The 72,089-nt window shown below is 41.8% G+C and overlaps 1 protein-coding gene across 1 annotated transcript; it reads left to right on the top strand.

Annotated features, from left to right (window-relative positions):
- The first annotated feature begins 30,520 nt into the window (after positions 1-30,520).
- On the top strand, positions 30,521-58,741 carry LOC126204165 (endocuticle structural glycoprotein SgAbd-5-like). The gene is made up of 3 exons (XM_049938572.1): positions 30,521-30,535; positions 35,995-36,113; positions 58,474-58,741. Exons 1-3 carry the CDS (start codon positions 30,521-30,523, stop codon positions 58,739-58,741), a joined length of 402 nt encoding a protein of 133 aa, XP_049794529.1.
- The last annotated feature ends 13,348 nt before the right edge of the window (positions 58,742-72,089 follow it).

The following is a 72,089-nucleotide window of genomic DNA, read 5'->3' as shown; positions in this document are numbered from 1 at the left end:
CAATATCTTTTGTTGTGTCTTTCTTCTTTCCCTTCTTACTTCCTGATTTATTCTCCCTCTAGCTTCTGTCTGTACGGACGTACGCCGACCGGAGTGGCCGTGCGGTTCTAGGCGCTACGGGCTGGAACCGAGCGACCGCTAAGGTCGCAGGTTCGAATCTTGCCTCGGGCATGGATGTGTGTGATGTCCTTAGGTTAGTTAGGTTTAATTAGTTTGAAACGTCCCCTTTTTGAACAATTATACACGACTGTCCTTAAACTGACACACAATATTTTTTTTTTTTAGCGCAACGCAATCTGACTTTAAATAATCTCTACGAAAGAAAGGCCCTGACTAACATGAAACTATACCTTTCACAAATCACTAAATCACTTACCGCACAAAAATCTTCGTTACTCCCACTACTGCAATACAGCAAGCGTCACTACTGCCAGCTAAATAAAAGATTCAAACTGTGGAAGGCACTAACTACTGATAGGGATAGTTAGCAAATGAAAGATATTAATAGAGAACAAACAATGCATTTACCTTGATATCATCATATATAAATATAGCAGTTCATGACAAATTTCAAAACTCCGCCATCTCTCTCCCCACATCCACCACTGCTGGCGGCTCACCTCCAACTGCGCAACGCTATGTGCTGTTCACAGCCAGCTGCCTAACACTACAATGGCGAGTATTACAACAATGCAAAGCAGCCACAGACTGCACACAGCACAGCCAGTGATTTTCATACAGAGGTGGCGTTACCAATAAAAAAACCTAAACAGCCTACTTACATAGCCCCCATGCTACCCACAAAAAATTTTACAAATTTTTTTGGGCACTAGCCAATACATATTTCTTAAAATTTTTCATAATCGTAATTACAATAACAAAGAAATCAAATGCACACACTTATTGATACAATGTTGGTCAAAAGCTAAAATTTTCTCACAGTCCATAAAGATAGTCCTGATCATTCATCATAATAGTAATTACAGTTTTCTTTTTCACAAAGTCTCATTAGTAAAAGAAATTGCACACAGAAGTAGTGGATTTCCATGCAGTCTTGAAAAAGTAGTGTTGTCCTTCCAATGGAAAGACAGTGCTGACTCTTGACATGCTGACAGGTAATGGTCCACAACAGAGCAAACCCACAGCAGAGTCAGTGAAAATTTTGAAGAGTATTGGTAGGTAGGTCTTCACAGAGCAGACGCACTGTAGTCCTGGTAGAGATTGCGGTATTGGTGGGCCACCAGAGGCGCAGACCCACTGCAGTCCTTGCAGAAATAATGGTACTGTTGGGTCATCAAAGATGCAGACCCACTGTAGTCCTTGTAGAGATGGCCAGCAGCCATCTGTTGCAAATATGCAGGTGCACAATCACCATCAAAGAGTCTTGCGGACAATATAGCAAGTCCATAAACCACCACTTGTGCACTCACAAAGTTTTTTAATTGTCCTTAGAACCAGCAATGCTGTTATCCAGTCCCTTGCTGAATTATTAACACATGTACAAACACTAACTATCAGTCCCTACTTCTCACATATTGTCCATATACTATGACCAACAGAAACGTGTGCAGTGAAATGTAACTTACAAGTTAATAATATGATGAACTGGTGTCAATTACAATTATATAACATGAGAATACAATTACAAAGATACAGAAAACATCATTAAAGAACATAACAATACAGATAACATTTGTAGTAAAACAGGCTTTACAAAAGAATAGAAATAGACATATACATCAGTGTTACAGGAATTATGACATAAGTAAATAAATAAAATAATGAGAATAGTTTTCGAAACATTAATTTCACACATGAGCATTAAAACAGAACAGAATAAATAATGTCTAAACATCTTTACAAAGTAAATAACATGGTATCAGAAAATTTCTACAACATAGCTCTCATCAGCTAAACACATAAAGACAGGAAAAACACAAATACACAAGAGTACACAAACACATACCAGAATAACACAAGAGGAAAGGACAGGGTTTGTTTTCAGTGCAACATTTGGTACTGCAGTCCAACCCAAAACTTCATTCCATAGATCTTTCGTCTTATTTCAACATTTGTTTCCACCAAAAAAATCCTATCCAAGCATGCTTTCTGTATTTATATGTTCACATATTTCTTACCTCATTATTTATTTTCAAGAAAATCCTACCTATACCTGCTTTCTGTACTTTTTTTTTTGTATAACTTCTCGATGCATTTCTTCCAATTCATCGCAACTCATTCTCTTCTATAGTCGACCACCGCTTAAGCTAACTTAAATCTACTGAGCTCAGATGCTAAACTAAGGGACGAGGCAATGCAGCAGCACAGAACAATTAACACAAACATCAATGACAAAAAAAATACAAAAGGCAAAGCAAGCAGCATAAATTACAACTAATATAAGGCAATGAACAGCAAACAAGAAAAATAATTCAGTAGTAAACTGGCTTAGCAGAGTAATACAAATTAAAATTCAGTAGCACTATGCCTGGCAAACAGCAGCTTATATCTAAACATGACATAGCTCAAGCAGAAAAAATATTACACTAAAAATGGCCATGTCTAATACCTATGTCACATCTTAACACTACAGTGATGCATCACGATAACTTACTCTACCAAAAAAAAAAAAAAAAAATTACCAAGTAGTTGAAAAGAAAATTATGTATGCAGTTACTGTTATTAATCCCTTCTTATTGTTCTTTCCTTTCCAAGTGCTCCTTTTTCGAAGAACGTGGATCATAAAATTATTATTTTATAGATCTGTTGACAGAAAGTTTTCACATTAGCAAATGCATTTAATTTTATTTTATAAAACCAATGCTGCAACATAGCTGGAAAACAGATATCAAATGAAATAAGCAACTATGTACAAAGCATAAAAATATCACTCAATAGTCATGTGGCATTTCATAAGTTAGTAGAAATTCTCTCAATTCTCGTAGAAATACGCTTGTCATAATCAGGTGTGCAGATGTAAGTATCTTTCCAAGTAATGAGCGTGTCGTACTTGCGATGATTTCTACAAAGGAATGTCAACAGCGAGGATAATGGCCTCCGTTTTTTTTTTTACCTAATGGCTTTTTCTCCAGGTGGCTGGCACACCTGGGCGCCACCTGAGTCGCTTAGCTTCCTTACCGAAATATTTACGACAGCAGTTTGCGCTACAGTGACAGTCTCATATAAAAAAGTTTCAGAGGTCGAGAATTTGCGTTACGAATGTGTAGAAACAAAATCCTATAAATATAACAGCGTCCAAAAACTTTTTGCCGGCATTGTGATACATTCATGCATTTACACACATTTCATAACTCTTAAAGTACGATTCTTGGTTACCAACAAACTTTTTCACAAATCAGCGTCCCTAACCACTACTCATTATTTCTTACCTTATTCGTCGACACTTCTTCAATATTTCATCATCACAGATACGTAGCCTAATCAAATAACTCATACAGCATCAGCTTATTGATCATAAACATACCGCAACAGCGTAATACACATCATTATCATAACATCATAAAACCTCAGCCAAATCTTGAAAACGTCGTAGCTTTCTGCAATAATTAAGAAACCAAAAAAAATTCTCTGCTCATTTCAATAGTGTCATCTACCTCAAACGTACTTTAAAAATCATGATCCAATACCAAATACATCATTCAAAGCTCTCATAGCATCACAATGGCTCCGAAAAAATATGAACAGTTCACAAAGTACAGACAAAATACAATTTCATAAGTGTGAAATTACCCAACTGTGAAATTGCGTAAACATGTGTCACTGATGTAGTAAAAAAAAATGTTTATCTCTCAGTTAAATGATCAGATAGCTGTGTAATTATGTGTTAGAGAAATATGGTACCGATGTGTAAAGTTGTGTAAGCAAATACCATATTAGCTAGGGCTCCTTGTGTTTGCCAGACACATAGTACACAATGTAGGCATGTACCCCCTGAGGATAAATGAATAATACCCTCAGGTGTTACAGATTACAGCAATGGAATGAAATGTATCACGGAATACCTTTGTATCATTGTACTTCAAATATCTTTAAAAATAAATGTTTTGAGTACAAAATTAATCACTCAAATGCGTGTACTGTAGCGCTAAACTGTGCGTCTTGTTGTAAGATAATCTCTGTGGAAGTGTCGTAGTTGTCGTCCTCCGAAAGCTAAGTTCTGCAGAAGTCAATGTACTTACCTCACGATACACAAAAATGAAATACTTTGCAAATAGATATCTTAGTTATTTCGCTTATTGTTGTGATGAAGAAAGTACTGTACTTTAACGTATTGTTGTGACACGAAAAAGGCTGTCTCATTGTTGCTATACCACAAAAGTTACTACTAAAACATGTTTTTCTTTCCAAAAGAATTCAGAAAACTGTGCAGATATAAAACAGATACAGCGCAAAAGCAACATTGTAAATTGTCACTCATTAGTAGCGTCGTGATAAAATCGTGTAGCTGTCACATAAACTAACCTCTGTGTCATCTGGTATCTCACAGAAAGTACTTTAAACCCAGAATGTATTTTCAAGTAAACCAAAATGTTGCATTAAAATCTCATTTACCAGTATGTGTCCTATGTAAGCCTGATAGTCGTTACGTAATCGTGCAGCTAACAAGGAAGAATATACAAATACAACACTGTGTCGTCTGTTCACTATAACAATGCATTCTTAATTTCTGTTTAAATAAGTTCCCTTGATTCTTGACTGGATATTTAACTTCAAAACATTGTTGCATGTTAACAGTTTCTTAAGTCTGACAAAGCTTACTAGCAATGTAAAGTGAAAAGTTATATGGCAAAGACAAAGTTAAGAAGCAGATTATCTTTCAATAAACGGTTTTACATGTGAAATGTGGTGTAAACCTTTACTCTTCCTAGTACGCAGAGTTTCAACTTCAACGCAATTATCATGTGGTATACGTCGGATTCTGTAAGGTCCATTGTAAACTAGAAAGAATTTGTGACTCAAGTGTTTCTTCTTATGTGACAATGAATGAGCTTTAATGAGAACTTTCTGACCAATACACAATTTCTTTGCATTTGCTTTACCGTGTAGTTTTCTCCTTTTGTCTGCTGCAGATTTTATATTTTTAAGAGCCAAATCAATTACGTCTTTGTGTCGAAGTTTACATGTATTCGGGAAAGGTACAAGCTCTCTGATTCTGTTCGGTGGTTTTTCATTCTTCAGTACAAGAGTAGGTGGTAAAGCGGTGGAATCATGAGGCATTTCATTCAGCACGTTTTGAAATAAGTGTAAATATCCGTCCCAATGCTGATACTTTCTGTGACAATAAAGTCTGCAAAGCTTATTGATATCTTTCATAATCCGTTCGGAGGGGTTACAATGTGGTGAGTACAATGAAATAAAAACAGGTTTGATTTTATTATTCCAAAGCATGCGTGACCAAACAGCAGATCTGAATTGCGGTCCGTTATCTGAAATGACTTTACTAACGTGTCCAACTGCACGTAAGAAATTTTTAACGAAGGCGTTAGATACAGACCGTCCAGTGGCTTTACGTAACGGTGTGAAAGAAACAAATTTTGAAGTAAGTTCAACAGCGACTAGAACGTACGAAAATCCATTAGATGATCTGACAAGCGGTCCCAAGAGATCAACAGCAGCAAATTCTCTTAATTTAGAAGGAATGATAGGAAACAGCGGAGCACGATGGGAGATAGTAGATGGTTTCGCCTTTTGACAAAGTTTACAAATAGACAAGACTCTTCGAATTCTCTTTTCCATATTTTTAAAATAACAAGTCGTTCGAAGAATATGATAACATTTTCGTGGGCAAAAATGTGCGTAGCTGAAATGAATGTACCAAATGAGCTTATTAACAAAATCGTCAGGAATGCAAAGTACCCATAGCTTGTCATCAACAGTGCAGTGTTTGAACAGTATGTTGTTTCTAACCAGATAATAATGCCGAATCTGTGTGTGTGTCTTTTCATGCCATTTGCTTTTGATGTCTTTCCAAATCGGATCTTTATCTTGTTCATGAGCAATGTCCTTTAAAGATGTGGTGATGAAGTTTTCAAAGGCGACTTTCTGAATGTAAAGAATACTGAAATTTTTCTCAATGTTGCCTTCTGTGTTACTTTTCTCAAGCCCAGCCGGAGCGCGTGACAGCGCGTCCGCAACAATGTTCTCCTTGCCGGGAATGTAGACTATTGTGAAGCGGAATTCTTGCAGAAACAATGCCCAACGTTTTAACCTGTCATGATTTAATTTTGAAGACATAAGAAATTGTAATGCACGATGATCACTGTATACTTTTACGTGCTTACCAGAAAGAAAGAAACGGAATTTGTTAAATGCCCAAACGATAGCTAAAGCTTCTAATTCAGTAACGGAATAATTTTTTTCAGATTTCGTTAGCACTCGGCTAGCAAAAGCAATGGTTTTCTGAACAGTAGTGTCATTTTCTATGGCTTCTTGAAATAAATGGGCACCAAGACCGACTTTAGAAGAATCCGTGCTAAGGCAGAAATCTTGTGACAGATATGGATGAGCTAGTATTGGCGCGTTAAGTAGAGATTTTTTCAAAGAATTGAATTCCAACTGTGCTTGTTCGTCCCAGTTCCAAATAGTATTTTTTCCAGTGAGAGAACAAAGTTTTGGTGTAACAAGAATTTGCATGTTCAGAAAACGACGATAAAAATTTACGAGACCTAGAAAACTGCGGACTTGTTTTTTTGTGGATGGAACTGGAATGGCTCTGATTGCTTCTAACTTTTCAGGATCCGGCTGAATACCTTCAGAAGAAATAATATGTCCCAAAAACCTCACCTTTGACCTACCGAATTCAGACTTTTCCAAGTTAACTGTAATTCCAGATTCTGCAAAAATACGTAACAAACTGTTGAGGATGCGATTATGTTGTTCCCATGAAGCTTCTGCTATTAGAATATCGTCCACATATAAGGTGATGTGACGTTTTAAGAACTCAGGTAATATGGAATTTAGCCCGCGAATGAATGCTGCTGAAGAAATGTTCAAACCAAAAGGAAGTTTCCGAAACTGATAACAAACGCCGAAGCAAAGGAAAGCTGTGTATTTTCTACATTCTGGATGAAGTTCGATCTGATAAAAGCTGGATCTGAGATCAATGGAAAACAACACGTTTACACCATTAAAATTTTGAAGAAGTTCTTCCAACGTTTGCGGCCTGTCTGTTTCAGGAATAATGATAGTATTGATTTGTCTCGAATCTAAGACAAGCCTGATCGTTCCATTTTTCTTCTCAACAACATGTAATGGATTGTTGTATGAGCTTACTGCAGGCTCAATAATGCCCTCGTCAAGCATAGATTGTACTTCTGTTCTAACACGGTCCCTATAGTGCGCCGGAATTACGTATGGTCTAACACAAAATTTAGTATGCTCACGAACACGAAATTGGTATTGAAATCCCTTGATTGTTCCTGTTTTGTGAGTAAAAACTGTGGAATGTGCTTGTAAAATCTCAAAAAGGTCCTGCCTATCAGTGTCATTACAATTCTCAATTGTTTGAATTTTATTCTGAATTAACTCATTAGTATCAAATGCGCCGTCGATATCACCCCTGTCAGTACTTGCAGAGTGATTGTTAGTGTCAAGTTCCGTCGAAAATTCCGAACTGTTGTCTAACAGGAGGTAAAGCCGATTAATTTCTTCGTCATGGTTTGAGAGCCAATCTTCAAATTTCAAAGCTACTGACTTACCTTCTTTTTCTAAACTTATTTCAGCATCGTGAAAGCTTAAGATTGCTTTGTATTCATTCAAAAAGTCTACCCCCAGTATAATTTCCGTCGACAATAATGGATCAATAAGAAAGTTCATAGAGAAACTGTGGCTTTGACAAAAGAATTCTAAGTTGGTTTGTTGGCGTACATCTACACTTTTTCCAAAGATTGCACCTTGTAATTTAATCTTACGTAACGGAAGTGTGGGGCAATCGTTCGATTTGTTGCATTTGCTAAAGGCTGTTTCACTAATTACTGAAATGGGACTGCCAGAGTCAAGTACGGCCGTAAATTTTACGTCATTTACTGTAATGTGAATCACAGGATATGCAATGTTGTTATGTTTTACGTCGTGTTCCTGGAGTAAGATGTCCCTAATGTCTTCCATTTTTACGTAATTACTAGCTACGGCAGCTGCGTCGTTAGTCTCATACGAACGTTTTGTGGCTGCCTGCGGTATGAGTCATTGCCTATTGTCTCTTTGTTGGCGCGCGTCGTTATTGGGATTTGGAGACCTAACTTCTACAAATTCACCGTGACGAGAGGGCCCTGCCCTGTTCAAAACCCCCCAGTTCTGATGCAATTCAGGTCTGTCGTTACGATCACATCGTCTGTCGTCATGTTGGTAGTTCCTGTAGTTTCTTTCTTGTCGGTTAAGTGGTGGAGAATTTCTCCCTGAATCGTAACTGCGCGCTGGACCGTTGCGTCTAAAGTTATTCTGTTTCCCGTAATAATAATTATTTTGGTTCACATATTGTCTGTTTCTCTGATTGTCTCTGTAATAGTCATTACCGCGGAGAGGTGATCTTTCCCTGTAATTATTACTACTCTGCCAACGGTTGTCATACGGGTGGTGTCTGTTTTGGTCACGATTTACGTTATAAGAATAGCCTTGTCGTGTATTATTTCTGTCATCGCGGAATTGTGACAGATGTGACCTGTAATTGTTGTGTTCCTGTTCTCGCGTTCCGCGATTGTCAGTGTCAATTTCCAGTTCTTGTAACAGTCCCTGAAAAGCTTCAATGTCGTCTTTGCAACGTCCTGCCAAAATAATATGTCGTAAATGTTCAGGCAGTTTGATTAAGCAAATTCGGATGAGTTCTGAGGGGCTGTATGGGTTTGAAAGATACTGATTCTTATGCAACATGTCTTCAAAATATTTCATAATACTGGAAAATTCAGATTGTTCGAAACGTTTCATCATTATGATGCTATGTTTTACTCGGTCTTGTGTAGCTTGAGACCAATATGCTGAGAGGAAGGCATGGTAAAATTCTCCTTCACTGTGGCAATCGTGAATGACCGATCGCATTCTTACAGCTGGTTCATTCTCTAAGTAGCCACACATAAATTCTAACCTGTGCTCCAATGACCAGTTGGGAGGAAAACAATGAGAGAATTGATGGAGCCACGCTTGTGGATGAATGTCGTTGGCAGAATTCTTAAACGTTTTGAATTTACGTGTAGTAATGAACAGCTTATAGTCAAAATCATCGTGTCGGCGAGTAGCATATCGGTCATTGTTACGTCGTGTCGGCGGTTCCCTCTCAAAAGCCAATGCGCCTTGCCAATTTCTTTCATAATTTCCGAAATGTCCTGTGTTATTATTTTGTGGTTGTTCCGTATTTCTATGTCCCTCTTCCCGTAGTGGAGCGCGAGTGTCCTCTGAAATATGTAATTCTTGTATTACCTGTGTCAACTGATCTTGTACTTCCCGGATTTCTCTTTTGTACTGTGTATTGATTTGATTTTGATTTTGTTTGAATTTTCTAATTTGTTCATACTCTTCAGTGTCAGTGAAGGCTACAGGTGTTGTGTCATTCAGATCATCATCTACCTTTGTAGATAAGTTAGTGAACTGATCTGAAAGTTCGGCTACTTTATCCGATAGTGTACTTATTTCCTCAGTGTGTTTTTCTGAACCAAGTTTCAGAGTATCTACTGTGTCCTTTAAGTTTTCCTGAGTTTTTGCAAGTTGCGTAACCGAATCGGTAGATGCAACTGAGTCAATTTTAGCTTGCAAGGTCTCATGATTTTCATGAACAATAGTTTGCAGTTCTTTTATGGCTGCTTCGTGATTCTGTAATGCATTTTCATGCCGCGAAAAAATAGGTTGAAAGTGCTCACAAATTTGGGTTTTTACGTCATTAGAGACTTTTTGACATTTCGATTCAATGTTATGTAACTCAGTAGTTAAATCTTCACGTGTTTGTTCAAGAGTTTGTTCCAATGAGTCTAACTTTTGAAGCTGTTGCTGTGTTTGTCTCTGATTTTGTTACATCGTGTCTAACTGTTGCTGTGTTTGTCTCTGATTTTGTTCCATTTGCTGCATTAATTGCAGTAATAATGTATTAGTGTCTGGAATCTGTTCCTCTATGCATTTCGGCAGTGCATTTGCACCGGCAGCATTCACATTTTGACAAGCAGAAAATGTGTTTTGACTTATTTGAGAAAACGGTGAGGCCCCAAAACCTGAATCTGCAGTATTTGCAAGATTGTGTCCTGTCATTTCGTATTCCTGAGGCGAGCTGTTGCCGACCGATCGATCGATAATGCTTCCCTGTTCACTACCTGTTTCACTGCCTACGCCATTGTTTGCCGCCCGCTCCATTTCCCTATGCACAATTACCAAATTATTACTTTGAACATCAGTTAATTCATTACTCGGTGGCGCTAACACACTGCTTTCGTCTTCGCTGTCATTTCTCAGTTTACTTTGGAGCCTAGTGTTACGTTTTTCACACGCCATTATTGTCACAATATTTCACACGATAACACAGAAAAGCACAATTTGAAGAGCAAAAATAAGAGAACACATTAACATAGCACTGAAAATAATATGTAGTTAATTGCAGCTGCGAAATACTTGGTGCAAATCTACATGCATGCCACAACTGTTTTACTGTACAACAATGAAAGACTGCAACTACAAAGGAGATTTTCTCTACAATTACGCGCTAGCAATAAACAAAAGCTACACTAATTACACAAACTACAAGAAAAAAAATCAGAAGATTCCAGTGAGGTATCCTCGGCTAAGGGTCGACATATGAAACGTCCCCTTTTTGAACAATTATACACGACTGTCCTTAAACTGACACACAATATTTTTTTTTTAGCGCAACGCAATCTGACTTTAAATAATCTCTACGAAATAATGGCCCTGACTAACATTAAACTATACCTTTCACAAATCACTAAATCACTTACCTCACAAAAATCTTCGTTACTCCCACTACTGCAATACAGCAAGCGTCACTACTGCCAGCTAAATAAAAGATTCAAACTATGGAAGGCACTAACTACTGATAGGGATAGTTAGCAAATGAAAGATATTAATAGAGAACAAACAATGTATTTACCTTGATATCATCATATATAAATATAGCAGTTCATGACAAATTTCAAAACTCCGCCATCTCTCTCCCCACATCCACCACTGCTGGCGGCTCACCTCCAACTGCGCAACGCTATGTGCTGTTCACAGCCAGCTGCCTAACACTACAATGGCGAGTATTACAACAATGCAAAGCAGCCACAGACTGCACACAGCACAGCCAGTGATTTTCATACAGAGGTGGCGTTACCAATTAAAAAACCTAAACAGCCTACTTACAAGTTCTAAGTTCTTGACGACTGATGACCTCAGAAGTTAAGTCACATAGTGCTCAGAGACATTTGAACCATATTTGTACGGACATACGTAAATGAGTAATTTATGATAATAATAATTACCGTCAGACAGATATATGGTATTGTACCTCTCATTTTTTTCTGACACTAGTGGTTTCTGTATATTTTTAACAGCCCATCCTTTACAAGTCTCGATCAGCTTTGTTTCATGATCAGAATTTGCCTCTTTGGAAGTGATCTGTTTAGCCGCTTTACGACTGTCCCACTAACTACTAATTGTAGCCATTACATAGAGCGTATTTGTTATATTACGCCAGTGCGCCACAGCGAAAATGATTCCACTTGAGATATTTAAAACTCACGGCCGCAGAAGAATTAACCAAGCCAGTTACTTGTAAACCGTAATGTATTTCGTGTTCCCAGTATCAGTTAACGCACGCCATAAAATGCGCGTTACAAGCAGCACCAGCGCAGTAAACCACACACAGATCTTAATACTCTACGGGGTGCTATGGAAGATGGACTCCCAAACAATTGTTTCACAGACTGCCGTAGACAATGTGGTATCAGCTGTAGGATAGAATGACAAAGGACAACATAAAGAAAGATATAAGGATTGCAGGTGGACGTACTGGAAGACTAAATTATTAACTTGGGTTAGAAACACTGGAAAAGGTGTGTAAATTTTGTCATCTGACAAGTGGACATCACACACACACCCGCAAGAGCGTAGATACAAGAAAGATGTAGTTGACGCTATTGTGCAAGACGCAATGATCTCCTATAAAGGGAAGCACCGTGAGACCGGAAAACCATCAACGGAAGCCGGGTCTGAAACGTATCTCTGGGTAGGTGTGAATCCTGTACAGAGGGACCAGATACGGTTAGAAGGGGCACCATTTGGAATATGTATTTTCATTCTGATAGTGTCACCAGGGAATATTGCATAATAAGTTTCTGTTTTGTGCATTCTGTGATATTTTCCATTGTTCATTAACGTTGAACCAGCAATTTACTAGTATCCACTCTTGTGCTTAAGTGATGTGAGTAACTAATTTATTGAATGGAGTGAAATACACTCCTGGAAATTGAAATAAGAACACCGTGAATTCATTGTCCCAGGAAGGGGAAACTTTATTGACACATTCCTGGGGTCAGATACATCACATGATCACACTGACAGAACCACAGGCACATAGACACAGGTAACAGAGCATGCACAATGTCGGCACTAGTACAGTGTATATCCACCTTTCGCAGCAATGCAGGCTGCTATTCTCCCATGGAGACGATCGTAGAGATGCTGGATGTAGTCCTGTGGAACGGCTTGCCATGCCATTTCCACCTGGCGCCTCAGTTGGACCAGCGTTCGTGCTGGACGTGCAGATCGCGTGAGACGACGCTTCATCCAGTCCCAAACACGCTCAATGGGGGACAGATCCGGAGATCTTGCTGGCCAGGGTAGTTGACTTACACCTTCTAGAGCACGTTGGGTGGCACGGGATACATGCGGACGTGCATTGTCCTGTTGGAACAGCAAGTTCCCTTGCCGGTCTAGGAATGGTAGAACGATGGGTTCGATGACGGTTTGGATGTACCGTGCACTATTCAGTGTCCCCTCGACGATCACCAGTGGTGTACGGCCAGTGTAGGAGATCGCTCCCCACACCATGATGCCGGGTGTTGGCCCTGTGTGCCTCGGTCGTATGCAGTCTTGATTGTGGCGCTCACCTGCACGGCGCCAAACACGCATACGACCATCATTGGCACCAAGGCAGAAGCGACTCTCATCGCTGAAGACGACACGTCTCCATTCGTCCCTCCATTCACGCCTGTCGCGACACCACTGGAGGCGGGCTGCACGATGTTGGGGCGTGAGCGGAAGACGGCCTAACGGTGTGCGGGACCGTAGCCCAGCTTCATGGAGACGGTTGCGAATGGTCCTCGCCGATACCCCAGGAGCAACAGTGTCCCTAATTTGCTGGGAAGTGGCGGTGCGGTCCCCTACGGCACTGCGTAGGATCCTACGGTCTTGGCGTGCATCCGTGCGTCGCTGCGGTCCGGTCCCAGGTCGACGGGCACGTGCACCTTCCACCGACCACTGGCGACAACATCGATGTACTGTGGAGACCTCACGCCCCACGTGTTGAGCAATTCGGCGGTACGTCCACCCGGCCTGCCGCATGCCCACTATACGCCCTCGCTCAAAGTCCGTCAACTGCACATACGGTTCACGTCCACGCTGCCGCGGCATGCTACCAGTGTTAAAGACTGCGATGGAGCTCCGTATGCCACGGCAAACTGGCTGACACTGACGGCGGCGGTGCACAAATGCTGCGCAGCTAGCACCATTCGACGGCCAACACCGCGGGTCCTGGTGTGTCCGCTGTGCCGTGCGTGTGATCATTGCTTGTACAGCCCTCTCGCAGTGTCCGGAGCAAGTATGGTGGGTCTGACACACCGGTGTCAATGTGTTCTTTTTTCCATTTCCAGGAGTGTATGTTACACATGGCAATCATTTTTATCAATTCACATAAATTTAATTTTGTTTATTCAGAAGGAGTTCCTTACATGTCTATGAGGAAATGAAGGCAAGTAATAGTGCAGGAAGTCTACGTCGCTAATGATTGTCGAAGGGTAGCCGATAATCTATTTTATTGATAATACTTTTTTATTGTTACAACTAAAGGTAGTGGCTCCTGAGAATAGAGCAACCACCTTAGTACTCGACCGTTGTCCTCCTGAGTGCTCCACAGGCTATACTGCCTACTAAACTGTTATAACCTGCATCCTATCTCGTGAGCTAGAATTAGTGTATGCGTACAAGTCGAAAACAATTACTTTTGCCCTGCAATAAGACCAAAAATAGAAAAAAATATTGAAGGGTGACGTAATATGATTTTAATGGTGATAGAGAGAACGACTTTATGCAAAAGCGCACCAACAGAGGATGAAAAGGACTTGGTAGTAATGCCCCTTCGAACACTAAGTATGATTTGCGAATTGTGAGTCCTGGTTTCTCTGTCTCACAGTGTAACGAGTAGTATCTTACGGGTTCCGTTAACTCCAGGAAGGTTCATTATTATAAATTATTCATTATTGCTTAATAAACCTCCTCTGTCTTGCCATTATTAGAGAGTGTATGCCGCTCGTCACCGCAGCCGTAACATTGTGGACAAAACTGCATCAGCGTCAAACTTACATTACGATCTAAAAATCAGTTATGACAAATAAACTGAAAGGCAGTTCACCAGTGCTCAAATGGTTCAAATGGCTCGAAGCACTATTGGACTTAACATCAGAGGTCATCAGTCACCTAGAGTTAGAGCTACTTAAACTAACCTAAGGACATCACACACATCCATGCCCGAGGCAGGATTCGAACCTGCGACAGTAGCAGCAGCGCGGTTCCCGACTGAAGAGCCTAGAACTGCTCGGCCACAGCGGCCGACTTCACTAGTGCAATGTGTACCTTATATACCAGATTTTATGGATTATACATATCATAAACTGGATGCCTTATCCCATGGGAAGATTGCTTTCTTTACGGTATCTGGGAACCACATCATAAAATAATTTACCACATGGAATAAATATTGTACCTCACTTACGGAAAACTGTGTGTAATTTAGTTTGGGTTTAGGATACGTATAATTGTAATGGATTTCGGATCACAAGTGCTACTGAACAAGCCCAAAGTGGAACGAATACCACAATTAATAGGTAAAACTACAAGCCTGATAATCCTGTAAAGCTCTTTCGACATGAAGCTACATCCAATGCGAGCCGTGATAACTGTGTTATCAACGTTTGATACCACATTTGTTAGGGGTTGCAGTTATCGACCGCGGTCCGTATTAGTATCGTTGGACCGCGAGTCGCGAACAGCGCCCCTAGCGCCGCCCCGCGGCTTGTAACAAGATTCTGGCGAGCTCTCGTCCACTCTTGCTCGGGACGTCCAGTAGTAAAAGTGAGGCCTCAATGGCTACCTGTTTATAATCATATGCATGCAGCCAAGAAGAATCCCGTACAACCAGTTAAGTACAATATACAGGGTGAGTCAGCTAACGTTACCGCTGGATATATTCCGTAAACAACATCAAATACTGACGAACCGATTCCACAGACCGAACGTGAGGAGAGGGGCTAGTGTTATTGGTTAATACAAACCATAAAAAAATGCACGGAAGTATGTTTTTTAACACAAACCTACGTTTTTTAAATGGAATCACGTTAGTTTTGTTAGCACATCTGAACAAATAAACAAATACGTAAACAGTGCCGTTTGTTGCATTGTAAAATTTTAATGACATCCCGAGATATTGTAACCTAAAGTTGACGCTTGAGTACCACTCCTCCGCTGTTCGATCGTGTGTATCGGAGAGCACCGAATTACGTAGGGATCCAAAGGGAACGGTGATGGACCTTAGGTACAAAAGAGACTGGAACAGCACATTACGTCCACATGCTAACACCTTTTTATTGGTCTTTTTCACTGACGCACATGTACATTACCATGACGTGGAGGACGCATAAATTGGCCAGCCCGTTCTCCTGATCTTACACCTCTGGACTACTTTCTGTGGGGTACGTTAAAGGAGAATGTGTACCGTGATAACAACGTATTGTGGCAGCCTGCGGCGACATTACACCAGATGTACTGCGGCGTGTACGACATTCATTACGCCAGAGATTGCAATTGTGTGCAGCAAATGATGGCCACCACATTGAACATCTATTGGCCTGACATGTCGGGATACACTCTATTCCACTCCGTAATTGAAAACGGAAACCACGTGTGTACGTGTACCTCACCCCTCATGGTAATGTACATGTGCGTCAGTGAAAAAGACCAATAAAAAGGTGTTAGCATGTGGACGCAGTGTGCTGTTCCAGTCTCTTCAGTACCTAAGGTCCATCACCGTTCCCTTTGGATCCCTACGTAATTCGGTGCTCTCCGATACACACGATCGAACAGGGGGGGAGTGGTACTCAAAGGTCAACTTTAGGTTACAATATCTCCGGATGTAATTAACATTTTACATTGCAACAAACGGCACTGATTACGTATTTGTTTATATGTTCAGATGTGCTAACAAAACTAACGTGATTCCATTTAAAAAGACGTAGGTTTGTGTTAAAAAACATACTTCAGTGCATTTTTTATGGTTTGTATTAACCAATTACACTAGCCCCTCTCCTCACGTTCGGTCTTTGGAATCGATTCGTCAGTATTTGATGTGGTTTACGAAATATATCCAGCGGTAATGTTAGGTGACTCACCCGTATATTACTTTTTACCAACGACTTCAAATTATTTTAGTCGTTGCATATCCAGAATATGCACCCAGCACCTTATTGACGTTGCTGATAAACTTTCTGTGATTTATTTGTTTCTGTTTAGCATTGGCCACCACTCAACATTGGCGACGACTTGTTAGTCGTCATCATAACAGCAACATCTCATCACACTATTGCCGCCCAAAAACGTCCATCATTTGCTCTTACCGAGCGAGATGGCGCAGTGGTTAGCACACTGGATTCTCATTCGGAAGGACGATGGTTCAAATTCGCGTCCGGCCATCGTGATTTAGGTTTACCGCGATTTCCCTAAATCGCTTCAGGCAAATGCCTTTCCTGTGAAAGGGCACGGCCGATTTCCTTCCCCATCCTTCCATAATCCGAGCTTGTCCTCCGTCTCGTTGTCGACGGGACGCTAAACACCAGTCTTCTCCTCCTCCTCATTTGCGCTTGACAAACGTTGGACTGCTTGATACAGCGTCCTGCGAAGTGCAAGGGTGTGAATGCCTGATCCACTAAACGAGGTCTAGCCAAGAAGTAGAGCTAAGAGTGCTCACAAACACGCGGCCAGTACAAGCGGAAACTACAGCCTAGCGTTCCGATTGCCTGATCCCTGGGATCCCACATTCTCGCACTAATATAGATTAATTGCTCTAGTGTTTCGCAGTCGACACTGTGATCGACATCCATCACAAACAAGAGACAAGTTTGGCTCAAATGGCTCTGAGCACTATGGGACTTAACATCTGTGGTCATCAGTCCCCTAGAACCTAGAACTACTTAAACCTAACTAACCTAAGGACATCACACACATCCAAGCCCGAGGCAGGATTCGAACCTGTGACTGTAGCGGTCACGCAGTTCCAGACTGAAGCGCCTAGAACCGCACGGTCACACCGGCCGGCAAGAGACAAGTTTGAGAAGAAACGAAAATGTGTTTGTTATTAAGTGGTCGCCTTTCACTTTAACCAGTGTGATTTAGTGGTGTTGCAGCATGTATAACTGTTGCTGTATTTTTGACATACACCACAAGGCCAAGGGAACATACAAGGTGTGGCATTATTCGTTTCCTTAACAATAAAATTCATTCAACAAGCTTTGACATAGTTGTTAGAAGATATTCCAGCAGTAGTGAAGCTGATAATGTATTTGCAGGTAGGTACGTGTCCAGCATGTTGGTGGCCAGGGTAACCTTGAAATAAATTGTTGAAGTTCGATGGGTTGGCGCATAAGCGCCAGTTACTTTCTTTCCTGGAGTGAAACGGGCGTGGTCGCTGTCACGGTACCGTTGGTAAACACCGCAGCCAGCTGGCTGTCAGCCTGTTTCGTTGAGTCCATGAAGCTTTTCCCTCAGTAATTTCATAGAGAAACCACGGTAATTCATTCACTTTGTGCCTGCTGCAATAGTGGTTACTCACTGGATCTCTCATGACATCATTGATCGATACAGGCATCTTGTGGCAAAACTGGAACATGTTCAAGGCGGATGGAGCTGTACCTGAAACAAACAGAAGGAAAAGTTGAGGTCGAGTTCATTGGTCTTATTTGCAGTAACAGTCAATGTGGTTTTTGTGTTTTCCCTTCATAATAAACCAAAATTCATGGTTTATGTTTATTAGTTTCAGAAATATAGATGTGTCAAATCGGATGACTCTTTTGGTACACCCTGTGTTATGTGAGTCCGCCCATATTATAAAATGTTCGAGCAAAACCATTACACTTGTGTACGTAGAAAATTCGCAAAACAATTATTCTGTCTCTTCGAGAGTGTCGGTTAACATTTCATTGAATGTGGTTACTTGTAAGTGAACACCTGCAGACTGAAAATGTGTTTCTTTGCTACATGAATTATGCTTCCTAGTATCATTACATCGATGGTCATTCTAGAATAGATTGGTTTCCAAGCATAGTTCTAAGTACACATGTCAATAACAACGCTGCCTGTATGTATCATTTTTCAGCAGGCCAATGGTCGCCATCAGAAGACTGAAAGTGAGTTAGACCTACAATGTCTCGAGGGGCAGAACGGAGAAGTCGGAAGGCTAACCAGACCCTGACATTTGCCGCTTATCCAAGATACTGGATACATCTAGGGCAATACCACACAGGTTTCACGGACGATTGTTACTTCTCTTATACGTTCTATTCTCAGACATTCGATACCTAAAGTTACCACCATCCGTTTCGGCAGTTGTCAGTGTTTCATCTTCGAAGACGCATCACACAAGACGGGATCGGAACGCTGTTAAGAAATTTTACGCATTAACAATGGCCACTAAAATGTCTTAACACGAGTACATGTGGTATTTAATCGATACTCAGCCGACATTTCACACGTCAGACTTCGTAAGTTCATAATCCGTAGTAACATTATGAAGTGTCCTAAGATGATATCACATCCATGATCAGTGTTATATAGTTGATCATGATTACCTACTAGCGCAGGCATGCTTATCAATAAATGACTGCATCTTTCAGTGTGATAACAACTACATGTTCAATATCCAGAAGTGACTTAATGATGATAGTAATCGGACCTCACAAACTCTCGAAAAAGTGTAACTGTCGGTGTACACAATTGACCCTCTCAGTTATTCAAGCGATACATAAAGCGAATGTCTTAGTATTGCAGTGAACTAGAGAGAATTAGAAGACCAAAAGATAGGAGCGGCTGAATGTAATATCTATCTAGAAGACAAAGCGTCGACACCGAAAACTGCATTAACCAGTCATGCAAGACACATAGCAGCGACTTCAGTTGAACAAGAGTACCATACCTAAATTCTGCATTACGTTATTGCCACACACAGAATTTCTTGTACGCTTACGTGGAATCTTTTAGTGTCATTTTACAGAGAATATATTAAATGTCATAATTTTCACTCATCAGTTTCTCAGTTACTAACACATCATAATGTTTTGAGGGTGTTGCAAACAGAGCCTACAAATATGGCAATGGGTAATAAATGTCTCTTCAATACTAATTTATCTCACGTCAACAATGTCATTATTGTATTGTATTGTTATTTTCAAATATATTCCATATTTTGGTGTACATCTCCACCTATCCCGTCAAAATTGTCGATTAATCATGCAATTCTGTTTCTTAATGCATTGCATGTGAAGAAGTACCAAATTGTACATTTCACTAACTCTGAAAAAGACTGAATGTATGATACAATTTTGATGAATCTTGATTATGGTCAGCAATGTCAATCACGTATCTGGGTGTAGCTATGTAGTGCGAAATGAGCTGTTAATAAATTTTTCGTAAATAACTAAAACAACAACCTTGATTTGCAATAAAATTTGCATTCTTGATCGCATTTCATTTGAATACGTAACCGGTTTTGGCTTTACACCCACCACTGGGGCTTACAAAAGCTGCTATGCCGAGGACGCAGAGTCGTAAACTGTCTCCTTTGTGTCTGTGCTTTTTTATAAATGACGTCATTAAAGCCGAAACCGGATATGTCTGCAAGTAAATTGAATATAATAACGACTGTGTATATTTATATATGAAGGTCACCTGTCTCTAAAGGTCAGAGCGATTTCATTCCATGAAGCTGTGATTCATTGGTAAAATAAAAGGGAGCTACAATGTCTATAGGACAGAAATTTTACGGACTACACTAAAAACGAAAATTCTCGTTTAACGTCCCATCCTCCAAGAAGCCAGTAGAGATGGAGCACAAGCTCAAAATGAGGTAAGGAAATCAGTTACGTCCTTTTCAAGGGAACCATTCTAGTATTTGCCTTCAATAAGAGTCTCACAATTCCCAAATACAGATGGGCTGACGAAGAATTTAGATAGACAGGCATGTAAACCAGACAATCTGGTAGCTGTGTGTATTTGAATTGCATCTTAACATCATCTCAAGATGAAACACAGTGATAAAACTGGTAATAAAATTGATGTTTTTTACACTGAGATGAAAGCTTTAAAATACACAACAATGATCTTTAATTCATAATATGGATGAAATTTATGGCGTATTTGTTACAACTGGTATTTAAGCTACCACTTCCAGTTCAGACTTTTTCAGATGTCAGGTAGCGCTCGTGGGTTTGTTCTCGTTCAGATTTCTGAATATCTTCTTTTAACGCATGTTCTGGTGACTGAAATACAAATATCATCAGTGCATCGGGTTCTATTCCTAATTAAAATCAGAAAGTGGACAGGGCGGTTTAAATGTACTAGATTTCTGGCCGAAGTTCTTACACAAGCAGTACACTGAGACAACATGATAATAGTACCGAGCTCTTCTCTTTATTATCTTGTGTGTGATTCATTTGACAGCATAGGGGCACACAACAACAACTAGAGAAAAATAATGAACTCTTTCTACGTCATTTGCAGTGCACAATACATGGAAGAAACAGATAGCGGCCGTGTGATTCATTCATTAACTGACTTTCATTTACCCGCTAAAAGGATATGTTCTGCTCTGGTACGTCAATCATTCCCTATAATGCCGCTTAGACAGTGCTACGTAACTGTGGTTATTACCTTTTTTAAAAGACTCAGTTAATAAAGAGACGAAAACTTTGCTTAGTTTTTGGTCATATTTATTCTTTCGACTTATCTGATGCAGTTCTCTGCATTACGCTGTTTACGAGAAATTAATAATGTTACCATTTGTTTATTCCGCAATGGTTTTAGTAAAAACAATATTACTTAAATCAGCAGGCTTGATGGCAGTGTAGAACATAATGGTCTGAAAATATAAACATGCAGTGTTTTATCATGTTCGATGCATCGCACTCTCTGAGTATACCAAAGAAGAGTGTTAACGAAATTCAGCGTTAAAATTCGCCAGTTAATTTAAAAATTTTCCATCTACAGTACTGTTATAGTTGACGCCTTGCACTATTTGAAACCATTAGGACAATAACCTGCTATACCACATATTTTAGGCGTAAAGAAAAAGAAAAACAAACGTTTAAAGATTTTCACAAATAACACAGTGCCATGTTTATGATATACACTTTTTACTATCCTCCAACATTCACAAGATGAAATATACACACGGTATCAAAGAGTTCATTGATACATTACTTGAAAAACTAACATTTTGCGATTATTGCATTAATTCGTGTGACTTGGGATGATATTCATGAAAGAAAACTCCCTACAGTACCTGAAAATGCTGTAATAACGGCACTTACAAATATCTAAAGCTCACAACACAAAAAAGGTTACTTAAAATCAGCGTAGATAAACTTATTAACATCAAACAACAGTCTCATTCAATTTCAGTTAGCTCAGCCAGGTTTTCTTCATTATGACATTTATCAGTGCCTGTTTACAATTTCACGGATAAATCATATGATCTGGTGAGACAGATTTAAATAGTTCCAGTTCATCTCTCACGGTACAAGCACTTCAGTAGTAGATGCGATATCAATTACATTAAACGCTAACACTGTCAGTAGACTGGCAGCAGCTGTTCTTTGAGTAATAGAATAATCACATCAGAAGATGAGTGTGATTCTTTACAGGCTGTAATATTTGACTCAAGCGTCTACCACCTACCATCATATCGTTGTACACTCACAAGTTAGTGTAATTGGGAGAAACAAATAAATAAAATGTATAGCAATAACTGTACTTCATATTTCCACAACACAAACAGAAAACTATTATTACTCAGCTGTAAACCTAACAGTGTCAATTCCAATGACACCCGCTGTTTAGGATCTGTAAGTCCTCTGCACTGAAATTCGGCATTACAAAGAGCTTTTCTTGCCACAAGGGAAAGCGTAAATACACCGAAGAGCAGCAGCCATCGATGGAGAGATGGTGGGATGTCCTCGGATTATTTTCTCCCTGTGACTCCATTCATGTAGCGGTCAGCCCACCATTTCCGCAGAAAGTCAATATGAAGCTCTGCTGTCGTTGGATGATTTTTGCTGTCGTATGGAGGGCGTGAAGTGATGGACAATCCTTTTACAGTGAGAGATTTCCCATCCATAGCACTCTTCCTAGTACAATTGACGTCACTGGTATGACTGAGTTGAAGAGAACTCTCTAACGGAATGCCGGCTGAGAAGACGTCACGCTGATGGTGGTTGCTGGTCAACCATACAGCTGGTGATCTCTCCAGCTCATGATATTGTGTTGTACAGTTAATCACGTAGCACACGGAGCCTAGTACATTTGTATCGCACCACACACTATAAAAAATCTCTCTGACCCCAAAGACTTTGGTTGTGTTGAAGCCGTGGTAATCGAAGGTTGCAGTATAAGTTGTGACGAGCGTCCTTCCTAGCACCAAGTGTTCAGTAGACCGAAAGAGGATCGCAGATTCGTTGTTTAAATAGGAACCAAGTTATATGACGTGAAGAATTGCCAGGAATCAACCTTTCCTGTTTCTCAAGCGTCGTTAGAGCAGCAAGAGCTCTGACGACGTTACGTCTACGACAGTGTCGTGTAGGACGAGGACATATTCGAGTCGTAGGAATTCACTGCATCGCAATATGATTTACAGAATAAAGTAACGTTCACCCTACGGGACGACTAACGAATTTTGATGTAACAATCTTCCGAATATTATCTTTGTCGTCTTTGTCCTGATGACTCAAGAGAAAGGTTTACTCTGCGACTGCCGCATGACAGCGAAGAAGCAACATTGTTCACACCAGGCCACAGGCTGCTAATTGTATCAAATGCTAAACCCCAATCTGGATCCTGTCCACATCCGCTATACAACGTACGTGATTGTTCATCCATTCGTTTCTGTATATACATCCGATAAGTTCGACAGCCGTGACGTCATCCCTTATCGGAAATTTCAGATCTGAGAGGTCTATAATAGAGATGTGGGTAAACCGTATTACGTATCGTCCATGCCTTTTCTCAGGACCAGGAATCATTGTAAAGTAAATGAATCTGAATCTGTGTCAGTGTGAGTCGATCTGCACGGCTAGCATGCAGGTAAACGCATGATAAATAAAGTGCGAACGTGTCATTGTGTTTTCTGTCTTTCGCGTGTTTGTAGAAAGCGGCAGGAATCGTTTGCTATCGAGGCCAGGTGCAAAAATTATAAACGAGAGAACATTGCTTACCACAGACGCTTTTTTTAATGCAGTTCTACTATAAGATTGGCTTCGAACCAATGCTGTGCCTGAAAGTGTACAAAGGCTCACAACGTAGCAACTGTCTCTGTGTTTATCCTAAAGAGGAGGGAAGATTTGCTTCCACCAAATAATATTTCAATAGATGGTTCAAAATTGGAAATTTTGGAAATTTGTAGTAAGGTCTTAGGGGACCAAACTGCTGAGGTCATCAGTCCCTAGGTTTACACACTACATAATCTAACTTAAACTAACTTACGCTAAGGACAACACACACACCCATTCCCGAGGGAGGACTCGAACCTCCGACGCGAGGAGCGGACGGTGACAAGACGCCCCTAGATCACGCGGCTACCCCGTAAAAGGGGTGTTAAGAGTACTTGTCATCTATGTAAATATGTCATAGATTTGTGCATAAACAAAATTTTCCACCATAACTCGTCTCACTCCCCGCGAATAAGTAAAAATACACATTTCCTCTGCATCACATTCGAAGAAGAACAGGAAGCATTTCACCAATGTTGTTCCTTCGTCTTCTGGCATTGGCTATATCGACAATTGTAAATACGCTCTAGGACAAAAATACCCTAAGCACCATGACGGCATCAGTAGATTATAATATACATATAGAGACAAACAAACCATTACAGTTTCTGAATAACTGGATGATTAATTCTAGAGAAAGTGCTCCACAAATTGTAGAAGTCAGTAACGCACTGGCCATCTGATCCCTTTGCAAGCGGCTTGACACTGACTGATAAAGTTTCTTGATGTCTTCCAGACGGATATCGGACAAATTCTGTACAAGTGGTGCGTTAGAGCATCAGAATACTGGGAAGGTTGGAGGGTCCTGCCACAATCGCAGACGACAGTGAGTTTGGTATCGAAGCGCTGTCCAGGGCTTCTCCAGACACGTCTTCAATGTTTGAAGCAGTACTCATCACTGGAGACAGTTCTACGCCAGTCAGTGGGATTCTAGGCCACATACGCCCCAGACGGCGGTGGGATACCAAGATGTCTGTCGGCCAGCATACTGTCCAACAACCACGAGTGATGGTCTGGCATGCCATTTCTTTTCATTGCAGGAATCCTTTGGTAGTCATCAACAGCGGTAGGCCGAAGATACTCTACGCCCAGTTTTGTTGCAGTTCGTGGCAGACCAACGTGGGTTTTCATTTCAGCGAGCTGACGGCGACCCGCTCACGGTGAGAGTTTCTACTGCGTGTCTTCGTGCTTGCGAAACCCTGCCTCAGCCAGTGAGGGCGCCACATCTGTCTCCACTTGAGAACGTTTGGACCATTATGGGCAGGGAAGTTCAGCCGTCTCGGGATTTGGACGATATAGCGCACCAGTTGCACAGAATTTGGCAGGGTATCCCACAGAGAGACAACTCTGTCCATCAATGGCAAGCCCAATAATTGCCTGCATAAGCGCCAGAGTTGGAACAGTGCATTAAGGACTTGCTCAATTTGTGTATCACTTTCCCTTCAATAAATCATCCAATTTTCTGAAATTTTAATCATTTATTTGTCTATATATTTACATCACATCCACTGATTTCCATTCCTGTTGGATACTTAATTCGTGGTTCGTCGTTGTTTTGTCTTAGATTGTATACAGTATATGCAAGTACTATATTTGGTTTCTCGTACAAAAGGTTAATGCAGTAAACTCGACAAATAAGAAGCTAGTTGTTTTCTACGTACCTGCGCTAAGGTACTAAAATATCTAATAAAGACTGTAAGCCAATTAATGTCTCCTTAATATATATGGGGCAAACACTGTAGTTGTATATCGAAGCTTAACATTATAAATTAATGAAACGTATGCCGCAGGACGTGATACCACCTGATGTTCGACACAGTCTCCATATACTTGTTAAATAATTAAAAAAAAAAAAAAAGCATACTCCGAGACAATAGTTTGCATTAGAAATTGTGGTTCTTTTCTTCAGATCTACGAAATAACAACGCTTATAAGACTCAGTCATAACTAGGAAGTATCCTAATTTGTCGGTATTGTGTTTAAAAAGTGTTTCTCCGGCACACTTAATAAAACGTTTGCGCAGTAGCAAAGGCGCTGGTTTATACATGGTATTGACGGAGCGTCCATCTGCTACAAGTGCTAAGCAGCTGTGTTCTGAAAAGGTACTTAGTCAATACTTTTAGCAGTCATTCAGTCACTAGAAATGCATGTTTGTGGAGATATGCTGAGACTTCCAAAAGTGCTCGCTGCCTAATCGGCACGTACGTCGCACAAGTGCTTTACAAAATACTGTAACGTATGGACGCCAGTAATTTAGTCTATCTATAGAAGAAATCAGGTATGCATAGCCCTCGAATATTTAACGTAAAACCGTATCTACAAGAGAGGACGCATTTACGCATCCGCATAGAGTGTTCAGTTCTTTTGCTGATATATCTGCATTTTGGCCTATACTACGAAGTTACAAATTTGGCGTCGTATCAATTTAACATTGTGACACCCAATTTGCTTATTGCATTGTTTGATGGTCTATCAAATTACCACTTGCATAACCAGTTAGCTGATATCTCGATTTGACCTCCTTCCAATTTGTTATTTGCACGGACAGTACTACTAATTTCAGGATTTGGCGTCCTACTAATTTGCCAACGGTTAAGCCACTACTACCAGTTTGGTTTGGTACCAATCAATTAACATTTTGCAGCCTACGTTATGATGCTTTTATTTTATGCTGTCAAAGTATCTTACCTCGCCTTTTTTAACTCTGCTTCTCAGAACAGGGACGAGTGATTGAGATAATAATTAATCGGTGAAGAAATAAACCTATGGAGAGCACTGACAAGAATAAGGGGCAGAATTATAGAGTACGTGTTAAGACATGGAATAACTTTCATGGTACTAGACGTAGCTGCCTTTATTGCAAGTGCTACTCTGAGATGAAGAGGTAGGCACAGGAGAGGAATTCGTGGCGGGCCGCATAAAACCAATCAGAAGAGTCATGACCGTAAAAAAATGTACTTGTCCCGATTTTCGTCCCGTTTGAATAATTTTTCGCTGTGTGTCTTTTTTTTGCCTTAGAATGTACGCTCGTGTCCCAAAAGATTAATTCTGTAAGTAGGCTGTTTAGGTTTTATGATGGTAACGCCATGTACTGCTCTGTATGAAAATTGCTGACTGCGCTGTGTGGAATCTGTGGCTAGTTGGGCTCATTGTTGAAATATTCGCCAGTGTCGTGTTGGGAGTTGGATGTGAACAGCGCGCAGCGTTGGGCAGTTGGAGGTGAGCCGCCAGCAGTAGTTAGTGCCTTCAGTAGTTAGAATCTTTTATTCAGCTGGCAGTATTGGTGCTCGCTGTATTGTAGTAGTTCGAGTAACGAAGATTTTTGTGAGGTAAGTGATTCATGAAAGGTATAGGTTATTGTTAGTCAAGGCTATTCTTTTGTAGGGATTATTGAAAGTCAGATTGCGTTGCGCTAAAAATTATTGTATGTCAGTTTAGTGGTGATCAGAATAAGTAAAGAGAAAACTGTTTGAGTACGTTGAGTTTTGCTCAGCTGTTTGAAAATAAAATAACGTAGAAGTTTTCCAGCACTGTCATTCTTAATTTTTCTAAGGGGACGCTTCAATTCTAGCATTATCTCAGGATCCATATCTACATTTATATGTGTATCTACTACATATATTTGTACCAAGAATGTGAATGTCGATCGGAGTATGTGATGCATCATACCCGACTGTCATCTTCGTGTCGATATGGCTCATCATACTGCACATGTACTTCCACTTGAACCATTAGTATTTGACATCACCTATCGAACGTTTTTTCGCTTCTATTATCACATGAAAGTCACACCCTAGTGATTAGCCCAAATTTAGATCCACTTGCCATCATGTTATAAGAGTTAGCCAAAACCAGTATCCTTGAGGGGACTGCCTGGAGCTTGGTTAGCTGTCGTAGTTCTGGAGACGACTGCTGCTGATGCAGCAGGTCTGATAGGTAAGGAAGACATCTTGTGGACATTTACCGCTGCTGAGGTACTAGCACACGGTGGAATATCTGTGAATCCTCCTGTGAAACAATAACTACTAACCCCTCAGTATAAAATGATACACATGTACCTAGAAATAATTGGTTGGTTGGTTTGTGGGTGTTGGGACCAGACTACAAAGGCCATCTGTCCTAAAAATAATTATCATAATAATAATTAGAGATAGACAGACAATATACTTACTGATATTTTTCTTCTTCTTCCCAGCTGACTACTGCTGCTGGCAGCGTTTCATGCTACTCATATCAGTAAACAGCGCGGACAGAAAACGATGATGCTCACGCAGTCAAATCATAAAAATTAAAATTTCCTGAAGGGTGGGAAGCTGAGATCGATCTCTGTTGGCGAGATCAGCAGTCACTGTGCAGCGACTGGCTGATATCATGATGACCATTATCCATTGTGAAAGAGGGAGGGAGGAGGGGGTGGAAAATCCGAGAAATGAGGGAGTAAGGGGGAATTCGAGGAATGCTACTGCTGACATCACTGATTCCAGGAATGCTGATGCTGACATCAGTCGTTTTCTGCCCAGAAATATCCTTGTCCCATCCATGCTGGTTGGATGGAAGTTCTGGTGTTTTAAAGCTATGCTGGCCGAATGGCAATTCTGGTGTTTTAAGTCTAATGTGCAACAATTTGTTTCATATATATATGACGTGTTCTGTGTACTGCGTTTTCAAATTTCTACATGCCACACCTATGTACAATCTATCACAGCTTTGACATTCAGAGAAATAATATTTATGATCTCTGGGAGATGTCCCTCGTGATTGTTGGTTGACTTAAATTTATTGCAGAGTTTTCAAAGTCTTGTATGCTACATGGAGACATCGGCAGTGGCTAATTTTCCTAATATCCAATTTTCTAAATGACTGATAAAAATGTAGGCTAAGGTTCCTGATACTGGCCTTCTCGTGGGTAGTCCCTCACTTTCCCGGTAGTATTAATCCTCTTCATGGAATTAGTTTTGTTCAGTAATCAGTTTCAGCGCACTAGTTTTTTTCTGTTATTGCTTCTATAATTAGACAGCTGTGAGACATGAGAGTTTTTTCTATGATTTCTATTGTTTCTGTAATAGAAGTGGAAGAGAAAGTGTTTTCTATGTCTAATAAAATCAGATATAGATGTTGCAACTTTTCTGTAATTTATAGCTGGCCTCATTGACGTCTTGTGTTTATGTATTTTTGGTTTGCGGCAGAGTGTCGGTGAGTGTGGATTCTTCTGTATTATGTGGTATTTCTGTTTATTAGAGAGCGCATGTTGAATGTTCTAACTGTTTTTTTTTTTCATTTGATTCTATTTATTCTGATTCAATTTACATAAATCAGCACTGCAAACACTGAATAAGCGTCTCTGGAGAGAATTTCATCGTGTTATTGCACAATTGTCACTAGGAACGCTTGGAACTTCAATATTTACAAGCAAATAATTACATGACACGACAAGTAGATGCTTCGGAGTCGCTGTTTTTGCGCACTGCCATAACAGTTGCCGGATTTTTATTAAAGTGATCGCATCTTTGCTTATGGGTTTGGCAATACCAGTCTTTCATAATTCGTGCAAAGTTTTCACCAAATAGCGACTGTCCATGGATTAAATTCATTACAACACCACACTATGAATTTGGCTGATGTAAGTCCACGTTCACTGTACACCATCTCATGTTTTCCTAATTTCGTTATCCATCTCGATTCCTCAAGATCACTCATATGAGCGTCATGCAGCCAGAACTTTAGTAAACATGAGCACTTTATTTTGCACTTACATTTATGTATTTTTTACACGCTTTGATATGTCTTTTGTTTACATATGATTTAGGTACCATTTGTGGCTTTCATAATATTCACTTACGTACTAAGCTTTGTGTAACTTTTATCTGCATGGCCCTGTCAATGTATATAATGCATTTGACTAGTACTTCAAGATATGTGTTCTTCTTGATAAATTAAGCAAACACGCTAATATTGAGGACATCATTGTCTCACCTACTAAAAATTCATCCTAGCATGTCCGTAAGGTGCACGCAATGTAAATAAAAAAACACCACATAATGAAAAGGAATGCACCCAAGGGTGCATTAAAAATTATAATTGAACATACCCTACAAAGCCTAAAATGAAGATAGTAACGAGACATTGAATCATCTATAACATAAAAAATGGGTAGTTATTTAGTAAATACATATCATGAAAATCATCAAAGTGCAACTCGCGGCCGTTTTCAAAAAACTTTGTTTTAACCGTCGCTCCCCTTGCAGGCAATGCCTGCTCTTACCAGATGCCTAGTTATTCATTTGTTGAGCCACATGTAGGCAGACGGCACCCAGTAGTGACACAAATTGTACGTACGCTCGCAGTATGTTTCTGAAATTACTGTACTTGTTGTTGCCTAACCACAAATACATGCTGTTGCCTTTCTCGAGCTAGTCTGTCGTGATATTTCAGCTCTTCGATTTAACATTTGAAAGCAGAAAACTTCAATTTTCCGCGCATCTGGGGAGTGGCAGGATTATCTGGCCACAGCACAAGGACTATAATAAAGCGAAGAGCCGGCTAATAACGGAGCATATTTAGCGTGAGCAATTTGAAGCAAGTTTTGGGAACAGCGTTTTTGAGGTGACTAGCGCGGTCACTGCCTCAACAGCGATGATTGGGGGGAGACGACGACCTACGAAGACCTTATATAATAGCGGCGCGTGCACAGTAGGACACTAGTCCTCCAGGTACGTCCAGCAGAGATGGCCGTCAGGAGGGTGAGGCCCCAGAGTATATGCTGGTTCTTTTGTAGTAAACATCGTTATCTAAACTGTATCCGCTGCTGTTACTGTCATAAGTATATTAGCAGAGGCCTGTCCTTTATCATATCTGTAGATTGGGAACAGCAGTTACTCGTACACATTCACGTAGCAAATTTTGGAAAGTTTCATATATTGTAGTAGGACAAATTGGTTTTATTAACTTCTTTTCTATTTTATTTATTTATTTATTGAGACCTACCGAAGACATTACAATATGTAAACGGTAGTGCTACAAAATCACACATTTGACAATTGGTGGCGTCACGTTCCCAGCAGCGATTGACTGTGATACTGTTGAATTTTGTTTGAAGTACTATCTCAGGTTCATTATGTAATTATCAGATTATTCAGGGTATAGTTAATGAAAAGAATAAAACAGGCTTTAGTACGTAATTCGTACATGTAGACATGGGGCATCAGTGGACATTAATGAATATCCACTAGGTTCCGTTCTACTTCTACGAGTGTCCATTATGTAAGCAAAACTCCTATTTAATATACAAGATGCAACTTCAGCAATTTTTGATGATGGTGTTGTAACCAATATCTATAAACGACCAGCAATAGAAGACATTGTAAGTATTATCTGTAAACAAACTTGTATCATGAAAATTACCGTGTCAAAATTCTGAGTAGAGTTCGTCTTTGTTCTTAAGTCACTTTAATATGTGTCTTCTAGAATCGTATAAAGAAACTACTTCATCTATTCATGTCGTTATTTTGTATAATTGTGAGCGGTATAGAGAAATTAAGCCTCCAATATTTTTATAATCAGTACTGTTCTATAATATAGTATTCTGGGGTATCTTTCTTTCGTTGCAAGAAACTCGCAGTAAGGTTAATATTCTATTAGCGCCGGTGATAATGTTGTACAGAAATGCTAGCACATGTGTATTCTCTTTAGCAGATCATTTTAAATAAATCAATACAATTTAAAGCCTACACATTCTTGAACAATGCCACTACCAAATTATTTGCTGGCTTACTTAGCAGCTGGCAACTTCCTTTACTTCATAGAAGATTTTTTTACAGAATGTGTAGCTTCGTTGTTATTTATTGGCTATTCCTTTTAGGTGACACTGACGTAATGATATCAATGTAGGCAACACTCTATCAGTATTGTCAGTTGATGTTAACCGAGAGCAGAACGAACTCTTCTGTGCGTGTTCTGCAGAACTGCCTTCTGCAGTCGCTATCAGAGCAGAGGATAAAGCTACTGGTCATTAAGGTTATTCACAGTTTCTTTTGGGACAATACAGGTATCCTAAGTTAACACTGGGATAATGAAGACACATAACTTTCCATTTATCTTTGACGTCGTATGATACTTTCCTGTATTTCCCCATCTTCTGAACGCAGGTTATTTTCTAATTATGGATCAGCATATAGTGATGCCTATGAAAAATAATTGTATCACCTTCCACGCTACCACAGTAAGTTGGTGATATGTGCCTGTACGCTACGTTAATTTCAATGGAAGTTCGAAGGCCAACCGGGTTAGTGTTGGACTGATAATGTCCAGAATTCAAACTTCTTCAGATCTTAGGACTTTTTTTGCCACTTAGCTCTATTCTCAAGTCTAGAAATGATTTGTTATTATGTCAAACATCAAGATACCGTGGTCTGCAGTTTAGGATAAACTGTAGGTTCACCGAAAGCTGGTGACGTAGGACGGTTCAAATACCAGATGAAGGCAATGGTATACAACCTCCAGTAATGCTCTCCAGTGCACAAACAAATGTTCGCATTATGGTTAAATTTAGCTTACTGCTCACTGAACTGCTTATGTACCTCTGATCTCTAATTAGTTTGATATGACTCGCTTTTATTGACTGAGTAATAGTGGCACATAATTAAAACATTCACGAGCTATCTGACGGAAAGTATTCAGACACTATTAGCGGACAGCAAAATGGGGTGTGAAGACCATAACTCTGCTGTGGACACTTTCAACCTAGTTCTGAGTGTATGTAGAGGAATAGATGGACATTCTTCATCAACAGCAGAATCCAGAGGAGGTAGTGATGTTGGAGTCTGGCGTCTGGAGCAAACGCGACGTTATAACTCAACCCAGAAGTGTTCAAGATCGGGACTCTGGGCAGGCCAGTTCATTCAAGGAATGTTGTTGTCCACGTAGCACTGTCTCACAGATGCTGCTTTATGATGATGTGGATTGTCGTGCTGATACAAATAGATATCATTTCCAGACGTTTTCTGTGATGAACGTAGCACACAATGCTATGTGTTCATATCCTTCTGTATGTATCGTTTACTTGAGTGCAATAAGGAAACCACACACTAACCGCGAATAACACTCCTATATTCTGTCACATCCTTCTCTGTACCTCCCTGCTGGCATTGTATATGAAGGTGGATAACTTTCTCCAGGTATTGGACAAATCCAAATCCGTCTATCGTATTGTTACAGGGTATAACGTGATTTACCAATCGAAATCATTCGTTTGAGTCACTGACTAGTGGTTTCGCTCTTCACACAACCTTGCGCGTGGCTTAGCAGTGATTACACACGTGCGTGGCTTATAATTAGCTGATTGTACCACATACTTCTTAACTACTTAAGCACAGGCATTTAGGTCGTTGGACTACTGGCAGCACTTTGTAACTCACGGATGGTTTTTTCAACCAGTACATGATTTCTTACAACCACGCCAACGGTCTCTGCCGGTCAGTACATGGTGTCTACCTCGTTTAGATATATCTGTGGTTGTGTCTTCGTGTTTCCACTTCATAATCACATTATATCGAAAAGATACATTTGAAGACGTGTGTTGGAAACATTATTTACTAAGGCCCTAAGTCCCCTCTAAATATCCTGGATACCTGTTACAGGAATTATATGTTCGAGTATAATAACTTTTCTGGAGACTAGAAATCTACTCTGTAAGAATCAGCATGGGTTTCGAAAAAGACGATCGTATGAAACCCAGCTCGCGCTATTCGTCCACGAGACTCAGAGGGTCCTAGACACGGGTTCCCAGGTAGATGCGGTGTTTCTTGACTTCCGCAAGGCGTTCGATACAGTTCCCCACAGTCGTTTAATGAACAAAGTAAGAGCATATGGACTATCAAACCAATTGTGTGATTGGATTGAAGAGTTCCTAGATAACAGAACGCAGCATGTCATTCTCAATGGAGAGAAGTCTTCCGAAGTAAGAGTGATTTCAGGTGTGCCGCAGGGGAGTGTCATAGGACCGTTGGTATTCACAATATACATAAATGACCTTGTGGATGACATCGGAAGTTCACTGAGGCTTTTTGCGGATGATGCTGTGGTATATCGAGAGGCTGTAACAATGGAAAATTGTACTGAAATGCAGGAGGATCTGCAGCGAATTGGCGCATGGTGCAGGGAATGGCAACTGAATCTCAATGTATACAAGTGTAAAGTGCTGTGAATACATAGAAAGAAAGATCCCTTATCATTTAGCTACAACATAGCAGGTCAGCAACTGGAAGCAGTTAATTCTATAAATTATCTGGGAATAGGCATTAGGAGTGATTTAAAATGGAATGATCATATAAAGTTGATCGTCGGTAAAGCAGATGCCAGACTGAGATTCATTGGAAGAATCCTAAGGAAATGCAATCCGAAAACAAAGGAAGTAGTTACAGTACGGTTGTTCGCCCACTGCTTCAATACTGCTCAGCAGTGTGGGATCCGTACCAGATGGGTTGATAGAAGAGATAGAGAAGATCCAACGGGTAGCAGAGCGCTTCGTTACAGGATCATTTAGTAATCGCGAAAGAGTTACGGAGATGATAGATAAAACTCCAGTGGAAGACTCTGCAGGAGAGACGCTCAGTAGCTAGGTACGGGCTTTTGTTAAAGTTTCGAGAACATACCTTCACCGAGGAGTCAAGCAGTATATTGCTCCCTCCTACGTATATCTCGCGAAGAGACTATGACGGTAAAATCAGAGAGATTAGAGCCCACACACAGGCATACCCGACAATCCTTCTTTCCACGAACAATACGAGACTGGAATAGAAGGGAGAACCGATAGAGATACTCAAGGTACCATCCGCCACACACCGTCAGGTGGCTTGCGGAGTAAGGATGTAGATGTAGATGTAGAATTGTGAAACACACTCTGTAAACTGAAAGAAATTCAACCTGATTTTCAGCTCAATAGTTACGCTGATCTAATTTAATGTGTTGTGCTTAGTGGTATGGTGATAAATTCTGCTTATGGATTGAGCTTTTTCATTCAACATATAAAACGTCACAGCTCTGTGAGCCGTTAGTTATGCCCGTGTCAACCATGATGGTGCTGAATTTTTGCTAGGGATGTTTCCATATGACATTCTTTACACATTGCTGCGTAGATCATGATATGCTGCAGTACAGCTTCTTACTACCCAAATGGAGGGAATCAGCTAATATGTAGAAGCGAAATAGTTTATTTCAAAGAAGAAACAGCGTCATGCAAAAAAGTCTCAGTTGAAGCAAACATTTTTGTCAACCGGATTTGTATCATACGACTGAGTAATATTAGACCTCTCATTGCCATGATTGTTGCATTAAAGAATATTTTATCGCCCAGTTAAGAAATATCATTATAAAGTCATGTTGTGTGACTTTTCAGTGTCCAAATACTTCACTTGATTGCTCAGCATGGAAGAGCTCACCCACAGAAGTTGTTAAAATCACGAAGACAAAAAGAGCACAAAATATATTTTTTGTGGAGGACGCTCTGAAGGATAGTTTAGTATATAAAGATTAACTGCTGCTCTCTATTCCTGGACGCTATTATGAATTATTTTTTACTGTTACAACGGACAAAAACCTGCTGCAGGTAGGCATAAGTTTCACTTAAGGTGGAAATGACTTATTTAACTTTGATAGGTCTTGATTTGCAACATTAATCCTGGTTCCTGCGTTACACAATCATGTGTTTTTCACCTATGTATAATAATCCTTTCAAATTTACAGACGGACATCTGTGTAGAATTAATTCTTATTGAGATAGATCACTATAGTAATGGAATTAAAAGAATGAAAAAAGACAATAATGTCTCTTAACAACAAACTGGTCCATCAAGGTGAGCAAGAAAAGGAAAGCCGAGTTCCGGTTCGCTATGCCATTCGTATATCACATTAGTGTCTTTGTCCCGAAAAACTGGGTGCCAATGTGAGTGTACTTACACAAGTAAGTGTGATTGTGAATGTGTTTTTTATTTTTTTGTACTCACTTTCTGTTGTGTGTGTGTGTGTGTGTGTGTGTATGTGTGTGTGTGTGTGTGTGTGTGTGTGTGTGAGTGAGTGAAAGAGAGAGAGAGAGAGAGAGAGAGAGAGAGAGAGAGAGAGACTTGGAAAGGAAGGAGGAGCAAGTGTTTTAGAGAGGTTTTGAGTTTCTCGTGTTGTTAACATTTGTGCTGTACCTATCTTACAGATTTTCCTTGTTACTGCGTTCCTGAATGCTGTTCTAGCAGCACCGCAGTTGAATCCGAGAGACGCTACCATTGTTGTACTGGAGAATAACTTCAACGGAGTTGATCCGTGGCACTGGAGGTATGTCACTAATATGTTATACCTAAAGTACTCATCATCACATTTAACGCTAATACACTTAAATAAAGGTTTTCCTACGATTACTTATTAAAATGGAGGTAAGCTCAGTAGTCTGTCGCAAAGATAGAGCAACTATTGATAGTTTGTGACGCATTCGCTTTTAGAGATACAATGTTACTAACATATTCATTGTGGTTCGTCAGAAATAGCTTCTCAGATTATACGGCCAAATACAGTAACGTCTACCAGCTACAAACATACTGATTTACACTCTCCTGCTAATCGCATTTAGAGATCAGTTTAAACACAGAGGGCAAAATATCTTACTGCTTTTTTGAATTATTCAGTCTAGGTTATGCCTGATGCTGTTCTCCTTTTGACAATTATTTATTTCACATATCCTACATGGTACGCCCAAGATTAAGTGGTGTAATCTGGAGGACCGCAAAGTGTTCTTTTGAAGTTGTAATATGCTGAAGATAGGTATAGTACATCATTTGTGTAAGGAAAACGATTGCTAGCATTTGATCACTTCTCGAGAAGGGCACGAGATTTTTCGGATATAATAATAGTTGCCCATTCCGTGTGAACTTTTATAAGACACTATACAAATATCTTAAAATAGATGTTGGAACTTTGTTGCAGCCTTTGCGACAAGATCTGTCCTCCCACACCCAGTTACTCCGTCATGATGAAACATCTTTCCAGCTTTTCGTAGACCAAAAAAAAACAGTATATTTCAACTCCCTGTCGAAGGTATGGTTCCCCAATTATTTGGGACGGACTGTACGCCAAGTTTTTTCGGAAGTGCGGAAAAGGATAATAGACATGTAGTTTTCGAAGGAGACCACGGGAGATATAAATGTAAGCGGTCAGATACAGATGTGATCCTCTCATCTACAGAATGCTAATCTAAAGCCTTAGCATTACGCAATTTTCCTCGTTTCCATGCAACCATCAATCTCCAGATTCTCTTACCTTCATCTTTCGCCAATTAAGTGATATAACCACATTCCCAAATTTTTGTTTATATCTACCTTCCTCGTACCAACCTCTACAATTGTTTTTTTGGAGACGTCCATTTATCTTCAAGTGAGCTAAGTATTGTAGCATTCACTATCGCAGTATTTTTAGAGAGCTTCAAGAACACATCATCATTCCTGAGAAGCGCACTATGCCACATCACTAAACTTTGATCCCTCCTGACAATTCTCTCAAACATCAGCCTATTCATCACCATTATTAAATTGTGTTCCGAGTCTGTATCTGCTGCTTATTACGCCCTACAAACCAGTATAACATTTTGGGATGTATGTCATGCTAAGATGTAATCAACTTTGTATGCTGCAGTATATACAGTTATTTCTCAGATAGACCTCGTCTTCTTGTCTTTTTTGAACTGTATATTTGTTACTACTATCTGAAATTTGTTGCATAACTCATTGAGGTTTACTGCTCTCTAATTTTATAATCAAACCCAGTTTCGCACGTAACTTTTCCGTTCCCTTCATCTGTTCCCATCCTATTACCAGCTGAACTGTACTGCAGGATTCTACTTTCCCTTACTCCCGCCCCATTTACTGCAGCTGAGTCCACGTTCTCCAATAGCTCAGTCTGCAGTTCCTTGCCCTACCACAGTGTTCCTATTCTCTACGATTATTAAATTTTCATCTCGTTTTAGAAATCGAGTTATCGATATTGATCGCTGATCCGTAGAGACATGAACTCTTCCTAAAAATTGTTTGTCTTTTACGTAACATTAACCGAAATATTTTTTAAATAATTGCCTCATTTTATGGTTCTGGAAAGTTAAGATTGTCTTATAGACGTCGGGCGCATTTAGTGCAATGAGTAAGGAAAGAAATGTACACTTTGTTGCACGTAAATAATTTGCATATTTTTCATAATACCCTCCGTTTGACAAAGTATGAATATTTTTTCACTAAATGCTGCTCTTAAATGTAACGCACATCGATTTCAGTAACATTTTATTTAGCTCAAAAGTAGACCTTTCTTAGCAGCGCTTTACTTTGTTCAGGAGTAAAACTTTTTACTTTCTTTAAGGTCTTATTATCAGCCTTTCATTATTTCTTGTAACACCAGCAGATGATTTAACCTTTATTTTTACGCAGTCACTACCTCACCATTTTGGACAAAAGCATATCAATAGTACTTTCAGACTTTCGCTCTACTTTCGGTTTATTCCGTGGCATCATTCAGGAGTACGGAATACTGTAAAGCTGTCATTACTCAATCGTCAGATTGTTTAGTGACTGCAGTGTTACTTCACAGTCGCCCCTGGGAGTAGCACGATCCGGTGGTACACCGCAGCGACCTTTCCGCACCTCGACCCACATTTGTGCTCCTGTTGAGTAATCACTAGCCACAAAGATCTCAACACGCTGATAGATTCGTCATTAAATCACATCCAATTACGTTTCTGCTGAGAGTCAAGCGTAGTTGGGTAAAAAGAGAAAAAGCTAAGAACAAAAGTGACTATCCATTGCAATTCGCCTTTAGGACTCTTCCAAAAGCCCGACTTTTGCTTTAACTGTAGGAAACCGTACACCTATTTGGGATGTCAGTTGAGAATAACAAAAAGGATACACTGCAATTGTGGTCACCCAGTAGTGTTATAGTTGTCAAAAAGGAAGATTAGAGCCTAAGGTCTCGTCGACGACGCAGAAGCTCCGGTTTGGGAAGTATATGGAAGTGAAAGCGCCGTTCCATTTCAAAAGAACTATCCCGACATCTACCTTAACACATTTATGAAAATAGTGTATAAACCTAAGTATGGATGGCCACATGGAGATTTGAAGCACAGGTTTCACGAACTGCGTCCAGGCTCTCACCACTACACCACATCTTGCACTAACGTTTTATATTGTGTCTCCTTTATAGATGAACCGTACTTGCCTCGAATTCTCCCAATAAACCGGAGTATACCGTTCACATCTCCTAGCACAGTCCTCATATGCGCTTTGTATTTCATGTCACTTTGCAACGTTACGCCCGAGATATTTAAATTGCGTGGCTGTGTCTAGCAGGACGCTACTAATGCTGTGTATGGACATTACGGATTTGTATTTCCTACTCATCCTCATTCACTTACATTTTTATACATTTAAAGCTAGCTGCCATTCATCACACTAACTAGAAATGTTGTCTAAGTCATCTTGTATCCATCTACAGTCACTTAACTTCGACACCTTACCATACACCGCAACATCATCAGAAAACAACAGCAAATTCCTTCCACCCTGGCCGCCAAATCATTTGTGTACATAGAGAAGAATAGCGGTCCTATCACACTTCCCCGGGCCACTTCTGACGATACCCTTGTCTCTGATAAACACCCGCCGTCGAGGACAGCATATTGGGTTCTATAACTTAAGAAGTACTCGAACCACTTACATATCTGTGAACCTATTCAATACATTCGCACCTTTTTTAACAGCCCACAATGGGACACTGTGTCAGACCATTTCAGAAAATCTAGAAACATGGAATCTGCTTGTTGTCGTTCGTCCGTAACTCGCAGTGTATCACGTGAGAAAGGGCAAACTGAGTTTCTCAAAACCGATACTTTCTAAAACCCTGCTTGTCAGTCTCAAGGAAGTTTATTATATTTGAACTGAGAATATGTTCAAGGATTCTGCAGCAAATCGATGTTAAGCTTATTGGTCTCTAATTTTGCGCGTTCGTCCTTTTGCCCTTCTTATACACAGGAGTCACCTGCGCTTTATTCCAGTCTCTTCGGACTTGCGTTGGGCGAGAGATTCGCGATAAATGCGAGCTAGGTAAGGGCCAGTGCTGTAGAGTACTTTTTGAGAAGCGAAAGTGGGTTTCCATTCGAACCTGGTGACTCATATTTTTCCAACTGCTTCAGTTGTTTGTCTACGCGAAGGATACTTCTTACTATGTTGTTTATACGCTTTCAATCTTTTTTACTCTTTCTGATTTACATTATGAGGAAGAAAATTAACTATGTTTTAACGTTACATCTCTCTATTTCGTGGAACAGGGTTAAATATGTATGAAAATTAAACCACTTGCTACCGAAATATTCTAAGGTTGGTCGCACAAATGTTTTGTAAGCAATCAAATTGTAGACATTGCACATCCATAGGTTTCTACCAATGAACCGATGTTAGGTACCTGCGATACTGGGCCTATGTGATCCTTCCATTTCATATCGCTACTAAAGTTTACCCCCATATATTTGTAAGCGTTGACAGTTTACAGTTATGAATCACTGATTTTGTAGTCATATGGCATATGTTGTTTCTTTTCCATTTCGTGAATTGCAGAATTATAGATTTCTGAATATTTATAACACGTTGATTATCTCTGCTTTGAAATAGTGTCAAGACGTGACTGAATATTTGTTCAGTTACATTCAGTTCAAATGTCTCTGAGCACTATGGGACTTAACATCTGTGGTCATCAGTCCCCTAGAACTTAGAACTACATAAACCTAACTAACCTAAGGACATCACACACATCCATGCCCGAGGCAGGATTCGAACCTGCGACCGTAGCAGTCGCGCGGTTCCGGACTGAGCGCCTAGAGCCGCTAGACCATCGCGGCCGGCCAGTTACATTCAGGCTGTACGTCATTGAAAGTAAGCACTTCACCTGCGAATAGTCTCAGGTTACTATTAACGTCATTAATACGGAACAGGAACAGACAGGGTCACAACACACTTTCCTAGAGCACAACTGAAACCATCTCTACTTCAATCCATAGCTCCACATCCAAAATAACATGCTGCGTCATCCCCATCAGAAAACCTCAATCCACTCACATCTTTAGGTTTATACCACATGCGGTAGAACTTCCGATAATATTCGTAAGCCTAGATGCTGCAGAGTCAAATTTTGTCCAAAAATGAAAACGATTCTGCATCGGCCTGACCCCCTTGATCAGCGGCTTTCAATATGTCATGTGAGAAAAGCGAATTGGGTGCCAGATGAGTGATGTTTTAGGAATCCATGATGGTTGGCAAGAGAAAGGCCATTCTGTTCAACATACCTCATTACGTTTGTACTCAGAATATATTGTAAGATTCTAGAATAACAAATTTCGTTAACACGGTAGTTTTGTTGATCTCTTCTGCTACCCTTCTTGCAGATGGGTGTGACTTTACGCTTTGTTCCAAATATCTGGCACGGTTTTTTGTTCCACGGGTACCACCGTACATTATGGTGAAAACAGGGGCTGAGCTAGTCTAGAATCTGACAGGGATTTTATCGAGGCCTAGGTCTCTTCAGTTTTACATTTTCAGTTGTTTTTCATCAGTACTGACACAGATATTAGTATCACTCATCACTGAAACTGTGCGATAATTGGGGCAGTACTCCTAGATTTCATTTTGCAAAATATAATTCGAAAACGGAGTTTCGCATTTCTGCTTTTATTTTGTTATAATCAGTTGCACTAAAGTTTCTTTGAGTTTTGTGTCAGATTTTTTGATAATATTCTGCAAACGTAAGGCTTCACGAATTAGCCTCTTGACAGCCAAATATAATTCATTCTGCATCTCACTATCTACAGGCCTATGCCACTTGTTACGACCTGGTTGGTTGCTGTAGAACATTCTTTACTCTACACCACGCGGAATTTTTACTATCAAGGTCTGCTCTTCTAGGCACAAATTTATCAAGTGCTTGGTTAACTATTCTCGTAAACTTGAGCCACAGTTCTTCTACATGCTCCTGTCTAGAGCGAAATGTGTACCTTACCTCAGTAACATGTTTTAGATCTTAATTACACTGCCTTACAAAAAAGATGAAGCACCTTCAAGACACGGTCGGATGTTAGTGCAATTTTGGTCAGTATGTCAATGAATACTCTATATGATACGTACAAGAGCAGCCAAAGTGCATTAGCGTCACTCGTGTATACTGTTGAGACAAACCTGGTAGGGTACATAATGTGCGTGAGTCGTGTCAAATAAGTGATCATGGTGAAGGACGCTCTGGGGGTGACTACGCTTACAAGTAACTGGCCATGTCGTGAGGTTGGATGGCAGACACAGGAGTCCCAGTAAGAAACGACTGCCGAAATGCTTTATTTCCAATTGATACATTGATTATGCGGCTTGGTGGGGGAGAATCGCGCCCCTGCCCCATAGAAGTGGACCTGTTTATTGTCAGCCGGCGGCCACTGTCTGTTCAGCAGGCTGCAACCCATGCTGGCGCTCTGCTTTGCTCACGTCTGCTCCCGATGCCAGGCTTCCACTACGTTCCGTGAGCCACAGCCCTGATATCATCAGTGCATAGCGGAATCTTGCAGAGGTAGCGTCTCTTGGATGAATGACCATACACAGCTAGCCAAGATGCGTTGCAAGACGTGCTCCCACCTCCTTGTCAGAAGGCAATTGCTGTGCCTGGGGTGTGACCCACTGTCTTTTCACAGAAGTCTGGTGGCTGCTGGAGTGCACCAGCAAGCCCACAGCACTGTACCATCAACTCCAGCCATGGATATAGTACAGTGGCGAAGTCTCAAAACAGTGGTTGTGGCTAGTGGTTCCATGTCACTTCCCTGTTTGGCATAGCCCCTGTATCCTGGCAGTACTGCTGGGCTGCGAAAGACTCTGTTGCAAGATCAATGATTACTGATACCCAACTGCAACACATTTCTTATGTCATAGTGCCACTTCTGCCAACATATTCAGCAACACCAGCGAAGTTCCGATGATGGGGCATTCCCTAGTTTACACCATGTGTTACCACTGTGATGGTGAGTTGTACCGCGGAAGGCTAGTCCATCCTGCAAAAATTTCACGTGCTTGTCGTCTTAACCCAATTGTCGAAATGCCGCGCTCACCAGTCATTGGTGGCTAAGCAATGTCCAACTGCATCTTTTCACAAATTTTACTCTTAGTGTTTTATCGGCGCTACATTGGTCCCCTCAACGTAGAATACCTAGACTCTCATGTCTCCCTTAGGAATGGTTTCCCACTATGCGTCACCTACACCACAAGTTCCTCCTTCAAAACATCTGGCAGCACAATTTTCAATACCCATACTCCGCATTTGACTTTAACCCTTACGATATTCAATTGCTTGCATCTACCTTACTTAACAGTCTCTTGGTTCCTTGAGATCTTTCATCACTCTGTGCTGCTACACTCCACACATTCTGTAAATCATACGCCCTTCATAATTTGAAAACATCTATGGCATAAATCGTGGTTTTATATTCTTTAAAAATCCGTCAGATACAATTTCTCTTTCACGCACTAGGAGTGAAATCTATCAGCGTCTGTATTACTGTGGAACAGTCTGCTGGACGGTCCGCAGGACGTTCTGCTGGGGCTGCTCCTCTGCGAATACACTACGCACCACAAGTAAAGCATCAATTTTTCTAAACCTCGTAAACTAGAAATTTGGTTCTGTAATGGTGCAACAACGATGCATTCTGCGACTTGACCGTCGAGCTAGACGATGCTTGCCGGCCGGAGAGGCCGAGCGGTTCTGGGCGCTTCAGTCTGGAACCGTGCGACCGCTACGGTCGCTGTATGGCATGGATGTGTGTGATGTCCTTAGGTTAGTTAGGTTTAGGTAGTTCTAAGTTCTAGGGAACTGATGACCTCAGAAGTTGAGTCCAATAGTGCTCAGAGCCATTTGAACAATTTTTTTCGACGATACTTCAACCAGTGAGATGTTGACGAATGCCGAGAAAGACCAGACTTCAGAAATTTATGTGATTTGTAATGTTCGTTAATGATGTCACATTGGCACAATATTTCACCAAAACTCTGGTACAGATCCCACACAGGTGAGCATTATTCAAGCAGTGGGCGAACAAGTGTACTGTAACCTACATCCTTTGTTTTCGGACTGCATTTCCTTAGGATTCTTCCAATGAATCTCAGTCTGGCATCTGCTTTACCAACGATTAATTTTATATGGTCTTTACATTTTAAATCACTCCTAATGCGTACTCCCAGATAATTTATGGAATTAACTGCTTCCAGTTGCTGACCTGCTATGTTGTAGATAAATGATGAAGAATCTCTCTTTCTATGTATTCGCAGTACATTACACTTGTCTACACTGAGATTCAATTGCCATTCCCTGCACCATGCGTCAATTCGTTGCAGATCCTCCAGCATTTCAGTACAATTTTCCATTGTTACAACCTCTCGATAAACTACAGCATCGCCCGCAAAACGCCTCAGTGAACTTCCTATGTTATCCTCAAGGTCATTTATATATATTGTGAATACCAACGGTCCTACAACACTCCCCTGCGGCACACCTGGAATCACTCTTACTTCGGAAGACTTCTCTCCATTGAGAATGATATGCTGCGTTCTGTTATCTAGGAACTCTTCAATTCAATCACACGATTGGTCTGATAGTCCATATGCTCTTACTTTGTTCCTTAAACGACTGTGGGGAACTGTATCAAACGCCTTGCGGAAGTCAAGAAACACAGCTTCTACCTGGGAACCCGTGTCTATGGCCCTCTGAGTCTCGTGGACGAATAGCGCGAGCTGGGTATCACACGATCGTCTTTTTTGAAAGCCATGCTGATTCCTGCACAGTAGATTTCTAGTCTCCAGAAAAGTCATTATACTCGAACATAATACGTGTTCCAAAATTCTACAACTGATCGATGTTAGAGATATAGGTCTATAGTTCTGCACATCTGTTCGACGTCCCTTCTTGAAAACGGGGATAACCTGTGCCCTTTCCCAATCTTTTGGAATGCTACGCTCTTCTAGAGACCTACGGTACACCGCTGCAAGAAGGGGGGAAAGTTCCTTCACGTACCCTGTGTAAAATTAAACTGGTATCCCATCATGTCCAACGGCCTTTCCTCTTTTGAGCGATTTTAATTGTTTTTCTATCCCTCTGTCATCTATTTCGATATCTACCATTTTCTCATCTGTGCGACAATCTAGAGAAGGAACTACAGTGCTGTCTTCCACTGTGAAACAGCTTTGGAAAAAGACATTTAGTGTTTCGGCCTTTAATCTGTCATCCTCTGTTTCAGTACCATTTTGGTCACAGAGTGTCTGGACATTTTGTTTTGATCCACCTACCGCTTTGACATCAGACAAAAATTTCTTAGGATTTTCTGCCAACTTAGTGCATAGAACTTTACTTTCGAATTCGTTGAACGCCTCTTGCACAGCCCCCCTCACACTACATTCCGCTTCGTGTAATTTTTGTTTGTCTGCTAGGCTTAAGCTATGTTTATGTTTGCTGTGAAGTTCCATTTGCTTCCGTAGCAGCTTTCTAAATCGGTTGTTGTACCACGGTGGCTCTTTTCCATCACTTACGATCTTGCTTGGTACATACTCATCTAATGCATATTTTGCGATGGTTTTGAACTTTGTCCACTGATCCTCGACACTATCTGTACTTGGGATAAAACTTTTGTGTTGAGCTGTCAAGTACTCTGAAATATGCTTTTTGTCACTTTTTCTAAACAGAAAACTACCTTTTTTAATATTTCTATTTACGGCTGAAATCACCGATGCTGTAACCGCTTTATGATCGCTGATTCCCAGTTCTGCGTTAAGTGTTTCAAATATTTCGGGTCTATTTGTCACCAGAAGGTTAAAAAATTGTTCAAATGGCTCTGAGCACTACGCGACTTAACTTCTGACGTCATCAGTCGCCTAGAACTTAGAACTAATTAAAGCTTACTAACCTAAAGACATCACACACGTCCATGCCCGAGGCAGGATTCGAACCTGCGACCGTAGCTGTCGCTCGGTTCCAGACTGTAGCGCCTAGAACCGCATGGCCATTCCGGCCGGCTCACCAGAAGGTCTAATATGTTATCGCCACGAGTCGGGTCTCTGTTTAACTGCTCAAGGCAGTTTTCAGATAATGTACTTGAAAAAATTTCACTGGATTCTTTGTCCCTGCCACCCGTTATAAACGTTTGAATCTCCCAGACTATATCTGGTAAATTAAAATCATAACCCAAAACTATAACATGGTCGGGAAATTTCACTGGATACTTTGTCCCTGCCACCCGTTATAAACGTCTGAATCTCCCAGACTATATCTGGTAAATTAAAATCATCACCCAAAACTATAACATGGTCGGGAAATGTTCTCGAAATATTTTCCAAATTGTCCTTCAGATGTTCTGCCGCAACAGCTGCTGAGCCAGGGGCCTATAGAGATATCCAATTACCATATTTGAGCCTGCTTTTGCTCCCCCCTCCCCCCTTGTAGCTTGATCGTATGGGAGTGTATTGACAGATTTTTAAATAAAACGGCAAAGAGTTCCTCTAAGACCCCCACTTTGATAACACACTCTCAGGCATCCGACCACTTTTATTGAGATTTTTAAGAATGTATCTGCTTGCATGTTCCGAGAACTACTTCAGAGGTTCTCTCAGTGCAGGTATATTTTTAAAATTCTCGATAAAAATGGGGTGTTGCCGAACTGAATGGGCCTCACAAGGATGATCTGAGTCTTATTTACGAGTGTGTCAATGTTACTCTCCCCCCCCCCCTCCCCCAAAGGATGGCGGAAAATGCATAAGCACTTCTTCCTGCTTCGGATCATCTTCATATTTCGTCGTATTCCTATGAATGGTCTCTGATGGTTCCAAACTGTACACAAGAGCAAAAATTACGGTCGCACTGTACTCGAGAGTGGTGCGATGATGCTCAGTGGTGTGTAAGCCCATGATGTTCTCAAAGAAGGAACGAATCGACCAGGAGGTTGCAGGAGTGTCACCGCTTGTGGAGAACATCATCGCACTTGTAAATATAGCTTTCGGTTGCGATATGTGTGCGAATCGATGCCGCAAGGAAAGGGGGGGGGTTCAACATACGCATTCTGCTCTCCAAAATCTGGATCTGCGTAGTATGCCATTTGTCCTCTGACTTATTATCCTCTACCAGCACCTTCACTGCCTCCACTGTCACGTTCAGTTCGCTTACGTCACCATCATATACCGTTCTAAATACAGTTTTCAAAGTACTTCCCCCTACATTTCAGCAACCTCTCTTCTGATGTCATCGGAAACGCCACGCTGCCTTCACTATTTGCTCCATCTGCCATAGCAGCTGCTCTTAAGCTTTATGCTATTTCTTGTACTCCCCACAAACTTTCCCAAGTATTCCCTTGTTCTAGACTACCCGTCTCAAATCGGAAAGCACCTCATCCAGTATCTTCCTTTCACCCCGGAATTGCCATGCATTAAACGCTAAACTGAGTGTTCATTGGTGATTGGAAGCTGTCAAGTTCTCTTTACTGGCAGACAGAACTCCCAGAAAATCGTACCGTAGTGCCCACGCTATGCCTCAGGTGAAGAGGTACAGCATCAGCAGAACTAGCATCCTTCCTGTCCCAGTTCTTGATGTACAACAACCTGAAGACAGGGACTGCAACCATTCTAACAAATCTGCTTTCATCGATCAGCATTTTTCACAAAAGTAAACTAAAGAACCCTTATTACACACAAAATTCATACATTAATGCTTAAGATACAACTCCCACTACCACTCACATAAAACAGATAATCATTAGGTTCATTTACGCTTTCCTGCGTACTCTTTTGCTTCCTTCTTTTTACTTTTTTCTCCAGTTCTATTGTTACTGTCTCTTGGATTGGCCCCAGGGTGCCTCAAAACAGAAGCAGACTTCCAATTGGGACATGCTAGACAACACCACCCACTTGCCCACTCCATACTGCAGTAAACTTCCCTCACATTTGACAGCTTCTGCCAGCCTCTCCCTGTATTCGTTTCTATATCTCTCTCATTGTTCTCGCAAACCGACGACCAGCTTCCTGACCTTGCCTCTTTGCCTTAATCATATCAACCGAACCTTTGAACTGTACACACACATACACACACACAAACACACGCGCACACCCGCCCGTGTCCACACATACACACACACACATACACACACACACACACACACACACACACACACACACACACAATGGCTTCAAATGGTTCAAATGGCTCTGAGCACTATGGGACTCAACTGCTGTGGTCATAAGTCCCCTAGAACTTAGAACTACTTAAACCTAACTAACCTAAGGACATCACACACATCCATGCCCGAGGCAGGATTCGAACCTGCGACCGCAGTGGGCACACACAATAAATGAAAGATACGTGTCCTAGTCATTATAGTAAGATATCACATAATAACTCAGAATCGTTGCAATTCACCAATGCACCCATTTCGTCCTTCCATTTACTGAAGGTGAAGTGGACTAGTTCTTAATTTCCCCACATGTAATGAATGACATAATTCCTTCATCAAGACTGATACGAAATTCGTCCCCTGATCTGTTATTACCGTTACCAGGACTCCAAACTTCAGTAGCCACCCATTGACCATTATCTATGCGACTGTAATTGCTTGCAGATGCAGCATATGTGTTATCTCGATATACCGAAAGAAATGAACAGATGTTGTCAGGCACAAAATGATTCTCCACGTGAGTTCGCTTAAACGGTCTTAACACATCCTTGTCAAACTGATAAAACTGTTTTGTAGCTTCTGGCATTCTCTGCAACGTAGTAGCTTATGAGTCAAGTCTGTACACTGCACACATCGCACACAGCTCTTCACATACTTATCCACATCTTTTGCGCCAGTACTCCCCCAATATCCTTCGATTTGTTGTTCTGCATCCACCACGACCAGACAACGTGTGGTCATGTTCATTGTTTTAGAACTTCTTCCTGCAGCTTAGGTGGTACCACCACTTGCTGGCTCTAACCTTGTAATCTTGAACGACACACCACCACATACGCTGAACGGTGATTGCAATCGCTATCAGTGTTCTGCACTGCTTCCCATTTAGCAAGGCCCGGAACCAGTATTTGTACTACCTCACTGCTTAGTGCGTCTGCACTCTTATCTCCCATGTTTCTTTCCTAGCTTGTGAACTACTTTGTAGTCAAATTCACTGAGCCTTAAACCCCATCTTTTCAGTATGCAGCATGCATCCTTCAGCCCTAACAACCATTTCAGAGCAGCTGGATTGTTCAACATTTTAAACTGATTCATGTTAATGTAAGATCAAAAATTCGTCACTCTATATAAGAGGCTAAGCATTTATCTCTCTGTGGCCACAAGTTTCTCTCGCCCCTATTACGTTTACACGATGCAAATTTAGTATGCTGTTTCTCACCATTGATCTCTTGACTCAGAACACACCTGAGAGCATAATTAGATGCATCGTAGGACAACATAAACTCCCTCTAGAAGTCCAGAAACACCAACATTGCACTCGATGTCTAAACTATCTTCAGTTCTGCAAATGCCTCCGATATTTCTCTGTTCACAAATTCCAAACCTTTTTTCAGTAGTAGAATACTCTTATGAACTTAGTACTGTAGTTAGAGAGAACAATTGTAGTCCCTTACTAGGCTTCAGCATAGGAAAATTTCGCACTGCCTGTACAAGCCTTGGACCAGTTCTAGCTCCATCTTTGCTTATCACGTTCCCTAAGTAACTTATTTCCTCTAATGCAAGATGGCACTTCTCCGATCTCAAGTTCGTATGTGCAGCCCGCAACCTCTTAAATACTTCTCTCAAACGCTGTCTATGTTCTTCCATGTCCCTCGAGAACACAATCATGTCATACAAGTTGACCAGACACCGGTGAGTATTCAACTCCTTCAACACTCCGTCCAACGAACGTTTGAAATTTAGTAGGCACATTCTTCACCCCAAACGGCATCCTCCAGTACTCACAATGGTCTCAGTGTAACAAAGAAGCTGTCTTCTGTCTGGTCTTTACAACCACGTCGAACTCATGGCATCCACTTTGTAAAATCAAAATTGTCAATACTGACAGGTACTGTCTTCCCATTGTCCTCCTCCCTTACTCCTATGATACACTTTTTAACCAAACGTCTAGCTGCATCTGATAGATTTCCTTCGTGAATGTAACTTCCTGGTGTCACCGGTAGACAGTCATGTGAATCGAGCCTTAATGTATTTGTAAGCGATTTAACCGGATTTCGCACTATGACGGAAACACCTCGTTCTGGCTCTACATAGGCGATGGCTTCCCTCTTGCATTTAACAGCTGCTTAATTATTCCCTGTCCTCTCCAATTACCGTTCCCATGATGCTATTGATGACCTATAACACGCGTCTTCCACAGCATCTGACGACATAGTTTCTGCTTGTGCCCCATACGCGCATATTTGGAACAGTGCACATCTACAGAGAATGCACCACGAGTTTCCCTCACACCTGTCGACATATCAACCTTCTCAAATCCCATCGTTAATCTTACAGACGAATGGACGTTCTTAGGTGCTCCTGTGCACACTCTCCTCGGCACATCCGGAGGCAAAGTACTTAGGAAAGCTTCTAGTAACTTCTGCTCGGCCCACTGCAGGAACATTTTTTGCACTTCATCACTGAGAGTTCTTTCAAACACTTGTACACTCTAGAATAAAAGAAACGACGCACCCCGAGGAAGTATCCGAATGAGGTGGAATCATAAGATGAAATGTATATGTACACACAAGAACATAACTACAATTTTTGAAAAATTTGATTATTTCTTCAAGAGAAGCAGTTTCACAAATTGAGCAAGTCAATAACGCGATGGTCCTCCTCTGGCCCTTAAGCAAGCTGTTATTTGGCTTGGCGTTGATTGAGTTGTTGGATATCCTTCTGAGAAATATTGTGCCGAATTCAGTCCCACTGGCATGTGAGATCGTCAGAGTCCCCGGTTGGCAGGCCCTGCCCGTGTCTAACCAAAGATTGTCAATTGCAGAGAGAGATCCAGGTAACTTGCTGGCCAAGATGAGGTTTGGCAAGCAAGAAGACAAGCAGTAGAAACAGTCACCGTGCGCGTGTGAGCAGTTTCTTCCTGAAATCTGAGCCCAGAATTGATTGCCTCGTACGGTAAGAAAACAGGGTATAGAATACTGTCGACGGTTTGCTGTAGGCATGCCGCGGATGACAAACAAAAGGATTGCGCGATGAAATGAAGTGGCAACACAGACAATCACTCCTAGTTGTCAGGCAATACGACTGGCGACAGTCATGTTTGTATCCCACCGCTATCCAGGGCGTATACCGACACGTTTCCGCTGGTCATCGGAGGTCAATTCGAAGCGGGACTCCTCACTGAAGACAATTCTACTCCAGGCTATGAGATTCGAGGCGGAATGTGACAGACAAACTTGCTGACTGGTGTAGGAAGGTCAATGATAGACGGCGCAGGGAGCACCGTGAGCTCAGCCCCACTTGTACGAATCACCTATCAATGGTTCTTGTCGTCAATGAAGCACCAGTCGCACGTCGGATCGATGATAATGACGAGTCCGTGGCTCTTAGTGCCTCTCTGATGACTACCCGGTCCTCTCTAGGTCGTCCCCTTCTTGACGCTGTGTTCGGCCATGGTTCACCCATTCCTGCCAACATCGTCGAATGGTGGCACCGCTTCTGTTCAAATGTTGAGCGATTCGTCAATTACTCCAATCGTCTTCTTTGAGCCCAACCACACTTCCTCTCTCAAATGCTGACTTCTACACATATTGTTCACGCGCCTGTCTGTAAGGCATAATTAATCTCTAGCTGAGTACGTGGACTGAAATTCGCAAAAACGTTATATCCTGGTATCGACACGTCACCTGTTTATGTTCCTTGGAAGCTGCAGTGTGAAACTGACGTGCATAGTTACACATTCATCCACCCGTCTTCAAAATTTACTGTTTTGCATTTTCCGTCGATACCTGTTGTATCCATTTTGCATAAGCTCTACGTGGATTTCTTTTTCTTAGAATGTACATTAACTTTCATTATTCTGCGGCAATATCTTCCTGCCCTTGAAAGAATCTCGCACTATTCTGCCACACATTCCTCTGCAGAACCCCCTGTTCCGACTGCTCAAACGTCTTCGCCTTTTTCAACGCCTACATGCGTCTCAAAAATGTATTTGCCTCTCCCATTTAACGTAAATTCGAAAGATGCTCCGACTGATTATCGGACCAAGCCCAAATACTCGCCGACGTTGTCAAGTCCTCCACAAAAGACATCATATCCTCAGACGACCTTCCAGAAAAGGGACTGACAGGTTAGCATCAGCTGGATCTACACTCTGAAATAAGAACACCGTGAATTCATTGTACCAGGAAGGGGAAACTTTATTGACACATTCCTGGGGTCAGATACATCACATGATCACACTGACAGAACCACAGGCACATAGACACAGGCAACAGAGCATGCACAATGTCGGCACTAGTACAGTGTATATCCACCTTTCGCAGCAATGCAGGCTGCTATTCTCCCATGGAGACGATCGTAGAGATGCTGGATGTAGTCCTGTGGAACGGCTTGCCATGCCATTTCCACCTGGCGCCTCAGTTGGACCAGCGTTCGTGCTGGACGTGCAGACCGCGTGAGACGACGCTTCATCCAGTCCCAAACATGCTCAATGGGGGACAGATCCGGAGATCTTGCTGGCCAGGGTAGTTGACTTACACCTTCTAGAGCACGTTGGGTGGCACGGGATACATGCGGACGTGCATTGTCCTGTTGGAACAGCAAGTTCCCTTGCCGGTCTAGAAATGGTAGAACGATGGGTTCGATGACGGTTTGGATGTACCGTGCACTATTCAGTGTCCCCTCGACGATCACCAGTGGTGTACGGCCAGTGTAGGAGACGCTCCCCACACCATGATGCCGGGTGTTGGCCCTGTGTGCCTCGGTCGTATGCAGTCCTGATTGTGGCGCTCACCTGCACGGCGCCAAACACGCATACGACCATCATTGGCACCAAGGCAGAAGCGACTCTCATCGCTGAAGACGACACGTCTCCATTCGTCCCTCCATTCACGCCTGTCGCGACACCACTGGAGGCGGGCTGCACGATGTTGGGGCGTGAGCGGAAGACGGCCTAACGGTGTGCGGGACCGTAGCCCAGCTTCATGGAGACGGTTGCGAATGGTCCTCGCCGATACCCCAGGAGCAACAGTGTCCCTAATTTGCTGGGAAGTGGCGGTGCGGTCCCCTACGGCACTGCGTAGGATCCTACGGTCTTGGCGTGCATCCTTGCGTCGCTGCGGTCCGGTCCCAGGTCGACGGGCACGTGCACCTTCCGCCGACCACTGGCGACAACATCGATGTACTGTGGAGTCCTCACGCCCCACGTGTTGAGCAATTCGGCGGTACGTCCACCCGGCCTCCCGCATGCCCACTATACGCCCTCGCTCAAAGTCCGTCAACTGCACATACGGTTCACGTCCACGCTGTCGCTACCAGTGTTAAAGACTGCGATGGAGCTCCGTATGCCACGGCAAACTGGCTGACACTGACGGCGGCGGTGCACAAATGCTGCGCAGCTAGCGCCATTCGACGGCCAACACCGCGGTTCCTGGTGTGTCCGCTGTGCCGTGCGTGTGATCATTGCTTGTACAGCCCTCTCGCAGTGTCCTGAGCAAGTATGGTGGGTCTGACACACCGGTGTCAATGTGTTCTTTTTTCCATTTCCAGGAGTGTATTACAAGGCTCTGTGATCCGAGAACGCTGGCTCCTCGTCTCTTTCTGCAAGGTTAATTAGCAGTACCATATTTTCTGCTCTCCGACGTACTACCTCACTATCTAAAGCCTGAACGTCCTCAGTCACTGACGCTGCATCTCGGATTCTGTTATTACAACATTTTTATCTTTCATTCATACGCAGTACAAATACATAATTATTGGCAACTGACAAAAGAAAACAATCTTGTGCCATGTCATCAACCCATCCAGATTCTCTGCAATGCTCTGAAACATGACCAAAACGGTGACATGTCAAACAAGTCAAAACTACAGAAATGGCTCAAATGGCTCTGAGCACTATGGGACTTAACTTCTGAGGTCATCAGTCCCCTAGAACTTAGAACTACTTCAATCTAACTACATCATACACACATCCATGCCCGAAGCAGGATTCGAACCTGCGACCGTAGCGGTCGCGCGGTGCCAGACTGTAGCGCCTAGAACCGCTCGGCCACCCAGGTTGGCAGTCAAAACTACAGATTCAGTACACAGTGCGGAATGCTCAAGCAGATTATACTGCGAACACTTCTCAGCTCTAAGTATTGTTCATTACTTTTTCAATGAGGACGCATAAACAGGCCCTTCAGGTCCCAACAAAGTAGCCTTCAAGTTGCGGTAACACTTAGTCTTAGATTTCACGCCTGTCACACACATATAAAGTAACAAACCGTTCCCTCATTCATCCCTCCATTTCTATACTGTCGATCATAGTCTAGACGCTAGGTTGCATGGACAACGCACCCTCTGCTGTCCACTGAAGCGATGTCAGCTCTTTACACACCACTTTATAGCAGACCCCAGGGGTGAGTGGCGCAGCTTCGTTGACATGCAGTGTAGCCGGATGGAAGGCCGAGTAGGCCCAAAAAGAAGTAGTTGTTGAAATCAACACTATTTCCAATTGGGTGGCGGTCACGCCTCTGGTTCACAGGAACGCACCAGTAGTAGGTCAGCCGCCAGCCAGTGACCATCTAGTTGGCTGCAACACGTCCTAGAGTCCTGCTTTGCTGATGTCTGCCCGTAGTGTAAGACCAACACTAACCAATATTGCAGAGGTAGAATGAATGGATCCCGGTCGTGAAAGCGAACGGTAAGAAACACACCCATTTCGTTGTCAGAAGTTGGTTACTGGGCCCATGGCTCCATGGCGTCTCCCACTCTGGCATAACACCTGCGACCTTACGGTACTGCTGGACTGTGAGTGATCCTACTACAAAAACTATGGTTATTCATACTAGTGCACATGTTCTGCCAATGCACCTCTCCTCGTCACATTGTTGGCAACACTACTGAAACCCCGATGATGGAGACATCACCATGCCCTTTCCCTGTGTTAGCGCGGCACTGGAAAGTTACGCCAAGCGAGGTTAGCCTATCTCACAACAATTCCACGTGCTTTTTGTCTTAAAAAATCTATATGTATCAAACGTGTTGTATTCACCGGTCAGTGGCGGCTAATGCAATGTTCCATAGCACCTCTTCACTAAGTTTACGCTTAAGTTCGGCACTTCAGTACTCAAGTGGCCCAGAATTAGCAGTATTAAATTGAGCTCAGAGGGGTCCTCACTGTGGGTCTCCATTTGGCTGGGTGCCATATCCAAAATTCTGGGCATTCGGATGTGACGAGATAGCAAGTGTGCTGCCTTGGAACATGAGGGCAGACATACTCATTATCAAGGTTCCAGTCGACCACGTGTGACCATAACGAGGGATGATGTCAGCCTACACCATTGGTTGTACATCAGCATTAGCTGACTAGGAAATTGCCGTACCTCAGACGGCTGTTAACATCACAACAGAAATTGCTTAGTATGAAGTGGGGTCGTGACCAGGAAGCATACACTGGTGTCGAATTGTGCTGAGCAATAAACCGTGCTCTGCCTACACCGACCTGCAGAGAGGTACCATTCTCTCCGTGTTTAGGAGGACCACAGCTGTGTTCCTCCTGACATCATGGTGTCGAGAGGCATCAGGTATAACTTCAGATCATGGCTGGTGGTGATTAAGGGAACTCTGATAGTACAACAGATCACCATAGTCAATCTGCATAGTCAATATGTGCCATCTCTCATTTGGCAGCATAGTGCTACGATTTTTCAAAAGGACAATGCTCGTTCATCCTTGGCACTTCTCTCTATTAATATACTGCACGATATTGAAGTACTTAATATTTTTGAACGATAAAGTAGGACAGTGTCTTCTACTGGAAACGCCACTCTCAGCTCCGAATGATCAGAAGACCAGTGATTGCAAGGTGTACGGCTCACTACGTCATATCACTATCGATAGTACGTACATGTTTTGAAGAGTATCACGTGCCAATTATCTTGCGACCTATCTTTCCATTGTTTCCCGTCTTCCTGGTCAAAAATACCCCGTCAGTTCTTAGTCATGCTCAACATTATTACCAATACTAAGCCAAGCTGCAGAATATGGATCTAAAAGCCGAAATTACATCTCATTGAAAATCAAATCATAATCGCCTTAGACATAATTACATCAGTGGATTTTGGCCTTCATTTCACTTTTTGTGACGTCCTTAAACTGTTAAGCTGCTTATAATGATGATTAGCATTTGACAATGCGTCTTTAGTCTTACATTAGCGAGTATTCCCCTCACATAAAGCTTCAAGAGAATATATGTGACTGAATGAGCGTTGTACAGTTTTCCAGTGTTATCATTTGTTTACTGTCAACTCCAGCATGGACGCCACCCTAGATAACTGCTCCGCACGTCTTACATAACACTCGTAAAGCTTCCTTGAATGGTATGCTGTAATAGGTTTTTGAACAACTCTATAGGAAAGGAAGTGGATTACCGAGTAATAAGCATACGGTACCATTTAAAAGCGGTGAAGTTCCAAGAAAGACAGTCATGATGGGTAATGTCCTACTGGTAGCCAAACAATTTTTGCTTCATACATTTTTCTGTATTTTGCATCTAGATGAGAAGCTATTTCAGTTGGTCAAGATGAAAGGAAGAGGCCGTATATACACACATCAAAAAAAGTTTTGCATCACCCCAGTTCCCAAAAATCCTGAAGATAGACGTTGATTGTGGATATTGTATCACAGACACAGTACATTTGACTGTTCAGACATGTCACTAAACCCGCCCAAAGATGTAAAGAACCGAACATGGCCGGCTGGAGTGGCCGAGCGGTTGTAGGCGCTACAGCCTGGAACCGCGAGACCGCTACGGTCGCAGGTTCGAATCCTGCCTCGGGCATGGACGTGTGTGATGTCCTTAGGTTACTTAGGTTTAAGTAGATCTAAGTTCTTGGGCACTGATGACCTCAGAAGATAAGTCCCATAGTGCTCAGAGCCATTTGAACCATTTGAACCAAACATGAGCAGCTCCTATTACACGGAGGGGGTCCAACAGCCGATCACTTCCAGTTACTGTACCAGGAAGGAGGTACACACTTCTGAAGTTCAACCATGCCTAGACGGTCAATACCGCGGTTCAATCGCGTCCGCATTATTACTTTGTGCCGGGAAGGGGCTCTCAACAAGGGAAATAACCAGTCGTCTCGGAGTGAACCAAAGCGATGTTGTTTGGACATGGAGGAGATACAGAGAGACAGGAACTGTCGATGACATGCCTTACTCATGCCGCCCAAGGGCTACTACTGCTGGATGAGTGCTACCTACAGATTATGGCTCGGAGGAACCCTTACATCAACGCCAGCATGTTGAATAATGCTTTTCGTCCAGCCACAGCGCGTCGTGTTACGACTCAAACTGCGCGCAATAGGCTGCATGATTAGCAACTTCGCTCCCGACGTCCCTGACGCGGTCCAGAGTTGCAACCACGACACCATGCAACGCGCTACAGATGGGCCCAACAACATTCCGAATGGACCACTCAGGATTGGCATCACGTTCTCTTCACCGATGAGTGTCGCATATGTCTTCTACCAGCAATCGTCGGAGACATGTTTGGTGGCAACCCAGTGAGGCTGAACGCCATAGGCACACTGTCCAGGAGTGCAGCAATGTGGAGGTTCCGTGCTGTTTTGGGGTGGCATTATCTGGGGCGACGTACGCCGCTGGTTGTCATGGAAGGTGGCGTAATGGCTGTACGATATGTGCATGCCATCCTCCGACCAATTGTGCAACCATATCGGCGCCATATTGACGAGGCATTCGTCTTCAAGGACGGCAATTTGCGCCCATATTGTGCACATCTTGTGAATGACTTCCTTCAGGATAACGACATCGTTGGACTAAAGTGGCCAGCATGTTCTCCAGGTAAGAACCCTATCGAACATGCCTGGGATAGACTGAAAAGGGCTTTTTATGGACGACGAGTCCCACCAACCACTGTGAGGGATCCACGCCGAATCGCAGTTGAGGAGTAGCACAATCTGGACCAACAGACCTTGATGAACTTCTGGATAGTATGCCACGACGAATACAGATATGCATTAATGCAAGAGGACGTGCTACTGGGTATTAGAGGTACCAGTGTGTACAGCAGCCTGGACCACCACCTCTGAAGGTCTCGCTGTTCGGTGGTACAATATGCAATGTGTGGTTTTCACAAGCAATAAAAAGGGCGGAAATGATGTTTATGTTGACCTCTATTCCAATTTTCTGTACGGATTCCGGAACTCTCGGAACCGAGGTGATGTAAAATTTGTTTTGATGTATGTGTATATTTAAAAATCCTGAATTTTAGTACCCCTACAGTAATTGTCTATTCTGGAGCCAGACACGCACACACACACACACACACACACACACACACATACACGTCAAAAATATTTTGGTATATAGTTCAATAGCCTGGTACTCTATGCTGCGCAGTAATGATTGGTGGATATAATGCTTGTGCAGGTACGAGACGAGCAACGGCATCCGGCAGGAGCAGTTCGGCACGGAGGGTGACGGCGCGCGCCTGCGGGGCAGCTTCTCGTGGCAGCCGCCAGACGCGGGCGGCGCCACCTACAGCGTCACGTACGAAGCCGACGAGAACGGTTACCGGCCCAGGGTGGCCTTCGGCAGCGGACCAGTGGCTGTGCGCCCCACACCGCTGCCGCGACCTACAGAACTGCCCTTCGTACAGAAGATTGGAAGTAACGCTGCACTTACGCTGGTGGGCTGAGTGGCCAGTCAATTCACCTCACTGGATCTTTTAAATCCCTGATATTTCAACATCAGCTTCTGGACTGACTGTTCAAAATCGTTGAGAAAGTGTGCAACAACTACTGCTGTCAGATGGAACAATGGTTATAACCTCTGCCATGTAACAGCAGAAATTTTTGTGAAGTGTTGTGATCTACATCTACTGGGTGTTCGAAAAGTCAGTATAAATTTAAAAACTTAATAAACCACGGAATAATGTAGATAGAGGGGTAAAAATTGACACACATGCTTTGAATGAGATGGGGTTCTTATAGAACCAAAAAAAAAAAAAACACCTCATATTGCTAGACGCGTGAAACATCTCTTGCGCGGGCCGTTTGGCGATGATCGTGTGCTCAGCCGCCACTTTCGCCATGCTTGGCCTCCCAGGTCCCCAGACCTCAGTCCGTGCGATTATTGGCTTTGGGGTTACCAGAAGTCGCAAGTGTATCGTGATCGACCGGGATGCTGAAAGGCAACATCCGACGCCAATGCCTCACCATAACTCCGGACATGCTTTACATTGCTGTTCACAACATTATTCCTCGACTGCAGCTATCGTTGAGGAATGATGGTGAACATATTGAGCATTTCCTGTAAATAACATCATCTTTGCTTTGTCTTACTTTGTTGTGCTAATTATTGCTAATCTGATCAGATGAAGCGCCATCTGTCGGACATTTTTTGAACGTTTGTATTTTTTTGGTTCTAATAAAACCCCATGTCATTCCGAGCATGTGTGTCAATTTGTACTTCTCTATCTACATTATTCCGTGATTTATTCAGTTTCCAAATTAATACTGACTGTTTGATCACCCGGTACATCTACATACATAATCCGCAATCCCCCATATGGTGCGTGGCGGAGGGTACCTCATACCACAACTAGGATCTTCTCTCCCTGTTCCACTCCCAAACAGAACGAGGGAAAAATGACTGCCTATATGCCTCTGTAGGAGCCCTAATCTCTCTTATTTTATCTTTGTGGTCTTTCCGCGAAATGTAAGTTGGTGGCAGTAAAATTGTACTGCAGTCAGCCTCAAATGCTGGTTCTCTAAATATCCTCAGTAGCGATTCACGAAAAGAACGCCTCCTTTCCTCTAGTTGACTCCCACACGAGTTCCTGAAGCATTTCCATAACCCTCACGTGATGATCAAACCAACCAGTAACAAATCTAGCAGCCCGACTCTGAATTGCTTCTATGTCCTCCTTCAAACCGACCTGATAGGGATCCCAAACGCTCGAGCAGTACTCAAGAACAGGTCGCACCAGCGTTCTATAAGCGGCCTCCTGCACAGATGAACCACATCTTCCCAAAATTCTACCAATGAACCGAAGACGACCATCCGCCTTCCCCACAACTGCCGTTACATTTTTGTCCCACTTCATATCGCTCTGCAATGTTACGCCCAAATATTTAATCGACGTGACTGTGTCAAACGCTTCACTACTAATGGAGTATGCAAACATTACAGGATTCTTTTTCCTATTCATCTGCATTAATTTACATTTATCTATATTTAGAGTAAGCTGCCATTCTTTACACCAATCACAAATCCTGTCCAAGTCATCTTGTATCCCCTACAGTCAGTCTACGACGACACCTTCCCGTACACCACAGCATCATCAGCAAACAGCCGCACATTGCTATCCACCCTATCCAAAATATCATTTATGTAGATAGAAAACAACAGCTGACCTACCACACTTCCCTGGGGCACTACAGATGATTCCCTCACCTCCGATGAACACTCACCATCGAGGGACAACGTACTGAGTTCTATTACTTAAGATGTCTTTGAGCCACTCACATATTTGGGAACCAATCCCATATGCTCGTACCTTAGTTATGAGTCTGCAGTGGAGTTGTTTGGAATTTGAAGAAACCGTATACCCCACAAGAAGATAACTTCTTAATTTTGTTGTACAAATGAATAAATTATATTTGTATACTTTGTAAGGCAATGTTTCTCATAATAGACTCTATTTTATTAACAGTTCCAAAATATCCACAGTTTGATATTTCCTAGAGGCTTTGTAATGAAGACAGTTCTCAAATGTCTTCTGTACACGATATCGTGCAGCCACAAATATTTGTTGGATGACATTATTTTCCCATACATCTCAAACAATTTATGTATGCTCACCTAGACGTGATAAATCCTCTATCCACAGTCATACCTGTCCCAAAACAACAAATTTATGTTTAAATATTTGCAAGCTTTGGTTAATAAGATGGTGTAGTTATATGACATTTCTGAAGATTATGTAACCCAAGAAAGATAATACTTTCGTCTATGAATTATCGCTAAGGCAGGATAATTAACGAAAAAACTAATTTCATCTGTTCTGTTTTCCCCAAAGAGTGTCCTCAAAATAATGACACTACTGCACAAGGCTACTCTACATCAGACAACTATCTGAGCGTGTGCTGCAAGAGCTTTACACAGACATAAAACAGACAACAGGTATTACACATTCTTTGAGAATACTACAAGGATAAAATGGTAATGAAAAGATCAGAGTAAAACTTGAATTTGACTTAATTTTATAACGAATTTATGTAGAATGGGACCCTCAAAGCCACTCTAGAATTTTTAGTGGTGATACATGCGTAACATCCACAATAACGATCACAAAAAACTAGAAGGAAAGCAGCTCATCAAGCAGAAAGTGAAATACGTAAACTCTGAGAATCTAACAATTGGTGTATGTTTCACAAAATTAAGGAACGAGTACAGTAGCTTATAAGATCAAGATAGTACCTTCACAGAAGAGAAAATTTTTTAATAAGAGTTCTTAGCCAAAGCGTGAATATGTGGCTAAGCAGCAGGCTACTAATTTAAATGTTCAATGTTCAGTCCTGAGTTTCTAACAGGATTTGTTCTTCTCTCATTTATTATTTCTTTTATCTCTGGCAGTTGTCTACATATGTAAAAATACAAGGTGCAAGGTAGTTCATAGTCTACATTAAACATTGAGTGCCCCATAAATTGATAGGTAGGATAGTTCAAACTTGATCACAGGACCCGGACTATATGTAGTAGAGACTTACAGTTTACAGCTTGGTTTCTATGCAGCTGTAGCTTCGCTTAGCCAGAAAGGAAAATATTTTGTAGATTATGAAAAATATATGTCAAAAAAGAGATCTCAAACGTAAAGAAGCTTCCACTACGGAAAATGCGAGATTTTCTTGGGAATGATGAGATCAATGGGGGGCAAAATGTACTGACCTATCACAATTTGTTAACAGAAACTGAAGAAAACTACAAGAAGAATAACGAAACAAACCATCGAGGTACTCGACGGATATCGGTTATAAATGACGACATCAGTAATTAACAACATCGTTAGAAACGTACAACACCCTTAATATATCCATAAATATCTGTGTAGTTAGAGAGATAAACCACTTTAACTACCAAAACAAATAATGATATCCTAAAAGCAGTGTCCTATAAGATGCCTGATTATGATGCAGTTCAGTGTTCAAAGATTGAATAAAGGAAATACGGCAGAAATTATTAACAGAAGCTTTTCGAAAAAACACAGCACCTAAAAACTGACAATATGTTGTAATTAGTCATAAAAAAGAGACAAAACATAAGAAAAACTACAAAGTGAACAGACTATCCCTACATCTCTGCAGCGCGGGGCAGCCGTGCGGTCTCGGGCGCCTTGCCACGGTTCGCGCGGCTCCCCCAGTCGGAGGTTCGAGTCCTCCCTTGGGCATGGGTGTGTGTGTTGTCCTTAGCATAAGTTAGTATAAGTTAGATTAAGTACTGTGTAAGCCTAGGAACCGATGACCTCAGCAGTTTGGTCCCAAAGAACTTACCACAAATTTCGAAATGTCTACATCTGTAAAGTTATCAACTACTTTTATAAAAGATATAATTATATCGGTGAACAACAGAGGCATTGACGCTAGTTACATTTAAGGTAAGTACCCCGCCCCCACTTCCGCAACTTCCAACCGCCCTCCCCCCCCCCCACCCCCCCTCCCCACACACACACACAGGGAAACCCACACAATGAACGTGCACCTAAGGCTACTGTATGTGGTGCGTTCTACGACAGGATGTAACATGATACTTTACCCAAGCATCTTAGGCAAATGTGTGTCATAATTTGGTCGACAGCTCTCCCCTGGGGTGACATTTCATACTATAAAGAAAGTGCAAGTTTTTGGAAGTGACAGTCATTCTTACTGTGAGTACGTGAACGATACATTTAGCCTGTTATTTTAAGAGGAGTTTATCCACTATTATCATTTTCAGTACGAATATAATTCAATTCAAATCTTTCTGAGTTAGGGTATTGTCACGGCTGATTTTACGTTCTCCTGTAGGTGCAATGCAGCCATCAAGTGAGACATTAAAGTAAAAAGAAAGAAAGGCGGAAAAAATATTTTTAAAATATATACTAAAGCTAGTGCGCAGCATCCATTATGAAACTAACATTATATTTTAATCCACGGACGTCGAAACGCTCTAACGGAAGCATTTTCTACATAATAACAGTGTTCAGCTTTTGAGTGACTAAGAAGGCAGATTACGAGAGCATGATAACCTAGTAAACTACGTAACGGTCAGTTGTTTTATTACAACTTGTATCTTCCAAAACCTCTATTGAGACATGAAACGTTCTACGCCATTAAAAGAAAGGAGTAATAAAATATTTTAACAATATATAATCAAGTCTTTTCTGAGTCATCAGTCCTCTAACAGGTTTGATGCGACCCCCCACGACTTCCTCCCCTGTGCCGACCTTTTCATCTCAAATTAGCACTTGTAACCTATGTCTTCTATCATTTACAGGATGTATTTCAATCCCTGATTTCTTTATAACTTTCCCCTCTACAGCTCTCTCTAGAACGTGGAAACCTTTCCCTGTTTCTGATATCTTAACAGATGCCCTATCATCTTATCTCTTCTTCGTGTCAATGTTTCCATGCATACCGTTCCTCGCCGATACTTTGGAGAATCTCCTCATTCATTACCTGAGCAGTCTACATAATTTTCAACACTTCTCTGTTGCACTATATCTCAGCTGCTTTGATTCCCTTCTGTTCCGGTTTCCCCACAGTTCATGTTTCACAAATGCTGTGCTCCAAATGTACATTTTCAGAAATTTCTTCCTCAAATTAAGGCCTATGTCTGATATTACAAGATTTCTCTTGACCAGGAGTGTCCTCATTTTCACTGAGGGCAGGAATGTCATCAGAGAATCTCGTCATTGATAGCCTTTCACCTTGAGTTTTACTACCACTGTTGAACTCTTTCTTTTATTTCCATCATTGCTTCTTCGGTGTATAGACTGAACATTAGGGACAAAAGACTACATCCGTGCCTTACACCCTTTTTAATCCTACTACTTCTTTCTTGGTTTTTCATTCTTGTTCTTCGCTCTTGGTTCTTGTACATATTGCATATTACCCACCTTTTCCTAAAGATTGCCCCTATTTTTTCTGAGAATTTCGAACATCTTGCACCATTTTACATTGTCGAACGCTTTTTCCATGTCGAGAGTTACTAGTAATGTATCTTGATTTTTCGTCTGTCTTACTTACATTACTATCCGCAGCCTCAGAATTGCCTCTACAGTGCCTTTACCGTATGGTCATCTAACAGCTCCTCAATTTCCTTCTCCATTCTTCTGCATGTTATTATTTTTAGCGACTTGAATGCTGGAGCTGTTAAGCTGATTGTGTGTAAAATCTCACACTTGTCGGCTCTTGCTACTTTGGGAACTATTCGGGTGATGTTTTTCCGGAAGTTTGATTATATAGCGACAGTCTCATACATTCCACAGCGAAATGTAAAAAGTGCTATTGTTGCCACTTCCCGAAATCAGTTTTTTCTGTCTCACTTGATCTTAAGCAGTCTAGAGCTCTTTTAAATTCTGATTCTAATTCTAGATCGCTGATCCCTTTCCTGTGTCGACTCTTGTTTCTTTTTCCATCACGTCATCAGGTAAGACATTCCTCTCAAAAAGGGCCTAACGTACTTTTCCAAGTATCCCTTCTCTATTCTGCATTTAACCCTGGAATTTCCATCGCACCCATCGCGCTCTTAATGGTACTGTCATTGCATTTAATTTCACCAAATGTAGTTCTGACTACTCTATATGTTGAGTCAGTCTATACGGCAATCATTTCCTTTTCTGTTTATTCACATTTTTCATGCAGCCATTTCGCTTTAGCTTCATGGCACTTCCTACGTATTTCACTCTTAAGTAACTTGTATTTCTGTATTCCTGAATGTTCCTAAACATTTTTGTACTTCCTTCTTTCGTCTGTCAACTGAAATACCTCTTCTGATAACCTCAGTTACTTCGCATTTACCTTCCTTGTACCTATATCTATCTCCCCAGCTTCTGCGGTTCTCTGTTTAGGAATGTCAATTCCTCTTTAACTGAACTGCTTACTGAGCTATTCACTATCATATTATCGGAAACGCCACCTTTCAGAGTGCGGCTTAACCATATACACGTCCAACAACATTTCAAAGGGAACAACAGTTTGTATAGGAACCACAGTCATAAGATGAAACATGATCTTTTACCAAATTATAGCCCTCTGTAGGCAGTTCCATAACCTGGAAACCTTTAATACCAAATTATAAGCAAATGTTATTATCATATAAACTACAGACCGTATATATTTTAACGAAGGGCACAGCTTGAGAGAACAGTAACGGGTGCAATTAAGTACAATTTTCCATTACCCTAGTCAAGGTTAGGCGCCGTACCTAAATTTAAAATCCAATGAGTGAAAAAGCAAATTTAATATTTGGCACTGCGTATTTTTTGTTTTCTTTTTACTTTACAGTGAAACGGAACTCTACCTCGCGCAAGACCGATCATAGTTAAGAATGCATAGCCAGAATGTTCGACAAAGTTAAATCCCTTAAGCACGAGGTTTAAGCAACGCAGTGCAGATTATATGCTCCTCCTCTTACAGGTTTTAACTGGTAACACCAAACGCAATAGACACAACCCAACACGACTATGACCTGACAAAATAAGAACTAGCTGAAAACAGTCTCTGTGCATCTAGGCAAGAGAAAATCAGCAGTTACGTGAAAGAGTTAATAGCTTACAATTATATAAGTTAGCGAGTGGCGATCTCCACTGACCGCTTATGCATTTAGAATGAGGAATACAGCAGTTACCGAGCGAGGTGGCGCAGTGGTTAGACACTGGACTCGCATTCGGGAGGACGACGGTTCAATCCCGCGTCCGGCCTTCCTGACTTAGGTTTTCAGTGATTTCCCTAAATCACTCCAGGCAAATGCCGGGATGGTTCCTCTGAAAGGGCACGGCCGACTTCCTTCCCCATCCTTCCCTAATCCAATGAGACCGATGACCTAGCTGTCTGGTCTCCTTCCCCAAACAACACAACCCAACCCAATACAGCAGTTACATGAAACAGTCAACAGGTTTGAATTAAGTAACATGGAGAGCAGCGACCTCCTCGCCGAAGATCAGGTGGCTTGCGGAGTATGGATGTAGATGTGGATGTAGATGTAGAAGTAGAAGATGGTGCCGACCGGCATGGTGTGTAGAAGCACAGCTGCGAAGGCATTGCGGTCCAATAGTCCCATGGGGCAGCATACCCACACTATCCGTGACGCTGGAAGAGACTAAAGGCGTGTCTAATCTGGGCCACCACTGCACGCTCAACACTGCCGCAGTTACAACATTCAGCTCTGTGGGTATCACTAAAGATTGAATAACAGAAAAATAATTCCATTAATACTCCCGAGACTGGCCTATGAAGCCAACACAGCCAGAAATTTGCAACTCATCTCAGCGTCTCTCGGATTTACAAAGTCATCGGGAGCGAGACAGGCAGGGTAGTGAGAGCCTTACATGGCCGGAACAACTGTGGTCACTTGTGAAAGTTCGATCTGCCGTTTCAGACAAGAAATGGGTTTCTCGGAGCAAAAATTCGCGACTGCGAATGAGCTACCATGGCAGGTAGATTATCGCACGGTAAATTAATCAATTCTGGAAGAGTTTACTTGGCTGTACACTTAGAAAGTCGTTGTACACAGACCAACTTCCTAATGCCCAAAGTCAGTATGAATCGCCACAATTCAAAGCATGTTCCTCCCTTGACAGCGAGAGAGGAGAGCGCCACCCAAGCACCACTCGCCGCAGCAACGCTTCGCTTCTCCGATCGTGACACCAGCACTATGCACCATAGAGAAACAGCGCACTGTGTCCTGCGGCCATTAACTCACGCAGATGAGGCGGGCAATTTATACAAGGATAGGGAGGCGACAGTTAAATCTTCCTCAGCAAAACTAGAAAGGCACATGTGAGCCCACAACGGTCAACCAGTGAGCTGATTCTGCAGAAGATTAACAGAAGTTAATTTGCACATGAAGTCACACGGATCTAGGAACTGTGGAGCCAGTTTAGTAGTGCAACGCACCGCCCCTTTTAAAGCGACGCTGGGATTTGGCAGAAAAATTCGGAACCCTTCTTTATCTTTAAAATCCTTACAAGTACGACTGTAAAGGCTCGCTATCTTCCAAGGGGTCGTGCTGGATTTTGCGTCTATCCGTCCTCCATTCCTAGGGAAGAAGGTCATAAATATACATAACTTACCTGAAGGGGAATGCACCTGACAATCAAATATGTCATGCTGGACTGGCCTTAAGAGAAGCATGCCGGGACGTAGTGATAGCGAGAGATCCAACTTCATTTGAGAATTGCCCAGAAAAATTATCAGTGCTGCCTTCAAATTACGATAGATTCGCTCCTCAAAGATATGTACACTTTTGAAGTGAAAACTGCAGTACCGTCTTTCACAAGAGACTTAGGCAGTACAAAGACGGAAAAAATAATGATCAAAGCAGTGGTAACCGAATCACTCAAAATCAACCAGCAGACACGGGAAAAGGCGTCAATAACCATCAGGACATACCAGTTGCCAGCATGAGTGAGAGAGAGGGATCCAACGTAATCAATAAAAAGCTTCTCCATAGGACAAACCTTCCTCGTCGATTGCAAAAGCCCCTTAGAAATAGGTGTAGCTTTCGCACTTCCCAAAAAACCTCCAAACGTTCTTATAAAACGTAGGCCAAGTAACATGTTCCTTAATCTTAGCAATAGTTTTATTAATACCCAAGTGGCCACCCAGCACGGTATCGTGAAAGTAACGGAATACGGGATCGATAAGTTCCATGGTAAAACAAATTTAGCCGGCCGTTGTGGCCGAGCGGTTCTAGGCGCTTCAGTGTGGAGCCGTGCGACCGCTACGGTCGCTGGTTCGAACCCTGCCTCGGGCATGGATGTGTGATGTCCTTAGGTTGGTTAGGTTTAAGTAGTTCTAAGTTCTAGGGGACTGAAGACGTCGGATGTTAAGTGCCATAGTGCTCAGACCCATTTTTGAAAACAAATTTAGGTCCTCACTCACCGCGACAACTATAACGACTATACCCATAGACCTTACGGCAAGAGAGGGAGTGAGGCAGGGGGAGGGTGATGTACGTGCGTATGATAAATCCCTCCTATCGAAAATTTCTGTCCGTCGTACCTCCGCTCTGTTGCGACAGATTAGGTGTCTCTGATCTCATTTGTACTAAGATTGCAGTACACGCGAGGTACCTGTTTGCTTCCACCGCCCTGCGTGGAACGCATAAGTTCTAATTAATATTCACCAACCTGCAATCATTTGTAGTTGTTGTCCCCTGCGCAGAAAACAGCATGTAGGCCATGAATCCGTTATCTTGAGGCTGTAATAAACTCTCATAGAGGAAATGATAATAAATAATTTAAATTTTCAATTAGTCTGTGCATATGGGATGCCATTAGCTTTTTATTAACAGAACACGAGAAGCTGCACAATTACATTCCTTTAGAGTCACAAATAGTCTGCAGTCGTCAACAAAATAATGAATTGCGTATTTCCGTAATTACTACCACACTGTTCTCAACTACATGTCCAAATAACCAATAACTGTTAATTAAGTCTTAACAGACATCGGCCGCGGCAGACAGCATGTCTGTCCTCCGAGGTTGCCGAACCAGCTCTATCGTATACAAAATAGACATTGCTAATTAAGTCTTAACTGATACCGACCACGGCGGACAACATGTCTGCCCTCCGAGGCTGCCAAACAGCCTCTGATCTTACAGCTGAACCACTTTTCCCGCCATCCAAATTAGGCGTGGTACGAAGATCTCCGAAGTGCGTTGTTGCCTTTCCGTTTAGTTAATGTTTTTAATACTGCTGGTATTTAATACTTCAGAAATAATGCAATGATAGCCAGCGGAAGGATCAGAATGATCAACGGCTTGAGGATGCAGCCGGCCGGGGTGGCCGAGCGGTTATACGCGCTACAGTCTGGAACCGCGCGACCGCTACGGTCGCAGGTTCGAATCCTGCCTCGGGCATGGATGTGTGCGATGTCTTTAGGTTAGTTAGGTTTAAGTAGTTCTCATGACCTCAGAAGTTAAGTCACATAGTGCTCAGAGACATTTGAACCATTTTTGAGGATGCAGAAGGCAATGGAAATCAATGCATTAAAGACAAATAACGGATATTAACAAGACATGTGGCCTGTCACTGAAAAAGTGTCATGCTGATTTCTCCATTGGCGTAAGACTCCGGAATATTCTCCCATTTGAACCTCCAGGAGGGGACTGCCAAGGGGGAAGTGACGATCAGAAAAAGACCGAATAACGCACGAAAGGATAACGTTCTATGAAACTGGGCGTGGACTGTCAGAAGCTTGAACGTGATAGGGCAGGTAGAAAACTTGAAAAGGGAAATGCAAAGGCTCAATCTAGATGTAGTAGGGGTCAGTGAAGTGAAACGGAAAGAAGGCAAGGATTTCTGTTCAGATTCGTTATGAATGGGAAGATAGGAAAGAGAGTGTGTTACTGTGAAGAGTTCAGTGATAGGGTTATTCTAATCACAATCGACAACAAACCAACACCGAGAACGATAGTTCAAGTATACATACCGATGTCGCAAACTGAAGATGAAGAGATAGGAAAATTATATTAGGATATTGAAAGGTTAATACAGTACGTAAAAGGAGATGCAAATCTAAAAGCCATGGCGGACTGCTATGTTATTGCAGGGGAAGCAGTAGAAGAAAAGGTTACAGGAGACTAGGGGCTTGGGACACCATGGTTAGACAGAAATTCCAAAATCAGTTACTGGATTGCCAGACGGTACCCAGGATCAAATATAGACTCAGATCACAATGTAGTACTGATGAAGAGAAGGAAAGTTTTAGGAGTCTAACAGGAAGAATCAAAGCTCAAACAAATAAAACAAGGAACTACTAAGAAATGACTAGATACACTTGAAGTTATCTAAAGCTATACAGCAATAAAGGATATCTCGGTAGGCAGCACAGCTGAAGAGGAATCTAAAAAAATGCAATCACAGAATTTGGAAAGAGAAATACATGTACGAAGAAGGTAACTGCGAAGAAAGCATGGTTGACAGAAGAAGTACTTTAGTCGATCGACGAAATAGGGAGTACAAAAATGTTCAGGGAAATTCAGGAATACAGAAACATAAGTCGCTGAGGAATGAAATAAATGAATGAAATGCAGGAAAGCTAAGACGAAATGGCTGCATGAAAAAGTCAAGAAAACGAAAAAGAAATGATTGTGGAAGGGCTGACTCAGCATGTAGGAAAGTCGAAACCACCTTTGGTAAAATTAAAAGCAGGGGTGGTACGTTAAGAGTGCAACGGGAATTCCACTGTTAAAGAAAGGTGGAAAGAGTACATTGAAGGCTTCTTTGTCTCATGTGATAGAAGAAGAAACATGAGCCTATTTACACGAGATAGGGGACACAGTTTTGGAATCAAAATTTAAGAGAGCTTTGGAGGACTTAAGATCAAATAATGCAGAAAGGACAGATAACATTCCACCAGAATTTCCTAAATTATTGGGGAAAATGGCAACAAAACGACTATTTGCGTTGGTGTGTTGAGTCTATGAGTCTGGCGACATACCATCTGACTTTCGGAAAAATATCATCCACACAATTCCGAAGACAGAAACAACTAACATTTGCGGGAATTATAGTGCAATCAGCTTGTTCATGGGTGTTGTCGAACCTAAAATTTAAAATGGTACAAGATTTTCGAAATTCTGAGAAAAATAGGGGTAAGCTGTAGGGAGAGGCGGGTAATATACAACATGTACAAGAGCTGAGAGGGAATAATAAGAGTGGACAATCAAGAACGAAGTGCTCAGATTAAGAAGTGTGTAAGGCAGGGATGTAGTCTTTCATCCCTACTGTTCAATCTGCACATCGAAGAAGGAATGATAGAAATAAAAGAAAGGTCCACGAGTGGAATTAAAATTCAGAGTGAAAGGATACCAGTGATACGATTCGCTGATGACATTGCTATTCTGAGTGAAAACGAAGAAGAATTACCGGATTTCCTGAATGGAATCATCAGTCTAATGAGTACATAATATGGATTGAGACCGAAATAATGAGATGTAGCAAACTTAAAATCAGGATTCATGGTCATGATTTAGATGAAGTTAAGGAATCTAGGCAGTAAAATAACCAATGACGGACGGAGAAAGGAGGACATCAAAAGCAGAACATCACTGGCAAATAGGGCATTTCTGGCCAAGAGAAGTCCACTAGTATCAAGCATAGGCCTTAATTTGAGGAAGAAATTTCTGAGATTGTACATTTGGATGAGAGCATTGTATGGTAGTGAAACAGGGACTGTGGGGAAACCAGAACAGAAGACAATGATCGTCATCTAACACATCTTCAGTTTTATTTGCCCCTCTTCTGTACATTATTCTTGTAAGTAAATTTGATGCATGAAATGTTAAGCTGATTGCACTATAATTCCCGCAAATGTTAGTTGTTTCTGTCTTCGGAATTGTGTGGATGATATTTTTCCGAAAGTCAGATGGTATGTCGCCAGACTCATAGACTCAACACACCAACGCAAATAGTCGTTTTGTTGCCATTTTCCCCAATAATTTAGGAAATTCTGGTGGAATGTTATCTGTCCTTTCTGCATTATTTGATCTTAAGTCCTCCAAAGCTCTATAAGACCAGGTTCCCCTTATGGTAACTCCCGTTAATCCCAGCAGTTCTAGGATTCTTGATTCCCCTCGAAATTGTTAAAGAAGTCACGCACCTCCTGTCACCCAATCCTCAGAAGAACTGCCCCCCCTCCCCCTCCCTCCTGCTCCAGGTGATTCTGCACCACGCCTTCCAACATGTTGCTTAAGGCATCCGCCACCTGACTGTCGAGACCCTTAATATGTCTGACCTTAAAACGAAAGGCGTAAATTTGAAATGTAAATTTGAAAT

The sequence above is a fragment of the Schistocerca nitens genome, chromosome 9 (genome assembly GCF_023898315.1).
Source record: "Schistocerca nitens isolate TAMUIC-IGC-003100 chromosome 9, iqSchNite1.1, whole genome shotgun sequence".
NCBI lineage: Eukaryota > Metazoa > Arthropoda > Insecta > Orthoptera > Acrididae > Schistocerca > Schistocerca nitens.
The sequence above is the reverse complement of the archived record's forward strand: the minus strand, read 5'-3'. Positions and strand labels throughout refer to the sequence as shown.

What these genes read in the sequence shown, in the direction of transcription:
- LOC126204165 (XM_049938572.1), top strand. An exon ending in GTTGATCCGTGGCACTGGAG is followed by an intron (nt 36,114 to 58,473) that starts GTATGTCACTAA and finishes ATGCTTGTGCAG; the next exon opens with GTACGAGACGAGCAACGGCA.